This window comes from Erinaceus europaeus, chromosome 19, assembly GCF_950295315.1.
Source record: "Erinaceus europaeus chromosome 19, mEriEur2.1, whole genome shotgun sequence".
In the NCBI taxonomy this organism is placed as follows: domain Eukaryota; kingdom Metazoa; phylum Chordata; class Mammalia; order Eulipotyphla; family Erinaceidae; genus Erinaceus; species Erinaceus europaeus.
Genome location: NC_080180.1, coordinates 257,387 through 310,160, shown reverse-complemented (window position 1 = coordinate 310,160; position 52,774 = coordinate 257,387). Strand labels below are relative to the sequence as shown.

Genomic DNA, 52,774 nt, shown 5'->3' with positions numbered 1-52,774 from the left:
GAGTCATGCAGTACTGGTGAGAGTTAGCTGAGTGTGAGAGCTCCCCTCGTGAGGCTGTGTGACCCAGTGGTGTGTCCTGCTCAAGCCTCACCCGATGACCCTGCCCACCCAGCCTCCCAGGTGCAGGTGCTTGAGCAGCCCTGCCTTGAGGGTGACAGGGCTCCCTCCAGACGCTGCCCTCCTGCACATAGGTACCTAGCTATGTCCTCCCCTGGGGGATGGCAGGAGCTTGAGGGCTCGCAGGGCACAGCCGGCACAGCGGCCCTGGCCCGGCACGTGGTCCGTCCTGCTTCCTGGGGTGTGTGTCCAAGCTTCTCCCTCAGGTGACCTAATGGGCAGAGGAGCAGACGTGCCCTCCATCCCAGGTGGCCGAGTGGGGGTGTGTGCCCCAGCTGTGGAGCCGGGAGAAGAGGGAAAGCCTTTTCCAAAAGCCAGAAACTGCCCGGAGCTGCTGTTCTTGTTATCAGGGAGGACTGGGACGAGCCAGAAACGGTGTCCTGTCCGAACACGCGCTGAAAGGTCTACAAGCTAGATATATCCTGTGTGTCTGTGCGCACTAGCTTCTGGACTCCTCCGCGGTTGAGTTGGCTAGCCAGCAGCTACCAGCATCACAAGCAAGACTGTCAATGCCATAAAAGTGTTTCCTGAAAGTTAAAAAAAAAAGTTAAAATCAAAATTGTATATGAAAAATTTAAAAGTTACATGTTCTGAACTATGAAGAAGAATTGTTAGCCCAGAGGGCAAACCAAATGCAAGCGAGAGGCAGTGAGTCAGGGCTGAGGGCAGGCATGGCAGGTGCAGTTAGTTACACCACCACCCAAAGGGACTACGTGACCAGGTGAGAATCCATGAAAACTCTGAGCTTAGAAATCAGCGAACACGCCCCACGTGCACAGCAAAGAAGACACACAGGTCCCGGATAGTTACTCTGGGTAACGGCCAAAAGCCATCCCACAAGTGGGACAAGCATGGCATGGAGGACAGACACCCCACACAAGCATCCTTGTCTCTCAGACTCTGGAAAATCGAGACGCCTCCAGACAGCAAGGACACGCAGACGCCTCCAGACAGCAAGGACACGCAGACGCCTCCAGACAGCAAGGACACGCAGACGCCTCCAGACAGCAAGGACACGCAGACGCCTCCAGACAGCAAGGACACGCAGACGCCTCCAGACAGCAAGGACACGCAGACGCCTCCAGACAGCAAGGACACACACACGCCTCCAGACAGGAAGGACACACAGACGCCTCCAGACAGCAAGGACACACACACGCCTCCAGACAGCAAGGACACGCAGACGCCTCCAGACAGCAAGGACACACAGACGCCTCCAGACAGGAAGGACACACAGACGCCTCCAGACAGGAAGGACACACAGACGCCTCCAGACAGCAAGGACACACAGACACTTCCAGACAGCAAGGACACACACACGCCTCCAGACAGGAAGGACACACAGACACCTCCAGACAGCAAGGACACACAGACACCTCCAGACAGGAAGGACACACAGATACCTCCAGACAGGAAGGACACACAGACACCTCCAGACAGCAAGGACACACAGACACCTCCAGACAGGAAGGACACACAGACACCTCCAGACAGCAAGGACACACAGACGCCTCCAGACAGCAAGGACACGCAGATGCAACCTCAGTATGTCAAGGTGCAGAGTCAGCATGGCCTTCCAAGCTGTGAGACCAGCGTGCGACCACCGAGCCCCCCGCAGTCCCCGGGCAGAGCAGAGGCCCAGACCCCGAGCCGGAGATGCCATGCTCACTGGAGCAGCCGTGCTGGACGCTCAGACAAGACTAACCGGCAGCAGCGGTTAGTCACAGAGAAACCCCCGGCCAGCCACGCAGATGGACGCTCGGCAAGGTGCAGACGTGGCTCTGTGAGACCATGTACCTTTCCCAGTTACCAGAAGACCTTCCTTTTCAGGCGTCCTGCGGTGCTGGGTCCTGAGGCTGACAGGCCAGCGCCTTGCTGAGCTCACCTGTGTGGTAGGAGCTGAGCCGCAGGGAAGGAAAGCACATGTTCAACTCCGCGTCTCCACCAGCAAACACCAGCCTCTGGGCCACCACTCCCCTCTCTGCCGTCGCACTTGCCCTCTGAGCCCAGGGCTTCCAGAGAAGGGAGGGGATCCTCCCGGGGCCGACGGAGGGGTTGCAGGGGCATGTCCACTCACTCGCCCCCCACCCTTCTAAGCCACACCTGTATCAGACCTCACAGGGACCCTGGGAATGTGCTGAGTCAGCTCTCTCCATCAGGAGATTATGCTCAAAGCCAGGCAGTGGAGCGATTTATTAAGGCACCAGGAAAAGGAAGGTCCTTTCCTAAGGATGTGCAAACATTTCCTCTGGCTCAGAGAGAGGAGCTGGGGTTACTCCAGTGAGGTTCAAAACAAACCTTCCCTCTTTCTAAGTTCCAGCAACTGTCTCCCCATCACAGACATGGACAGTGATCTTTCCAGCGGGCAAGGCTAGCCAGGCGTCCTCCACCGCACCCTTCTGCAGCCCCGGTCATCAGAGGGCAGGCAGGGCCAGCAGGGCAGAGTTCTGCTGGGGCATCTCTACCTATCTGACTTAGAATCTGCTCACGTCTGCTGTGCTCTGAACCACATTTAAACAATTTGGGGGGGGGGAGATTTTGTTAATATTGTTAACATAGCATCTAGAATGACTTGCTAGCACACACAAATGTTTGTAAAAAAAAAAACCTTAAAAGACCCAGACTTCATGGCTAGATGCTTTTGCTAAAAGACCAAACCGTTTAGTGATAGAAAGTGGCTGGGCAAAGTGCTCCGCTGGCAGAACACAGGCCTTGCGTACCTGAGGTTCTTGGTCTGCTCCTCAGGGCTGCAGGTGCTGGGCAGGTGCACTGGTCCCCCTTTCTTTCTCTCTCTCAGAGGAAATGCTCCCTCTCTACCTCATATGAAATAAGGACAATGAATCTCCTTTAAAAGGGACGTTGACATGCTGAAGCTTAACAACAGAGGCAGGAAAGAGCCAGACAAGGTGAAAAGCTACAGCACTTGGACTGGGAACACAGAACTCAGCGACTGCCCCGGGGTTCACTGCTGTTAGCAGATGAACGAAAGCAGGTAGGCAGCACTGGGGCCTTCTGAAATCACTCAAGTGGACAGGAGCACTACGAACTTGACCAGTTGTCTGAGTGCTACAATCTACAGAACAAGAGGGTCAAGGAAACAGGCCCTCCCACAGGGCGCACCAGTCGGGCATGGCCATGGGCCCAACGTGAGTCCCTCCAGTGCCACTCAGATGGCCCAAAGCATCTGTTACTGTTACTCCTGTGCGCTGTGGTATTGACACCTGGGTGCTTACCAAGTGCCAAGAGCTGTTCCAACTTCTTAAAACGTAGGAGCTCATTTCACCCTTACTGTCCCCCCAGGAGGCCTTGATTTCCCCCATTTCACAGATGAGACAGCTGAGGCAAATACACAGTAGGTTCAGGCCTGGGTTGCAGGAGCCAGGGCCCAGAGCCGGCCCTCTGAACTGCCCCGGGCTGCACAGCCTGGCTGACATCTGCCCGTGCCTGTGGCTCAGAGGAAGCCCCCCAGACCACTGTATGCGGCAGCAGACTTGCCCTAGATTCCTTCAGTTTGGTCCAAGTGGATACTGTCATAAATTATAAACTGATAGATAGCTTGTACAGTGGGACTTGGACTTTTAAAATCACTTTCCTCCAAAATGTTGTCAGTGTACTGAATATAATGAGAAGTTTTAACAGACAAAAATCTAATCATCTGGACAAGAGACGACAGGCCAAAGACTCAAAGGCAGAGCACATTAAACCAAGCAATGAGCCCACAAGCGATATCTGTCAAGGGGGTGACAATGTTCACTGGAAAAAGTTGAAGGCGACATTTTTAAAATCATCAGAATTTCAGCTCACCCTGATTTTCCATACTTCCAGTAAATTCTGACTAGAATTAGGATACCAATTATTATAATAACGGCAACGACTCCTTGAGGGGGGAAAAATGGGCAACACGGTTAATAGGACACGGCAAGTACACACAATGCAGTTCACAACAACAGACAGACTATCTCTCGGGTCAGTTAGATGGGAGGGACGGACTCTGCTGCATTCGTGGCTCCCACATTCCACACTCTTGACAGCAAATGTGATTCTCCCTGCTTCCTTTCAAAGAAAAGTAAAACAAGATGCTTAAAACAAAGCATCACAGTGCCCACAGTAAACTAAAATTTGCAGGATTGGGAGGGCTCAACAGGGTTTCAATCACACTGTGCCCCCTTTAAGAGTATGGACCACTGATTGATTACCCAGCCGGCGACAACTGGATTGTTAATGTCTGCACTAGGAGACATCCTGGAGCTTGTCACCATCTGTAGGTGAGTACATGAGAGTCAGAAAGGAGACAGTTAGTTCAAAATGAAGGGAACATCTCTGTCTGTCACTGGAAAAAATATATATATATTGTCCCCTGAGCACAGGGCAAAACACTAACTTGCTTTTCCAATTTTCAATCTCCTATATATAGACTATTTGAACATTCATTTAGAAGAGTTAATATTTGATTATACAACAAAATGGACTGTTTTGAGTTGAAAATGGCAAGAAGTTTGTCAGATAAATTGATTCACAGCAAATAAGGTGTACAGTTTGGTTTTTCACACAGTCTTTCATAAAACCACCCACTTCCGCTCTGCTCACCACCCGAGGTCTGCCTTTCCCTCCGCGTTCTGCCCTCTGGCGACCTTCATTTCCACCCTTTCCGCATGCACTGTGCACGAACTTAGACGACACTGGAAAAACAACAGATGCTAACACGACAGTAAGTGTATGTGGCTCCGATCCAGCAAGATGCAGGTGTCACACAATCGCACAGCCGTAAGGTTCATGGTTCACAAGCCAGCTGTTCCCACTACACACGAGCTTGAGACAGACTCTCCCAATCAATTGCTCTAACTGATCCCTTAGGATGGATTGAGTCTCAAAAGACTATATCTGGGGAAATCAGTCTTTAAAAGTCTGGGTTCCTTTGCCCTACACCACTTCCTGCTTTCAGTCTGAAGAACTAAAGAGGATAAGCAATTCAATGTGTAAGCAATTCAAAAACATCTGGGTAAGTAAACAGAAGTATACGAGCCTGTTCCCCAACCCATCAGCATATTTAGTCTCTGTGTGGAGACTGAGGGTTTACCAGAAAACCAGAGCAAAATGCAGAAGTCAAACAACATGGTTCTACACAGATGGCTCCGACAGCCAAGCAAGTGAAAGGGCATCACTATGCCTCACATTTGCAAGACAGTTTAGTGCACAGCCCGGGTCAGAAGAGTCTGACGCAGAGACAGAAGAACAGCCTGAAAACTCACAGGAAAGGTTTTGTTTCTACAGCAAATAAGGATAATTTGGGGTTAGCTATTCTCTCTTTCTTGGCAACATTAAATAGGGGAGAACCCAAAGCCCCAGTCCTGACACTGTCAGCCTCATGCCCTCTGTGTAGTGCCCGTCATAAGAGCTTATCTTGGAGGCAAGCGGGCTGACCCCCAGAGCAAACTCAGGAAGCAGAGATCACGCTCATGTCTGCATGGTCTAAGTACAGCCTCCCACGGGGTGTGCTGCTCCAGGTCTGGTCCCCCAAGGAAGGAGGACCCCTTCTCCTCAGTCTCAGACAGACCCCGGGACAGCAGCCACCCCACAGGGAGAGTTCTGAGAACCTGCAGGGTGCACGCCTGGGCGCTGTCAGAACAGATAAGCCCTCCAACCTCCCAGAACACCAGAGAGCTCCCGTGAGACTCCACTGTGCTCCACAGAATCACGAGATCACGCCATTCCCATTTCAGGAGAGTCACTTACATTTGAGACATAGAATGAACAGAATGAATTCCAACTCTTGGAGTTTTCAAGATAGATCTTTTGGCTGAGGAGAGGTCCACTCAAAATATAAAGTAACTTAATGATGAGTGATTCTAAGTGACTGTTTTCAGTTTACAGCCCCTTGGCTAGCTTGTGCATAACACAGGAGAGACTTTGGCTTATAAGGACATGATTTAAGGATATATACTTTTCTTAAAAGTGTATACTTTTTCACAAGTGTATTTCCATCTGTAAGACATTCCTTATCAATATGCCAGTGCAGATGTGTGGCTCTTACCAAAAATCCTCTCAACATTTCCATTACATATTTATTCATCTTCTTGACCATGCAAAACATCAAAGATATGCTTAAGGACAAAAAGGGACAAGAGGAAACACTAAAGAAATCACAACACAGATGTGTGCTCCTGGTCTCGTGTTTATAGCAACAGAACAGATATCAGTCAAATAACGTTGCTTAAGTCACTGATCGGAAAGGAACAGGAGAAGGAAAAGGGTCTAATCAAAAGTGACACAGTTTATTTGGGAGATGATGGGACTATAGAACTGGATGGGGAGTACTTTACAATTGACTATAAACACTTCAGGAGAGGAACGGGTCACCAACTCTCTCCTGGCTCTGCAGCCCTGGAATCAAGCATGGCAACAAGAGGCCCTTAATAAGACGTGACTTATTGGCCAAACAATTTGAAGTTGCCCTAAAACTACCTTGGAACAAGAACATGGTTGGGAGTTCTTAGGAACATAGCAACTTCTCAAAGGTGTCCACAAAACACGCTGGTAAACCGTATTTACCGGCCGTCTCCATGGCACCCTCAGACACTGCATCTTAACAGTGCTCCTAAGACATCTAAAAGACAGTATTCTCCTCCAGGAAAATGGGTCAGACATCTCACAGTGCTGACAGTGCCTTCTAACAGCTGGAGAGCCAAACTTACCAAATACTGTCGTGCCTGCACCTGAAATGGAAACAGAAATATAATGAGTTTGTAAGCCACTGGCTTACCGGAAACTTAGTAGGTAAGTATCCATAAATGTCGGTGTGTCTCAACAGACTGTAACTGCAAGTTCAGAGCTAACAACTGTCCTTAGCTGCAAGCAGTGATCATAAAGAACTGTGAGAACAATCGGACATCGTATATGCGAGTGAGTGAGCCGTCACCCACCCCACGTCTTCTAAGGCAGCCGAGAAGTTACTGGGCCTGTCAGCAAGTGCCACTTACACTGGATTTGGTGACTCAATGGTGAGAAACCAGCCTGGAAGCCTAGAAGGGGAGCAGCAGCTGCTTGCTAGTGTGGGCAGGAGCCCCAGACATGGGAGGCTGTCTCAGCAGAACCTAGTTAGCCGTGAACGACCACATGGCTGAGAGGCGCATAGCTGCGCCGGAGAGCTGCACCTCTCAGCCGGCACCAGTGAGCACGCAAAACAACCAGACAGCTGAGTAAATGCACTCCTGACCGTGCCGCCCCTGAAGAGCAAGCGCCCTGAGAACGGGCAGTTTTTCCCAGCAGAGAAAGCACAGGGCGTGGGCCCAGCAGGCCCTCCCTGCGTGCTCTGCACTTTGAACATGGCACTCAAGTCCAGGGGAGCCGCTAAGCACACGCAGCCAGGAATCTGTCTGCAAGGCCAGTGGAGACAAGAGCAGAAAATGGAGGGCAGAAAAAGTGGTATGTGGTCTTTGACAAATAAATTAATGGTATGGTCCCAAATATTGGTTGTATCTCTTTCCATAATAGCCCAGTCAGGTTAAGGCTAAATATGTTAAATGATCTTATTCTGAACTGCTTCTCTTGGCCTTGTCCTCTGAAAAAGCGTGTGTATTCAACTTAAAACTTTCTGCCCTTTAAGAAATCAGTAACTGGGGGCCTGGTGGTGGCGCACCTGCTTGAGCTCATGTTACAGCACAAGAGGACCCAAGTGCGAACCCCTGGCCCCCACCTGCAGAAGGAAAGCTTTGAGAGTGGTGAAGCAGGGCTGCACGTGTCTCTCTGTCGCCCCCTTCCCTCTTGATATCTTGCTGTCTCTATTCAGTAAGTAAAGATAATAATAATAATAATTAATAATAATAATAATAACAAACCCAGGCAAGTGCTAAAATCAGGGAAATAGTCCAAAATATGTCAACGTGAAGCACCACACATCAGTACTGAGTGCAAAGAGATGGTGAAGCTCATGCAAGATGGTTCACACTACAAAGACCCATCAGCCGATGACACGCGTGACGCGGGGACATGTGCGGTGGGCGTAAGAATCCAGGGCAGGGTGGCAGGGCTCACCCACTGGGGGCAGTAGGAGGGTGCCAGGAGCGCTGACAGCAGGAGCCAGGGCAGGTCTTCAAGCACAGTGGGAGGGAGTGGCGCCCTGTATTCCCAGATAACGGCCAGAGAAGCAGGCACACAGGACTGAGATGCAGACAGAATGTGTGAAGCTATTTGAAATGGCCACTGTGAGCCAAACGGACCCAGAGCAGACATGGACGTCCTTCTCTGCCTCATAAAAACATTGATTTGCGTTGAAGTGGGAGAGGCCAGGGCACCACTCAGCTCCATTTAGCGTGTGGTGGTGCCAGGATGAAGCCTGGGGTTTTTGGAGCCTGGGGTAGGCAAGTCCTGTGCTCTGGCAGGCTGAGCTGTCTCCCTGAGTTCGGCGAGAACTCTGCAGTCACACAAGCTGCCATAAAGAGCCTGGTGTGCACGGGACCTGTGGTGCTCTGCTCTCCTTACTGGCAGCTGGCAGGCTCCTGGGGGGAGGCGGGCTCTGCTGGCTGAAGCAGCCCGCGGCACCACCCCAGGGCCCTGCACGGGGGGTTCTCAGCAGGGCTCATGACCTGCTCAGTCTAGAAGTTGAGAAAGGAAGCTTTTTTGCTACACCTGGATGAGTGCATGCATTACCATGTGGAAGGGCCCAGGCTCATGCCCCTGGTCCCCACCTGCAGGGGGAAGCTTCACGAGTTGTGAAGCAGGTCTGAAGGTCTCTCTCTCTCTCTCTCTCTCTCTCTCTCCCTACCCTCTTAATTTCTCTCTGTCTTGTCAAATAAAAGAATTTTTTCCCCACCAGCTTCCATTTATCATTGCTTTTGTGGATCATTTCTTTACAGGACAATGAAATGCATCTCTCTATTTTTTTTAGAAAGGAGAGTGAGAGAGAGGGAGGAAGGTGAGAGGAAGAGAGAGAGAGAAGTGAAAGAGGCCACAGAACCAAAGCTTCCTTCAGTGTGGTGGAGGCCAGGCCCGAACCTGGGTCGCTCACATGCCAGAGCAGCACTCCACCCAGGTGAGCTGACCGAAATGCTTCCCCTTTAGAGACCTTAAGTAAGCCCAAGCAACAGCCACTGGTGTGCAACACGCCAGCCCCAAGGAGCCAGACTGCGCACTGCTTCCCCTGGTCTGTGCACAACGCCCACCGAGGGTGTCAAAGTCCCAGACGAGGCTCACCTGACGGGGGTGGTCCCCTCCTCTTGGTGGCGCTGGTGGCGTGGGCACGCGTGGTGGCCCGGGTGGTGGCTGCAGTCTGGGCGGCTGTAACATGAACAGAGGTCAGTCTGTGTGTGGTACGGAGCCCCTGGGCCCCCCGCGTGTGGGCAGACGTGGATGACTGAGCTGCCAGGAGGCCCTGTGTCAGGGGGGGCCCTGCTGTGGGGCGTCTTGGGGGTGCTGCTGTGGTCTGTGCAGAAGCATTGGCTGCACTGGGGCCCCAGGCTGCTGCTGGGGTCTTAGACAGCGTGCTGGGCACGGGGGGACTCCTGACTGTTGTAGCTGCACTGCTTGCTGTGCTGGCTCTCTGAGGAGTTAGTGGGGTTCCTGTAGCTGCAGGTCTCTGAGGAGTGAGTGGGGTTCCTGTAACTGCAGAGGGTCTCTGAGGAGTGAGTGGGGTTCCTGTAACTGCAGAGGGTCTCTGAGGAGTTAGTGGGGTTCCTGTAACTGCAGAGGGTCTCTGAGGAGTGAGTGGGGTTCCTGTAACTGCAGAGGGTCTCTGAGGAGTTAGTGGGGTTCCTGTAACTGCAGGTCTCTGAGGAGTGAGTGGGGTTCCTGTAACTGCAGGTCTCTGAGGAGTTGGTTTGGGCTTTGTAGCTGGAATATTAGCTGAGGTGGGTTTCTGCGCAGTTGGCTCAGGCTTTGTAGCTGGAATATTAACTGAAGTGGGTTTCTGTGCAGTTGGTTTGGACTTTGTTGCTGGAATATTAACTGAGGTGGGTTTCTGTGCAGTTGGTTTGGGCTTTGTAGCTGGAATATTAGCTGAGGTGGGTTTCTGTACAGTTGGCTCAGGCTTTGTAGCTGGAATATTAACTGAGGTGGGTTTCTGCGCAGTTGGCTCAGGCTTTGTAGCTGGAATATTAACTGAGGTGGGTTTCTGTGCAGTTGGTTTGGGCTTTGTAGCTGGAATATTAGCTGAGGTGGGTTTCTGCGCAGTTGGCTCAGGCTTTGTAGCTGGAATATTAACTGAGGTGGTTTTCTGTGCAGTTGGCTCAGGCTTTGTAGCTGGAACACTCGCTGAGGTGGGTTTCTGTGAAGTTGGCTTGGGCTTTGTTGCTGGAACACTCGCTGAGGTGGGGCTCAGAGGAGGTAATGAGGCTCCTGTACCTGAAATGTGCACTGAGGTGGATCTCGGAGGAGTTGGTTTGGGTCTAGTGACTGGAGTTTTTACCGTGGTGGGTTTCTGAACAGTTGGCGTGACCTTGGGAATTTGAGAATTATCTATGAAGAAAAAAATATTTAAGAAAAATCAGCTAAGGAGGAGTTCCAGAGCCATGACTATGGACAGTGAAAATCACCTGAAAACTAAACAAGACATAATAACCAGGATCTCAGTCAAGCTGCCAGACATCACAACTGAGCCAACTCAAGAAGGAGTAACAAAGAGCCCAAAAATCAGCAGGAGGAAGGAAATGGCAAAGTCAGAGCAGAAATGACTCAGCACTGTCCTGGGGGTCCTCAGCACTGCAACCAGAGAAGAAAGAGAGAGCATACAGACTGAAGAAGAAATCATATTATCTCTCTTGGCTGATGACATGATAATATAACTAGAGAACCCCAAAGACTCTACCAAAAAAAACAACTGGAAATAATTAATAAATTCAATAGAGAGTAGCAGGATACAAAACCAATACATGTAAATCTGTGGCATTTCTGTCTATAGACAAGGAGTCAGAGTAGAGGGAAATAAAAGACTCAATCCTATTTACAGTTGAACCCCCAAAGATAAAATACCTTGGGGTGAATCTTTCAAAGAAGGTGAAGGGACTTTACAATGCAAACTAGAAGGCATTATTAAAGAAAATAAAAGAAAGGTATAGAGAAATGGGAGAACATTCTTTGTTCCTGGATTGGAAAAATAAACTCTTAAAGCGGCCATTCTACAAAAGGCAATCTACAATTTCAGTGCAATGTCTAGCAAGACCCCAATGGCACTTTTCAGGCAAATTAAACAACTCGCCCAAAGATTTGTGTGGAGCTAAACAAAAACAAAAAATTGCAAATAGCCAAAGCCCATCGGAGAAAAAAAAAAAAGAGGAAAAATATGAAGCCATCATACTCTCCAACTTCAGCTTATATTACAAAGCAACAGTAATCAAAACTGCTTAGTACTGGAAATAAAAATGGACACTTGGATCAATGGAGAAGAGCCAAGTGCCCAGAAATGAGCCCACCCAGCTACAACCACCCAATACACGACAAAGGCATCAAAACCATTCAGTGGGAGTAAAGAAGGTCCCTTCAACAAATGGTGCTGGGAAAACTGGACAGCCACATGTAGAAAAGTAAAAGTAGACCACCTCTAACACCATACACCAAGGTCAAATTAAAATGGACTAAAGATCTAGGTATTAGACCCAAAACTCTAAAATTTGGAGAATAAAAACATCGGTGAAACTTTGCAGGATCTTCACGTCAAAGATCTGTTTGGAGACTCGACTACCAGAGGCATGGGAAATGAAAGCGAGAATAAATAAATGGGATTCCATGAAACTAAAAAACTTCTACACATTGAAAGAAAACAAAATGGGAAAAGATATTTGCTCAGCACACATCTGACAAGAGACTGATATCCAGCATCCATACAGAATTGGTACAGTAAAAATAACTGAAAAAAGAAGTAGGTCAAAGAACTAAACAGTTTTCTAAAGAAGACACACACCCCCCCCCCCCACACACACACATGCTCTGCTTCACTCATCATTAGAGAAAGGCAAATTAAAATGACATCAAGATCCCATCTCACACCTGAGAGAAGCGCTTCCACCAGGAAAGGACAGGCGTGGGAGAGGTTGTGGAGAGAAGGGACCCTGCTCCACTGCTGGTGGGAACACAGACTGGGCAGCTCCTTTGGGAGACTGTGTGCACAGTCCTAGACAAGTAAACATGGAATTTCCTTGTGACCAGCAATCCCACTGTTAGGCCTTTATCCAGCGGACACTGACACTAATTAGAAGGGACACAGACTAGTTCACCGCTGCACTATTCACAACAGCCAAAGAGTGGGAGCAGCCTAGATGCCCGTCCACAGATGACTGGCTAAAGAAGTGATGGAATAAATAGTCTGCATGATACTACTCTACAATAAAAAAAAGATAATATTGTATCCTTTGGGACAAAACAGATGGAATTGGAGGTGATGATACTTAGGTAAATGAGTAAAGAGATGAACGACAACTACCAGATAGTTTCACTCAAATATGGAATTCAGAGCTCTGATATATATGAACTTGGGGGGAAAAACAAGAGCTGGCAATGTGTTTGTGAAGACTTGTGAGCACTCTGGAGCTTATCTTTGGGAGGCGGGAAGGTGGGGACACAGAGCTCTAGGGGTGGGCATGGTATGGAGCTAGACACTGTGATCTTACAATATTGTGAACTACTGTTAACCACAAATTAAAGAATTAAATTAAATTTAAATAAAAGAAAGTTGAGCAAAAAAAATATCAGCCAAGTATCGCTTCCAAATTACGATTTCAGAGTCAGGTGCTAACTGTTGTTTCTCTTTCTAGTCTCACACACACGTGAGTCTGACTCACAGGAAAGGAGTCTCGCCATGTGATTCCAAGGGACTAGATACAACCTTGTCTTTTTTTTGACATAAGCTGCACCTATGGGAGGCTGAATCAGACTTGTACCAGGCCATCTGGAGGTTCTCACACTGACTCCTGTGTAACAAGAAGAAACCAAGTTCAAAGCCAGAAGGGGCGTCATTCTGTGACACACCCACATATATGTCTGACAGACATCCTCCAGAGGACCAGCCCTGTCGTCACACAAAGCCCCCCAATGCTGTCAGGGCACGTTAGTGCCTGTGGAACTGCTGTTTCTCTTCTCTGTGCAGGAACAAAGTCACTCAGAATCAAACGACCCCTATTTTCTTCACCTGTCGCCAACTTGACATAGATTGGTTTCTCCTTGGATCTGGGGTCAGATAACAGATAAGATGCAGTTTTGGTCCCAATCCGATTGCAAGACTCCCACATCTAACGGCAGAGAGTCCAGGCCCCTCCTGCTGGACATGGGTTTGTACCAGACCCTTCTCGGACCCCTGGCAGAGAGCTTGCCTCACTGTATTGGGGCCACAGCCCAACTCTCCAGCCCCTGCAGGTTCAAACCTCCTCTTGAAATGAGAACTCCTCTGCAGACTTGCTTTTATTACAAGGAACAGGGTCACTGACTTAGTCCATGGTCTGCCCTGAAGCCAAAGGCTCACAGGCTCTGCCCACTGCACTGCAAGTGTAAGGGGAAGTCACTGAACACCTGGCAGGTGCAGGTGACACAGCATGTCAGGTGTACAAGTTGACAGGTGACATTATAAGGGAAGTGGAGTGTCTATATCACCTTTTCACCTCAGGCTCAAAAAATACAATTCTCTCTAGTTCTTGATCCCAAGGGCTTATATCCTGATACTGTGCTGGAAGTTACTCTCCTAGTTATCTTTTTATCTGGTGTCTAGTTCAATTCCTCTGTGATCAGGGAGCATGTCTGCACAACCTTGGACTTGTGAACTGCTGTGTCATCTGGACAGGCAGGTGGTGGGCTGGGGAAGGGCCCAAGGGGGGCGCCTGTCCTCACAGTGGGGCTCCAGCATGCCGCCGGCCTCACTGAGGCCACTTCTCCTTATACTAGCTATTGAGAGGGGCATGGGGCATTGTCAAGCCACAATCGTGGGTCTGCCTGTTTTTCTGTCTACCCACCTGTGCTGCGTGTGGACCGAAGTCGCTTCTACGTGCCCGTCAATCTCAGCCTGAGATGGATCCCAGGCCAGCTGACCCCTTGGGTGTCCTGTGGCAGCTTCTCTTGTAACTGACTGTGAACCCCAAGCGTTTCTCTAGATTACCCAGGTTCTCACCATTCAGCTGTGTTTCTCTAGCCTTTATTTTACTTAGTGTTTGTATCATCCAGCAGTGTCTTCCTAGCTTTAAATTTTGTATTATCTTTTATTATTATTCATTTATTGGATAGAGATCGCCAGGAGTTGAGAGGGAAGGGGTATAGAGAGGGAGAGAGATAGGCACCTGCAGCCCTGCTTCACCACGTGCAAAGCTTTCCCTCTGCAGGTGGGGACCAGGGGCCTGAACCTGAGTCCTTGAGCACTGTTAACATGTGCACTCAGCCAGGTGTGCCACCACCAGACCCTCTTGTTTGTCTAGCCTCCACTTAAAAGTGTTCTCATCATTCAGCTGTGTCTCTCGAGGCACCAAATATTCAGGGCTTATTTTTGTACTTAAACTCTGAAGTTTTGTAATTCTGCATATGTAATTTTGTGAAAATCTTGGTGATCTTTGTAATTCATCTGGTCTGCTGATCTGTTAGATTACAGTTGCAGCAGTTTGGAAGTTGCTGGGTCCATAGTACACATCCCTGTGGATTTTCTGGTTCATATGTTGCTGGGGGTTAAACGTAGGACCTCAGGCTTCTAAGTCCAGTGCTTTATCCACTGTGCCACCTGTTGGTTTTCTAATCCACCACCAGGTGACCCCATTATTACTTAGCTTCAGTTGTGATAACAGGTGTCACCACCATCTGGATTCTCTAGTTCAACCTAAGATCCCTTTACTATATGCTATATGTTTCTAATGTTTATATGCTTAAAAATATGCTGTATGTTTTTTAAAAAAGGAATTTTGAGCTGTTACTAAAACAGGAGATATTAATGCACATATGTGTATATATATATGTGTATATGTATTCAGATATGCTGTGTATATGTATTCAGATATGCTGTGTATATATATGTGTATATGTATTCAGATATGCTGTGTGCACTTTTTCTTTTTTACTGTTCAGCTTTGGCTTTGGTGGTCACAAGGATTGAACTTGGGACCTCAGAGCCTCAGGCATGGTATCCTGTTGTATTAAACACTGTGCTATCTCCCAACCTGTGTGTGTTCATTAATCTATATATTACTATATATCAGTGGTTTTGTTGTTAAGTCAAACCTCTGTGAGAAACTGAGGAAAATTTGTGTTTTCAGAAAAATGAAAATATGCATGTGTATAACATTTTACTTTGATTTCCTGGGAAGTTCATGGAATCATCATATTCCAAGTTAGATAAGACAAAAATATGTAACTTGGGCTGGAGTTGGTGTACTGCACTAAAGTAAAGGACTCGGGATAGGCAGAGGGCTCAGGTCCTGGGACAGGATGGCAGAGGAGGACCTAGTAGGGGTTGAATTGTTATGTAGAAAACTGGGAAATGTTATGCATGTACAAACTATTCTGTTTTGCTGTCAGCTGTAAACCATTAATTGCCCAATGAAGAAGTTTTTTAAAAAGACAACAACAAAATGATGGCATGTGATTACCTCTGCATTCGGGTGGTGGGCCGCTCCAGGCTCCTTCTCCGTCTTTCACGGTGCAGTAAATGGATTTGTCTCCAGCCAGGGTGAAGCCTTCAGCGCATTTGTAGGTCACAGACTGTCTGTACACATACAAGGGCTGTGGCTCCTGGATGGTTCCGTTGTGGACTTCTGGTGGTGCTGAGCAACTGATTTCTTTAAAAATGCAACACATTTACAATCAGGAAAGCTATGAAAGCATTCTTTACAAAGAAAACAAGCTATAATTTTATTTCTAAAAAATCAAAATTTACCATTTTTCTCAATTCAGCATTATAAATGCTGAATGTTTTTAATGCTACATACATAATACACCCTAAGATAAAAATAGACATATATATGGTAGAAAGGAATAATGCTACTATGCACCCAGGAAGAGACGGTACAATGTTGCACAACTGGCGGCTGGGGGAGGCAGTTTGTAGAAATACCAGAACATCCATGTAAAACAAACTTACAGAGATGCTTGTACTTGTTACAAACCAGTGCAGGGGAAAATAAATCTATGGACTCTGCTGCTGCTCAGGGAGAGGTAGGGAGGACAGGGACCCTGGGGACAAGTGGCACTGGACCTGGGTGTCACCAAGCTGCCCTTTCTGAGAGCCAGGAAAGGGGGACAGCTGGTCATCCCCAGAGAATACCCAAGGGCTCTCACAGGAATTCCAGAAGCATTCTGGGGAAACATCATTCTGGACACAGCAAGACAACTTTGATGTCAGGACTGCATTTTGACTTTTAGGATAAAAGTATTCAAAACACATACTGATTCATAAGGCCTTTAATTTAAAATAAATCTAGGAAGTCGGGCGGTGGCGCAAAGCGCAAGGACTGGCATAAGGACCCCAGTTCGAGCCCCCGGCTCTCCACCTGCAGGGTTGTCACTTCACAGGCGGTAAAGCAGGTCTGCAGGTGTCTGTCTTTGTCTCCCCCTCTCTGTCATCCCCTCCTCTCTCCATTTCTTTGTCCTGTCCAACAATGATGACACCAATAACAAAAACAATAATAACCACAACAATAAAACAGCAAGGGCAACAGAAGGAAATAAATAAATATTTAAAAAATAAAGAATAAAATAAATCTAGCTGAGCAGCTAAATTGGTTATAAATAAATGAATAAATAAATGAACAGAGATTTGCTCGCATTATGTTACTAAAAGAAGCCTCTCCCTGGCACATGCCCTGACAAAGAAATCGGTGATTCCACATTCTCCAGGGTCATAGTCATCTCTCTTTCAGCAGGAGAGTAATATGACATTATTTTATGTACACAAAGCCATATGACACCCAAAGCTCTTTAGACCCCAAGAAATAGCCGTGATTGATAAGTGGCCTTCAGGTCAGCCATCACGGTGAGGGGGGGCAGTGACTGTGAGCAGAGGCCCAGCTGTGGCTGGGTGGTGCAGCCTGGGGAGCCCAGCTGGAGGCTGGGGGACTGCTGAGAATTGGGGGGAGTGTAGGGGCACAGTAACTCAGGGTTTAAGTGCCTAATAGACTCCAGGAATTGTCCTACAAAAATCTGTGTGAGACCAAATAAGACAGTTTCTTGTCTTAAAATAAAGTGGAAAGTTATTCAAAGCATTCCTCAGTCTGCAATTTGTGAGGGTTAGCACAGCAGCCCTCACGGTGGTTTGGAAAGAGAGAGCTTTAACCAGCCTGGGGAGGTGGGGTACACAGTGCTTTTAGAAGGATGATAAGAGCAGACTTCTCATGAGAAAAAGAAGTCACCAAGCACAGAAACACAGACAATGCCCACCCATTTCAGCGCACACATGGAGGTGTTCAAGCCCCTAGTCCCCACTTGCGGGGGAAAGCTTCACAAATAGTGAAGCCATTGCTATGCTGTCTCTATTTCTCTCTCCCTTTCTATCTCTTCCTTTGCTCTCCATTTCTCTGTTTCTCCAATAAATAAAAAATAAAGGAGGAGAAGTTGATGAAGGAGGAGGAGGAGAAGGAGGAAGAGAAGAAACAGGAAGAGGAGGAGGAGGAGTGGTAGTAGTGCTGCTGGCCTCTCCCGGACGGGGCTTCGGCCTCTGACTGACGTGGGCTTAGAGAACCCGGCAGATTGCTGGAGAGGCCGTGTGAGCTGGGCTTAGGCCTGCAGCCCCTCAAGGCACTGGGGTTCACAAGACCAGCAGAAACACAAGAGCCCCTGGGGAAATGCCAGTCGCACCTGTGTGGGATGGTTCGCTGCTAAGTCAGGCAGGTGGGACCCCAGCCCCAGAACCTGCTCTGAGCCCACACAGCCCAGATGCCCAGCAGATGAGAGCTTGGGGGAGTCGTGGCTTATCTGCACAGTGGACACTGCAGTGACACGCACTGTCAGAAGTGGTGGAAGTCTCCTTTGCCCTAACTGGGCTGCAACTTGCAGGGCTCGAGTTAAGTGAGAGGAGGCAGGAGGAGGATGAACATGGACGATCTCACTTACAGGTGGCATTTGTATTTGAGAGGCGGAATAAGAACAGGGAGACGCAGGGTGGAGCTTGTCCTGGGTGGGTGCATCTCAGCAAAGCAAAGGGCTTTGGGCGGGGTGGGGCGGGGCAGGGCGGGGCGGGTTGAGGAGCTGGGGGAGCCTCCAAGATCCAGCGCAGACAGAAAGATGAAGCTGGACTCGGGCTGGTGGTGGGAGCAGCGTGCGGACTCATGTATGTCACAGGGAGACAGGAAACTGTACTTCCTGTAAGCCATGACTTCCCCAGTAAAGAATAAAGGTGTGGAAGGCGGTCCTAACTAGGTCCTGCCAGCTCTCAGGTCCTGCATGGCGGAGGAGACCCCGGTCACAGCCCCCCTCCACCCTCTCGCTGCCTGAGCTGCAGGGCACTTACATCTGCTGAGTTCCTGATGGCCTCACCTTTGCATTCCGGCGGCGTGCTGCTCCACCCCACGTTGTTACCCATGACAGTACAGTAGCTGGAAGCTGCACCCACTAGTTTATACCTAGAGCAGGGGAAGGAGAGGGGGTGACACTCCACCCACTCTGCGGGGTGGCCCTTACTTTCTCCCTGAGAGCATGTGCAAATGCTCACCAAGCCAGTAGGTGGGGACAAACAACAGGTAGTGAGAGTGTGCAGGGCCGCAGAAAGGGGCAAGAGCCCATCTAAGGGTTGGCAGGACAAAGTCTCCCAGAAGGACACTGGTCTGCACCTGCTGCCCAGGCAAGAGTCTGGCCCCCACTTCACTGGGGGCTGTGGTGTCCTTCCCTCTGTCCCTCTGTCTCTCTGTAAAGGCTGTAAGCATGGAGTGGTGAAGTGCCAGCAACAGAAAAAATAATAATAAATGTGGCACCAAAAACCAACATAGCAAGTGTTTTGAATGTTTTAATGGTATAGATGCTCGAGGAGGTTATATTTCTGAGTTCTAGAAGACCTGGCAAGAGTCTTAGAAGAGCAAACTACTAGGAAGGCTTCATGAATGGTGAAGCAGGGCTGCAAGTCTCTCTGTTTCTCTTCCTTTCTTTCTCTCTCTATCTCTACCCAATAAATGAAAAGTAAATTAAAAAATCTAAAAGAAGAACCAAACATACTTATGTTTAAAGTCTCAGCATTCCTCAGACTCTTCACACATGGGGCTAATGGTTCAAACATCTGAGCTGAGCACTGGAGACAGAAGATGCAGCTGTTTTCATTTTATAAAGAGCAGGGCACTTGTGTACACAGCAAAAAGCATCGGAAGTATGAGAAAAGCAATGTTTCCAGCTGTGCCTGCCTGAGGCCACCACTACCTCAGGCCCCTCTGAACCCTTTTCCTCACACGGAGAAAAAGACTTAAGGTCAGAAAGGTATGTTCACAGCAGGAAAAAGTGTTTTTAATCCATGATATTTTAAAATTGGCTGCTTACATATTCATTACTTATTGAAAAGATACCTTCCTTTCTTGCAGGTTTTATTAATTTTAACCATGATGAGCTTGTGTTGAATGGTGTTTGAACACAGGAGTGGATTTGCCACAAGCTTGTCAACACCAGCAGCAAATCTTGGAACTTGCACCGTGGCTCTCAAGGCATCTCTCATTTCCTACACATGGGGGACCCTCTGCCAGCTCACCCCGTGTCACAGGAGATCAAGGCATCTCTCATTTCCTACACATGGGGGACCCTCTGCCAGCTCACCCCGTGTCACAGGAGATCAAGGTATCTCTCATTTCCTACACATGGGGGACCCTCTGCCAGCTCACCCCGTGTCACAGGAGATCAAGGCATCTCTCATTTCCTACACATGGGGGACCCTCTCCCAGCTCACCCCGTGTCACAGGAGATCAAGGCATCTCTCATTTCCTACACATGGGGGACCCTCTCCCAGCTCACCCCGTGTCACAGGAGAAGAGAATGGTGGCCCCGAACAACATGTCAGTTGTTATGTTGATGTGGCCGTTCTTTATTTCTCCAGGGTTAGGACATGGTTTTTCTAAAGAGAAAACAAATCAACATTCTGCAGTGAGGGATCCACCTCATCTGAACCTGATATTTCTTATCCTTAGACTTCCCTCACTCTATCTTTCTTTTATGATACTTCAAAATGCAACATTTTTAGGATATACTTATTTCATTTTTGGAAAAGAACTGATTAAGTTGGATCCTGATTCAATTAATGTTATTATTGTTTCAAAAGTATTTAGTTTGCCTAATTTAAAAAGAACTCTTAGGGCCCAGGCAGTGGCACACCTGGTTCAGCACACACGTTACACCTCACTGGGTTCAAGCCCCCACTCCCCACCTGCAGGGAGGAAGCTTCATGAGCAGGGAAGCAGGTCTGCAGGTGTCTCTGTCTCACTCCCTCTCTATCTTCCTCTTCCCTCTCACTTTTTTTTTCAGTCCTATCAAATAAAAGAAAATACAAAGAAAAAAAAGAATAGTTGTGTTATGAATCATTTCAAATAAGGATGTGCACACAAAGATCAGGAAAAGGCTCTGTTCGCCCTCTCTCCACACAATTCAGACAGTGATGCCAGACATTGCACACTCCGGGCCGGGTGCAGTCCAGGCCCCAGCAGACATGCTTCTGTGTGTGGAGACCCGGGTGGACCCCCCGGACTGGAAAAGATGACACTTACTTTTGCAGAATTCATTTGGCTTGGACCACACAAACTCGGGGAGGCAGGTGAGCTTGTCTGACATAACCTTCGTGTAGCCTTCGCGGCAGCTGTAATGCACAGTGGAGCCAGCCGGGAAGTAGTTCTGTTTGCTGTAGCGTATCCGCAGAAACGCGAACAGCAGCCTGGGTGGGACATCGCAGCTGCCTGGGGCAGCCACAGCAGAGGGCTCATTAGCCACCATTCTCCAGTGTTATTCTGAACCAAGGGTGAGTTGTCTTATTAACTCTCTGCTAAATCACTGACGCAGCCCAGAGGCAGGCAGTAAGGGAAACATCAGGGCTTTTTGAATCATCCTGGCAACTCCTGGTAACGGGGGTGATAAGCGTGTTTCATTTAAAGCCACTTGGAGGCATTTCCATCTCTGATTTTCTCTCTTCTGATTGTCTTTCTTTTCAAATATTTTTATTTATTTTACTATTGCATAGAGACAGAGAGAACTTGAGAAGAGAGGTGGACATAGAGAGGGACAGAGGCAGAGAGACACCTGCAGCCCTGCTTCACACTTGTGAAGCTTCCCCCTGCAGGTGAGGCCCAGGGCCTGGAAACTGGGTTCTTGCGCACTGTAATGTTGGTGCCTAACCAGGTGCGCCACACCTGCCCCTTTTGTTATATAATAAATAAATCCATAAAGAATATCATACTTTCCGGGTTCAAGCCCCCGGTCACCACCTGCAGGGGGAAAGCGTCACAAGTGGTGAAGCAGGAATGCAGGTATCTTGTCTCTCTCCCTCTCTAGCTCCCCCTTCCCTCTCAATTTGATTGTCTCCAGCCAATAGATAAATAAAGATAATTTTAAAAAGTGGGGCCAGGCAGTGGCACACCTGGTTAAGCACACACATTACAGTAAGCAAGGACTTGGGTTCAAGCCCCTGGTCCCCACCTGCAGGGGGGAAGCTTTACAAGTGGTGAAGCAGGGCTGCAGGGGTCTCTGTCTTTCTCCCTCTCTATCTCGTCCTTCCATCTCAATTTCCGTCTCTAGCCAAAAGGGGAGGGGAAAGAAAGAAAATATGCTTAGGGCCTGGCCAGGTGGTGGCGCACCTGGCTGTGGTGATTCTTCAGTACTGATTTCGCTTTGCAGCAGAGTCAGATTTCAGGGGTGTGATTTCACACCTCCACATGACCACACCCAGCACCAGCATTTCTCTGCTTTGCCTGCCTCTGACAGGCACCAGTAGTATCCTATCCACAGATCTGAGAGGTAGCCCAGTTCCTACTTTTCATTTGCAAGCTGACGTGCTTGAGTGGTGGTCTGCCCTCCACACATGACTGAAGCCATGGGGTGGCTGTCCTTCAGCTCCTCCTCCCCTTGGCACACACACCTCTAGGTCCACTCACTGTGTCTCTAACGATGGCTTAGCACCATCTTCCTTTTTTAAAATTAATTGATTGATTTTCCCTTTTGTTGCCCTTGTTGTCTTTTTGTTGTTGTTGTAGTTATTAGTGTTGTTGTGATTGATGTTGTCGTTGTTGGATAGGACAGAGAGAAATGGAGAGAGGAGGGGAAGACAGAGAGGGGGAGAGAAAGACAGACACCTGCAGACCTGCTTTGCCACCTGTGAAGTGACTCCCCTGCAGGTGGGGAGCCGGGGGCTCGAACCGGCATCCTTATGCCACGTGCGCTAAACCTGTTGTGCTACCGCCTGGCTCCCTGCACCATCTTTCTAGCCCACGAGAAGTGCTCACTTCACAGTTGCCTATCCAGTGGTGTGCGGGTGGACAATCAGGCTGACTCTATGTGGGGGTGACCGTGGACACCACCCTCTTCTATGCTCAGTGCTAACTCTCTGGGCCTTGTACCCCCTTTCCCATGCTTCCTGCTGACTTCAGAGTGGTCCGTGCAGCCTACAGTGGGTCCAGAACATCCGCACTTGGGTGACTGTGACTGCCACAGCCTGGAGTGGACTTGGTGCCCTTAAGCCAACAGCTGAGAAATATGGCTGGTGCCTGACATGGTGGCTGGCACCGAAGGGCAGCCAGTGCAGGTGGGTGAACACCCGGGGGCCTGGGCCACAGCAAATGCAGCAAAGACCACACTCACGCTCACACCTAGGGCCTGGGTCCTGAACCCCCAACGCAGAGACAAAGCTGGAGCCAGTGGCCACTGAGCCTCCTCAGCCCTGGGCAGTGGGGCCAGGGGCAGCTGGGCTGCAGAGGCACTTGGAGCTAGACAGGACCTGCACCCTGGCTCTCAGGTCACAGCAGCTGATCTCCCCAAGAGGGTCACTGGATGATGAGTCTGTCTCCTCAACTGCACAAGGGACCCGCTCAGGGTGGACGGCAGGGTGGGCTACACAGCAGGGCGACTGGGGAGGCCCCCGTGCTGGGAGGATGGGGTCCCCACAGTCCAGCTGCTCTGCCCTCAGCTCTGCAGGGCCACCACAGTAGGTGCTGCCCTATCACAGAGCACTTGGTCTGGGACGCCTCACTGAGATGACCAACAAAAATAGAGCCGTGCCTTCAGCCAGATGCCACCTCCCATCCCCTTGGGCAGGGCCCCCGGCAGTGAGTGTCTGTCTCTGCCAGCCCTGGAGACGCCAAGGCCTGAGGCCCACAGCTCCTGCTCCCTCACCTCACCGGCTCACCGGGGAAGTGGCATCAATTAGCTGAGGATGAGCTGCCAACAGCCACCCTGGGGGCTAATAACGCAGAAAACTATCAATTACCTGGCTGGGGGGAGGCGGGAGGAGGGGAGCACTGGGGAGCACTCACGGTTGCAGAATACCGCCAGCTCTGACCACTGGCCGTCCTGCTGGCACACCACCGAGTCGGGCAGGCCGGGCATCTTCACCAGACCCGGGGCACACTTGTAGGTAACAGACTTGCCCACGGAGAAGCTCTTCTGCCCGCTCAGGTCTGGTGGCTGTGTGTGCTGCACCTCGGGGGGTTCCCCGCAGTCACCTGGGCGACAGGGGCAGAGCTGCAGGGATGGCCTAGGCCGGGCCGCCTCAGCCACCCCCCAAAAAGTGAGAGCATCACCCCCACCCCCGGCCCCCATCCTGCATACCCCCTACCCTCACCACCACCCCCAGTCCCTGCACTCTCATCACTAAGAAAGAGAAGTGTTTCCTGGGGTGGGGCAAGTGGGGTGCTGCTGGGACCCTGGCTGAGGGGGGTCCACGGTCACCCCCCACCCTGGCTTTGGGGTGGCTGTTCACACACACACCCCACCTGGAGGCCTGCACTCGGACCCCACACAGCTCAGGCCGCCTGTCCTGCTCTCAGAAGCAGCACACACCCAGCACCCAGCACCCAGCACCCAGCACCCAGCCCAGGGTGTAGTCACACCCAGACACCCAGACACCCAGCACCAGCCTGGGTGCAGTCACACCCAACCAGGGCTCACCCAGTACCCGGCCGGGGTGCAGTCAAGCATAGACACCCAGTACCCAGCCCGGGCGCAGCCCCCTTCCCAGACACACAGTTATCAAGCACCCAGCTCCAAGCAGCCAGCAGAGGTGCAGTCCCACCCATCCCCAGCTCGGGCACTCACCCCGTGCCAAGGGCGCGCCCAGCAGCAGCAGCAGCAGCGGGGCCAGAGCGGCCAGGACGCGGGCGGCGGGGCCCATGTCGTGTGGCGGTCCGGGGTCCGGTCCGGGTCCGGGTCCAAGGCAACAGAGCGACCCGCCAAGGGAGCCTGCTCTGCGGGCTGTAGCGGCGGCTCTGCCGGGTCTGGAGGCCTGGGCGGGGCGGCCGAGTGGGACCGCCCAAGGGTGCGCTCCAGGTGCGGGGCGGGGCGGGGCGGGGGCGTGCTAGGCTGGGCGGGCTGGAAAGGGGCCTGGGGGCTCTCTGGAGGCCTGGGGGGCTGGGGGGCTGGGGAGAGGGGCCTGGGGGCTCCCTGGGGGCCTGGGGGCTGGGGGGCTGGAGAGAGGGGCCTGGGGGCTCCCTGGGGGCCTGGGGGTCTGGGGACTCCCTGGGGGCCTGGGGGCCTGGGAGGCTGGAGAGAGGGGCCTGGGGGCCTGGGAGGCTGGAGAGAGGGGCCTGGGGGCTCCCTGGGGGCCTGGAAGGCTGGGGAGAGGGGCCTGGGGGCTCTCTGGGGTCTGGGAGGCTGAGGTGAGGGGCCTGGGAGGCTGGGGAGAGGGGCCTGGGGGCCTGGGAGGCTGGAGAGAGGGGCCTGGGGGCTTCCTGGGGGCCTGGGAGGCTGGGGGAGAGGAGCCTGGGGGCTCCTGGGGGCCTGGGAGGCTGGAGAGAGGGGCCTGGGGGCTCCTGGGGGCCTGGGAGGCTGGGGAGAGGGGCCTGGGGGCTCCTGGGGGCCTGGGAGGCTGGAGAGAGGGTCCTGGGGGCTTCCTGGGAGGCTGGGGAGAGGGGTGCAGGGTGGGGCAGCAAGGGCCCGCCCCCGGCAGGAACCCTTTCTTAGCTGGGGGGTGGGGGGACCCGGCTTAGTGACTGCTAGAACTAGAACTTGGAACCTTCCAGATGAAATCTTTGCACTTTGGGGCGGGGCGAGCTGAGGGTCCCGAAGCAGGGGGCTCCTGGGCCTGAGGGGCCAGAGGGCTTTGCAGGAGGTGGGTGAGGGGCCTGGGTGCCAGCAGTCCCGGGGTGAGACCAGGAGCCCAAGGACCTGGAGCTGGCAGCTGGTTCTGCCAGAGCCCAGCAGACAGGAGGAGGGGTTGCTGGGCTTGGAGCAGTTTCCAAGGGAGATGCTCTGAGAAGCCTAGACTCTCCAGGGAGAGGCAGCAAGGCCCCTTGAAGACACCAGCACCTGCCTCTTCCGGGCCCAGCTAGTGGACAGGCCAGCTGCTCCTCCTGCCCTGGGTCCCTCCCGTACCTGGTCTTCCAGTAGCCTTCCCCTGCTAGTCCCCAGAGAGCCTCCCTGTCTGTAGCCTAGACTCTCTCCCTGACCTGGGCCTGGGCTCTTGTCCTTTCCTGATGCTGCAAAGGGGCTCCGTCCCCCTGACTGTGCCCCCAGCCCTTCCCTGGGCTCAGGCTGTTGTGTGAAGCTGAGCCAGCGGGAGCCCTGGCTGCCCCAGGACCCACAGTTTGATGTCAGTGAGCCCCTTGACCCTCAGTCCGAGATGGAAGCCCCTCTCATTTTGATGTAGAAGCAGGAGTGCTGGTGCTGGCAGGGCTCTGGAGCTTGGCCTGTGTTTACAGGGGGATACTGAGGCCTGATGGTCCACCAGTCACGGGGGCAGTGTGCTGGTCAGTGCTTGTCAGGGGACAGCAGCAGCAGCAGCAGAGTGAACTGAGCACCTTCCCTGCTTGTCCCGGGGCCTCAGACCCCTCCTGCGGCCAGGCCGGGCCAGGCAGCTTCCAGTCCCGAGCTCCTAGAGTCGGCCAGAGACGACCCAAACTGCCCCTGTGGCTACAGACAGACTATGACCCACACAGTCAACGACTGCCACCTCTCCAGATTCAAAGGAGGTCTCGAAACTTGACATCAGGCTCAACCTGACGCTGTTGACTGGCTACGGACGAAGGGCAAATGCTAGAAGAAGAAGAGTCGGCATGAAAGGTCACGTGGCATCATGGCAAATGCAAGGTTAAGGCCTTGAAGGTCCAGCTCTGAGGCAGCCAGGGCTGACTGGGACCAGTTTGTGAACACAGAGGCTTTTTATTTTACCCCAGGGAGACAGCTCTGCAATACTAAAGTAGATAAATAAACAAGTAAACAGATTCTCTGTTGTTAGACACGTACGTGGGTTGCTTCCAAGTTTGGGCTACTAGGAATTGTGCTGCCACGAACACAGAACGAGATGCACACAGGTGGCCTCCAAGTCCTGGAGCTGGGTGAGGCACCTGACTGGGGAGGGACAGTGTCTGGCACACAGCTCTCTTGGGGAGGTGAGAGGCTGTACCAACAACCGTTCTGTAAACCATAAACTCCCAACAATTGTTTAAAAATATCTCTGTTACGGGAGTCAGGCGGTAGCGCAGTGGGTTAAGCGCATGTGGTGCAAAGCGCAAGGACCGGCGTGAGGATCCCGGTTCGAGCCCCCGGCTCCCCACCTGCAGGGGAGTCGCTTCACAGGGGGTGAAGCAGGTCTGCAGGTGTCTGTCTTTCTCTCCCCCTCTCTGTCTTCCCTTCCTATCTCTATTTCTCTCTGTCCTATCCAACAACAATGACATCAATAATAACTACAATAATAAAACAACAAGGACAATAAAAGGGAATAAATAAAATTAATATAAAAAATATCTCTGTTACCAGCTACACTAAGTGCTCTAAGTAACCACTTTCCCAAATACTTCACTCTTGATGGTGCCTTTTTTAAAAAAGGAAACATTATGAGAAACAGCTGGGTAGAGTCTTTAGTAACAGTTTGACCACCCCACAAAGTTTCAACATTGTAAGGGCAGAGGGAAAGAAGAAATCACACTGTTTACCCAGCTTAGAGCAGGACCTGTAGTGAGGTGCACAGAGTAAGGGGAGTAAGAGGACGGGTGACCGCTGACATCTGGAATGCCCCTCATGCGAGCCGCGGCCAAGCTGCACTCCTCCACAGTCGGCCTTATGCGGGGCTCAGGTCCTCACTGAGCGAGGGGTCAGCCTAGAGGCCGAGTGGCCAGTGAGTGGCCAGCACCCAGCTCTGGCCCATGGGTCCCAAAGCCGGGGGGTAAATCCTTCTGCCTGTGACACACCCTCCCACAGAGCCAGTTTGCAGACAGGAGCCCTGGACTGGAGCCCCGGGTGGGAAGGGTGGGGAGCCAGCTGTGCAGGGCCAGCCAGACACACTCTGACCACATTTCCACACACCAGCCCCCCAGTGAGTCATTCCCCCAAGGCCAGGGCAGTGAAGAAAGAGTGAGGAACATTCCATGCTACGTTTATGTCATTGGGTCAACACACACACTCACACACATACACTCTCTCACTCACACTCTCACTCACACACACACACACACACTCACACACATACACACTCTTTCACACACACACACACTCTCACACACACACTCACTCACACACACACACATACACACACACACTCACACACATACACACTCACACACACACTCACACTCTCTCTCACATACACACACATACACACACACTCTCTCACTTACACACACATACTCTCTCACACACACACTCACACACACACACACACACATACACACTCTCACTCACACTCTCACACACACTCTCTCTTACACACACACACACATACACACTCTCACACACACACTCACACACCACACATACACACTCTCTCTCACACACACACACTCACACACACTCTCTCTCACACACATACACACATACACACTCACACACACACTCTCTCTCTCACACACACACACACACTCTCTCTCTCACACACACACACTTTCTCTCACACACGCACACACACTCTCACACACACATACACTCACATACATACACGCTCTCTCACACACACACATACACACTCTCACTTACACACTCACACACACATATACACTCTCTCACTTACACACACACACACACACTCACACACATACACACTCTCACTTAAACACACATACACTCACACACATACGCACACACACTCTCTCACACACACACATACACACTCTCTCACACACACATACACTCACATACATACACACTCTCACACACACATACAGTCACATACATACACACTCTCTCACACACACATACACTCACATACATACACACTCTCACACACACGTACACTCACATACATACACACTCTCTCACACACACATACACTCACATACATACACGCTCTCTCACACACACACACACTCTCTCACACACACACATACACACTCTCTCACTTACACACTCACACACACACATACACACTCTCTCACTTACACACACACACACATACACACTCTCTCACTTACACACACACACACACACTCACACACATACACACTCTCACACACACATACACTCACACACATACACACTCACACACACACACTCACACACACACACTCTCACACACACACATACACACTCTCTCACACACACATACACACTCTCTCACTTACACACTCACACACACATACATACTCTCTCACACACACACTCACACACATACACACTCTCACTTACACACACATACACTCACACATATACACACACACACTCACACACACACACACACTCTCAAACACACACATACACACACTCTCACACACACACATACACACTCTCTCACTTACACACACACACAGACTCACACACACACTCATTCACATTCACACACACTCATACTCACACATACACACTCACGCACACTTTTAAGAAGCAGAAAGTAGAGTTAGGGGCCATGGCTCTGATGTCTGAGTCCCACAGTGGCTGATGAGAGTCATGCAGTCACTGGAGAGAACCCAGAAAGTGCTAAGCTGGGTGCAGGCTGCAGTGCACTGGCTGAGGGCACAGCCCTGCTCCACCCATTGTCCAGTCCAGGAGACTCCCCCTTGCAGGTGGGAAGCAGGGACTTGAACCTGGATCCTCGAGCATTATAACCCGTGTCCTCAGCCTGGCGTGCCACCGCCTGACCCCTAATTTCTTTATTTTGTGAGAATATAGAGCAGACTGGGGTGCAGGCCCTGCCAGGGTGGCGCCTGGCATGAAGTCTGGCCGAGCCGGCTCTGGGCAGCAGCGTGGAGGTGAGAGCGGGAAGTCGTCACCCAGGAAGCTGTGTGCGGGAGGGAGAAGCTGGTGGCCGAGGCCCAGTGCCACCACGGTGCCTGGCCACAGGGGCGGGAGAGGGTTTTTTAGAGTCAGGAATCACATCAGGGATGCAGGCCTGTTCTTGGAAACACACACCTGGTGCAATGATCGTAGCCAATTTTCTCTCCATGTCTGTTGTGACCAAAAACTTTCGGAGAATCAATTCACAGCATCTGGCGACTGATCAGATAAGGAGCAAGCTTAGAGTGTGGAGTGTGACTCAGGGGCTGGTATCTGTGACTCAGGGCCCTTTCACTGGGCCGCAGGAATAGCTCATGCAGGCAGTGAGCTGCCCAAACCCGGCCCCACCACCTGGAAGGAAGCTTCAGTGCCAGGGTGGTGGTGGTGGTGGCGGGGGGTGTCTCTTACTCGCTCTCTGCCTCTCCGTCTCTGCCTGAAAATACACATTAAATTGATGAAATGACCCTTTTCAAAGACAGGAGGCCATTTGAGGGAGAAATACCAGACCTGCCTGCTCAGTCCTTGAATTGAAAGGGCCTCGTGTCAAGGCTTGTGGGCTGAGCTGGGTGTGGGGGTGCAGGGCAGGGTGCCCGGGAGAGAGAGCTTCCACAGAAAAGGCCTTGGGTGGGGCGGGACTCCTACTCAGTGCAAACAGCAGGGGCAGAGATAGGGCCATTTCCTGAGAAGCCAGCCAGGAACAAAGCTGTCACCAGAGAGCAGGGAGGCAGGCAGAGTAAGCAATGAGGTGACCCACCCAGCACACCCCAGCCTCCCCTCTGCGCTCAGCCGGAGACCCCAGGAAGCCTGGGCTTGGCCTTCCCCAGTCCCCAGGCCTGAGCCTCTCCTTGAAGGAATCCTCTGTCCCACACTTGAACCTTTAGCTTGGCCTAGAATGATCCCCACTGGCAGTGCCAGGGAAGCACAGGCTTGGGGGTGAGCTGTTTCACACAGCCACAGCGGACACTGTGCAGTGAGGGAAACGTGACGGCGGCTGGGCTGAGCCAGTGCCTCCTCTCCTCCGAGGGCAGTGTGTGCTCAGGACTCCGCCACGAGGGACCGGTCCTCCCCAGTTTACAGGGTGCAGGGAGGGGCTCCTCGCGGCCGTTCTCTGGTCCCACATGAGTGATGTCTGGGCTGGATGTGAGGGCCACCCACCCTGTGATGTCAGGCGGCCTGCAGCCAACACCTCTTAAAGCAGATGTTTCTTCTAATGTTCAGTGGCAGCCAAGAACTTTCTGCCAAAGTGGAGGGAGAGGCAGGATCCAGGAATGTCGGTGTTTATCTGCGTGTGTGTGTGTGTGTGTGTGTGTGTGTGTGTGTGCGTGTGCGTGCGCGCAAGTGTGTCTGGAGGAGACAGCACATGCTCTGAGTGGATGGAGGTTGGAGACCAAACTGACTTGGGTTCAAGTGCTGACTCTATGCCTCCCCAGTTGGTGTGGCCTGGTGTACAGCTGTGCCTCAGGCCCTCCTGTGGGACAGGGGAGGTGGCACCGCCTTCCCCGCAGGGTGTGTGCAGAAGAGGTGATGTCGGCATTCTGTGTGCTTCCAGACCCACAGTGAACACCCAGCAGTGTTAACAGGACCCATTGGCAGTGATGTCAGGAATAACCCACGCTCTGGGATTTCCCCAGTCTTCATGGAATCTATTTAGAAAACAGGTGTCATGACATAGCATCTTAGAAGCCAGTCAAGGAGAGAAAAGGTCCTGGGAGATGCCCGGGGTCTGCCTTCCCTCTGCCCACCTGACCTGGTTTGCTCACTGGCAGAGGCGAGGTCACTCGCAAAGTCGCAGATTCTCTGCAGCCGTGGCTTCCTTCCCGGCCTCCCCCGTGGCCCCTGCTGCATGTTGCTTGCCGCACTATTGGCCTTGCAGAAAAGAAGCAACACTGTGATTTGAGCTCGTTAGAGTTGCCATGGGGGGGGGGGGGCGGGGCACAGAGAGATTTGCACGGGAGGGTCGCCAGGCACGTGCTCTGCTGGTTTAGGGCCAAACCTCACTGCCCCCACCCTGCCAGGGGCGCGAGCCCTGACACGCGTCCACACGTGGAGACGCTCTGAGGGGAGACGGGACAGAGCAGGCTGTCTGAGAGGACTAAGATCATGCTGCTGAACCTCACAGGGGCTGGTGCACAATTAAAGCTAAACGAGCCTTGACCTTTCTTCAAAGAATTCGTTAGTGGGTAAGTATTTTCCTGAGGTTTTGTTTTCTCTCAGCTGTTGGCAGTCCCCAAGGGCAAAGCGCTTCTACGTGAAGCCAGAGCAGCTGCACAGGGCGACTTTCCCAGTTGTAATGTCTCCCCTCCCCCAGGCCCATCTGTCCCCCTGTCCCCTCACATGATGGTGACCAGTGTCACAGCCCCTGGCCCCTCCCTGCTGGTCTCAGTCTCATGGAGTGATTGCAAAGGTGAGTTTATGGGGGCACGTGTATTTTTAAAAATATATATTCTACTTATTATTTAATGAGAGAGGTACAGACAGAGAAATAAAGCCCAGAGCTATGCTCAGCCTTGGCTGATGGTGGTACTGGGGATGGGGCCTCAGAGTCTCAGGCAGGAGAGTCCTTTTGGAGAATCATTATGCTGTCTCCCCAGTTCTATTTCTTTCTTTTTAAAAAATGTTATTTATTTGAGGGGGGGTTGGTGAGCGTAGAGCCCTGCTCATCCCTAGTTGATGATGGTGGTGCTAGGGATTGAACCTAGGGCCTCAGAGTGTCAGGCAGGAGAGTATTTTTACAGAATCATTATGCTGTCTCCCCAGTCCTATTTCTTTTTTTTAAATCTTATTTATTTTAATGAGAGAGAGAGGGAGAGGAAAGGAGAGGGAGAGGAGAGAGAGAGAGGGAGAGAGAGAGAAAGAAAGAGGGAGAGAGAGGGACAGAAGAGAGAGAGGGAGAGGGAGAGGCAGAGGGAGAGAGAGAGGGAGAGGGAGAGGGAGAGGGAGAGGGAGAGAGAGAGGGAGAGGGAGAGGGAGAGGGGGAGGAGAGGGAGAGGGAGAGGGAGGGAGAGAGGGAGAGGGAGAGGGAGTTGAGCCTAGAGCCCTGCTTCACCCTGGCTGATGGTGGTGCGGGGGTTGTACCTGGGGCCTCAGAACCTCAGGCAAGAAGGAGAATCTGTTGCAGGACCCCTGTGCTGTCTCCCAGCCCGACGCGTGTGTTTTCCTGTGTGACGCTGTGCTGTGTGCCCCGAGTGCCATGCACGGAAGGGACACAAGCAAGTCCGCTCACACATCTCTCCTCCCTGTGAGTCTGGGATCTAGTCACTTACTCAGCAAACCCTGCAGATGGGCTGGGCGAGGACCCAGGCATCTTCAGATGTTTCTTACTCTCAGGGTAGGTGGGCGCCACATGCCACAAGAGAGGAGAGGGGCTTCAGGAGAGGGGTTAAGATGCCATGTTAGCTGGGAGCCCTCTGAGCAGGCTTGCTCTCACATCTGCTTCAGGTCCGTGTAGCTCAGAGACTGGGCTGCTCAGCCCCCAGGCCTCCACCAGGTGCTGGGCCTCCCTGCTGGTCACTTCCACCCTTGAAGACACTTCACAGATGAAGGTCTCTCAGCCCTCAGGGAAAGCTCAGTGTTTGGATGCAGGGAACTGCAGAGGCCCAGCCAGCTCTCCCTCAGCTAGTGACCGGGACACATGGAAACCCAGGCATGGGGGGCGAGAGCCCGCTGGTGGGAGCGCCCCTCGGCACAGTCCTGTAAGAACGCCCTGGCAGCGGTTCAGGGGGACCCTGCAAACCCAGCTCCGAATATCGACCCGGGAAAATGGAAAGCATGTCTGCAAAAGACTGCGCTTCTGCTCTCACACCAGCAGCTCGACTCACAAGAGCTGCCTCGGGAAGCCGCCCAGATGTCCACCACAGCTGCTCAAGTCAAGAAACTGCACCAGGGAGCCATCTCAGGCGCTCAGCTCAGAGGCACATGGGGACACATCTCGGGCACATTCCCAGCACCAGGCGCTGGACACACGTCCTCTGCGACTCTGCTCGGGGGGCGTCTGGAACAGACAACCCACACATTCGAGGGAAGCCTAACAGAGCCTGTTGGCCTGGGTGCTGGCAGGCAGGACCTGCCCATGAAGGGTCAGAGGGACGCTCTCCACAGACGGGGTGACAGTCACGAGCTTATCCTGAGCACCTGTTAAAGCTCATTGGCCTGAGGCTTGAGCTGTTTGCTCCTTGTGCTGTGTGGTTTAAACCCAGGAATGCTTATTCACAGTGCAGCCGGGGCTCAGGTGTTGGTGACGTGGATTACTCAATTCAGCCACAGGCTGCAGGTCACAGTGTCCAGACAAGGCCCACGAGGCCTCCTGAGCCCGGAACTTCACCCTGCTATGGGTGAACAGGTGCACGCTGGCTGTGCTGGGGGGCTCCATGGGCACCCAGTCACTCTGTGTGGGCAGGTGTCCATGCCCCGCTGTCACCCACTGGCTGTCCTCCTTCAGAAGCCCCAGCCAGCACCATGAACCGAGAGAATGATGGGGCCCTGCAGAACTCACCCTGCCAGCTCAGGCGGACGAAAATGAATGAAGTGCATATAGAGAACGGCTAGAGCTGAGCTCCTGCTGCTAATTATCCGACCTGAGATGTTTGCGGAGCTCGGCTGTCCTCCAGAGTCATTATCAGCTGTCCCCAGGGGTGGCCTTGTGGTTAAAAACGGTCCTTTTGCTGCCTTGCTAGGTTCCACTGGTTAACTGCTTCACCCCCAGTCAGGAGATCCTTATTACCAGACTATTCACATGCAAGAGTGCTGGGTAATTGCTTTTAGCAGGAAAACTAGCCTAAGGAAGTGACTCACAGAGCAGATAAAGTGCTCAAATATCCGATGTACTCTTGACGGAACTCCTGCTAACTCAAGCCTGCCTGGACACTCTGCAGTTGCTGAGTTACGCATGGACATGAATTTGCTATGAACCGAAAATGTTTTATTGAATCATTAATTATTCAAGCAAGAAAAAAGTGTGCCTTCTCCTTGTGGTACAGTCATCTGTGAATTAGCATGGGAGTACTAAACGTATATGAAAGCACCAACCAGATTCTAGTAGTGGTAAGCTGAGTGATTTCTTTTCTTTCCCCTTCCTTCCTTCCTTCCTTCCTTCCTTCCTTCCTTCTTCCCTTTTTTGACAGAGCACTGCTCAGTTCTGGCTTATGGTGGTGTAGGGGGGTTGAATTTGGAACTTTGGAGCCTCAAGCATGAGAGTCTCTTTGCATAACCATTATGCTATCTACCCTCTGCCCCAATTTATTTTTTCTGATTTTACTTATTTCCTGTATTGAGCTGATATCATACAATCCTAGAAATCTTTACGTCCATTTTCAATGATTATTTCAAGTATTTAATTATTCTAGTTTTAAATTTACTTGAATCGAGTGACTTGAACTTATTTTTTAAATATTTATTTATTTATTCCCTTTTGTTGCCCTTGTTTTATTGTTGTAGTTATTACTGTTGTCATTGACGTCATTGTTGTTGGATAGGACAGAGAGAAATGGAGAGAAGGGGAAAACAGAGAGGGGGAGAGAAAGACAGACACCTGCAGACCTGCTTCACCGCCTGTGAAGTGACTCCCCTGCAGGTGGGGAGCCGGGGGGCTCGAACCGGGATCTTTATACCAGTCCTTGTGCTTTGTGCCACGTGCGCTTAATCCACTGCACTACCGCCCGACTCCCGACTTGAACTTATTTTTAAGAATCACGATCTTTGCCTCACTGATAATTCAATCCCATTTGAATCAGACCTGTTCTCTTGGCAGAAAGGAGAAAACTTGAGCCATTATTTTTTTCAAGCTTTAGGTATATCTCCAACCCAGATGACTCTTGGGAAGAAGCCCGCCAAGCCGGCCTGGGGCAGAGGAGAGAGGTATCTATCTATCTCCTGCTATCCTGCAGGCATGTGGACGGCAGGTGGGTGCTCTGGAAGGGAGATGGGGCGCTGGGGACCCCCATACAGCCTTTCAACCAAGGGTTGGTGATGCCTCTAGCCTCAGCTTTCCTGCGGTCCAAGTTAAACAGTCCGGCTTCTCTCTCTGCAGGCTGGCGGGTGTGGCCTACTTTCTGCCGAGTCCCTTATCCTTCAGCCCCGTTAGCACCCTGTCCACCTCCATCCCACCTTCCACACACCCCTCACTTCTCTGAGTGGCATTTGGACGCATGGGGAACTGCTTGTCCTTCTCTTAAACCTTAAGTCTGACCTACCTGTCCATCAACTGGCTATCTTCTGGCTTTCTTATCCTCCCTGCTTGCCCCTTTGCTGCGATGCTGGCCTTATCTAAATCTACTTGACCAGCTACTATTTAACACCTGACCAGGAACTAGGGGAGACCAGGTGTCGGTAGTTAACCGAGAGCAGAGGTGTAAGCTGAGAAGTGCTCCTTGTCTCCAGAAACACCAGCAAGTAAGACAGGCTCTGGGAGGCTCAGCGAGGAAGCTTCTCCACCCTCGGTGTGTCCTGTGGGAAGCCCAGAGGGCCCGAGGGGCAAGGACATCGGCAGGTTTTGCTCCTGCTTCTGGCGTAATTCCTGGGCAAAGTGCTAGCTCAGAGTCCAGGGAACAGTGGCCAGGCGAGGTCCAGAATGAGTGGTCAGAGCTCCGTGGACCCATGACTGTAGCTGCACGTGGTACCTTCCCTCGATGCCTCTGGACTCTGGACTTCCTGGACACGGGACGAGGGGTTGGGCTGGCCGGGAGCCCTACACCATGCAGCCCCCGGGGGGCCCCACATGCAGCCTCGCACGCTTCCTCGTCTAGCCGATGCCGCTTGACAGAGCTCTGGCCGCTCCAGGATGGAGCATGTGCATGCAAGGGCCCCTGACTGGACCGAGAGCAGGAGCCGGGCTCTGGGCCAGGATGAGGGACTGTCGGCCATAGGCCAGCACCAAGGTGCCCAGAGCACTTGTAAACAGCTCTTGTGTGGCTGACGAGAATCGGAGTCCCAGCAGCCTGTCCTTATCTCTCCGCTCAGACTTGCCACATGGCCCAGCTAAGTTTGCAGAAACGGTGCCCCGGGCAGGCTGAGCAAGCTGAGGCCCGAGGCCCGTGTCCAGGATGGCCGCCAGTGCAGTTTCCTGGCTTCTCTGGGAGTCAGAGGCTGCAGTCGGCGACTTGGGCCCCTTGTGCTTTGAGGAGGCTCCTCGCCACCTCTGCCCCCACTCCAGAACATTCTTCACATTGGTGCCCTCACGCCTGCATCCAGGCTTCTTTTTCTTTCCTGAAAACTCCCCTCCTGCCGGCCCACTGCTCTCTCCTCAGCCCCTGTCTGTGCCCACCCTCCCCCCAGACAAGCACCCAGGAGCTCTGGCCTCCCCATCCTGCTGCTTCCCCAAGCCTGGCCCTTCAGGTCAGGGTGGCCTCAGTGCCCCGGGCCCCCGAGGGCCCCTCCTCCCAACAGCCCTGCCCCGGACGCCCGGCTCTGGGTCCCAGGACTCCCTCACCCCCCACCTCCAGCGCTGAGTGGAGCCTCCCCTCGGGTGGGTGGCAGGCCTCAGAGGCCCAGGACTCGGCCGGGGCAGGACTGGATATCTGAGCTGCTCCTTCTCTCTAGCCAATGCTAGGCTGGTGATACATCCTGCATGGCAAGACTTCCTGTGCAGTAGCCCAGCTCTCCCAGGCCTTCTGGAAGGTTCCTCACTTGTGAGCCACTGTTTCCAATGGAACCACTGTTTCCCCTGCTCACAGCACAGATCTCTCTCCTGCACCGAGGCCCAGCAGAACTCAGCTCCAGGCTCTCTTCCATGTGCCCTGTTCTCCCTCTTCCCTGTGCCCTGTGCCTCCTCCCCCTGTGCCCTCTCCTCCTTGTGCCCCCATGTCCTGTGCCCCCTTTTCCCTGTGCCCTGTGCCCCCTCCTCCCTGTGTCCCCTCTTCCCTGTGCCCTGTTCCCCCTCCTCCCTGTGTCCCCTCTTCCCTGTGCCCTGTTCCCCCTCCTCCCGGTGTCCCTTCCTCCCTGTGCCCTGTGCCCCCTCCCTGTGCCCTGTGCCTCCTCCCCCTGTGCCCTCTCCTCCTCATGCCCCCGTGTCCTGTGCCCCCTCCTCCCTGTGTCCCCTCTTCCCTGTGTCCTGTGCCACCTCCTCCCTCCTCCCTGTGCCCTGTGCCCCCTCCTCCCTCCTCCCTGTGTCCTGTGCCCCCTCCTCCCTGTGATCCTTAATTTTGTTTTGCTGCCGTTATCACTGGGGCTTAGTACTTGAGGGACAAACCCACCATTCCCTGAACCATTTTTCCTTTTTTTAAAAAATAGAGGTAAAGAGAACGTGAGAAGGGGAGGGGAAATAGCTATATAGATAGGTAGATAGGTAGGTAGATAGGTAGGTAGGTAGATAGATAGATAGGTAGGTAGGTAGGTAGATAGGTAGGTAGGTAGGTAGGTAGATAGATAGATAGATAGATAGGTAGGTAGGTAGGTAGGTAGGTAGATAGGTAGGTAGGTAGGTAGGTAGATAGATAGATAGATAGATAGATAGATAGATAGATAGATAGATAGATAGAGATACAGATACTCCTGCAGCTCTGCCCCATCATCCCATCATTCGGGAGGCAGTGTGTGTGTGTTCAACCCAGTGCTCAGCCTGACTTGGTCATTTTAGTCCCTGCCAGTTGCGCCCCTCCTGCCAGGTTCACACTGTCCCCAGGTGGGGCTCCCTGCAGGCTGTCTCACGCCATACTCCTGCTCCCCACAGTGAGACAGCAGGTCTCCATGGGAACAGATTGGCCTTCGTGCTTCTGGGTAACTGTGAGTCACATGGGCATGGTGTTCCCAGGCACAGGCTCAGACAGGACCCACTCGAATCAGGGGAACAGAGAGGTCAGAAGCCTGCTCTCGGGAAGCAGGCTGTGTGGTCCTGACAGGACCCTGCTGTGTGAAGCTTCTGGAAAGGGCAGTGCACACCCACCCAGGACTGGACATGGCTCACCCAGTGGACACCCACCCAGGACTGGACACGGCTCACCCAGTGGACACCCACCCAGGACTGGACACAGCTCACCCAGTGGGCAGCCCCACCCAGGACTGGACACGGCTCACCCAGCGGACACCTACCCAGGACTGGACACAGCTCACCCTGTAGACACCCACCCAGAACTGGACACAGCTCACCCAGTGGGCAGCCCCACCCAGGACTAGACACGGCTCACCCAGTGGGCAACCCCATCCAGGACTGGACACGGCTCCCCAGTGGGCAACCCCACCCAGGACTGGACACAGCTCACCCTGTAGACACCCACCCAGAACTGGACACAGCTCACCCAATGGGCAGCCCCACCCAGGACTGGACACAGCTCACCCTGTAGACAGCCCCACCCAGGACTGGACACGGCTCACCCAGTGGACACCCCCATCTAGGACTGGACACAGCTCACCCTGTAGGCCCTGCCTGACCATGAGTGGACAGGTCCCACCCAGCACCCCGTGGGAGCACCAGCACTGGGGGTTTCCAGGGTGGGGGAGCATGGTGGGGCGTCCAGCCTCCTGTCTGGAATTTAAAGAATGAAGAAGCTGGCCTGAGAGTGATGGATGAGGTGACCAAGACAACAGAAACCAGAAGAGTGTCACACGGGGTCAACAGGCCAGGGCTCCTGAGAGAATGTCCTCAGCACCCATCCAGGCCCCCCTCCAGCAGCTGTCCCCACACCTGCAGACACCCCCCATCAGCTGTCCCCACACCTGCAGACACCCCCCATCAGCTGTCCCCACACCTGCAGACACCCCCCTCCCCCAGCAGCTGTCCCCACACCTGCAGACACCCCCCTCCCCCAGCAGCTGTCCCCACACCTGCAGACACCCCCCCTAAGGGACTTCCCACCTCTGCCACCTTAACCCACACCCACAGTTCCCTGGGTAACATCTTCTGGGGCTCTGGATGCTCACTTCCTTGGTGTGGCGTTTCCAGCCATGTCCTCGCTTAGCCGTGGAGAGGACACACCCTGCAGGCCGTCCTGTGCTGCTCAGCTCAGACATGTGGCCGGTGGACACCAAGCAGCTGTGACCTGCTCCCTGTCCATGTCCCTGGGGTCTCTGGGGCCAGCCCCAAATAGACGGACACCAGCAGAGGGTCATTGAGGGGCACCCTGGGGGCTGACCTCTCTGCTCCCCAATTCCTAGGGCCTCACCCCTGCACTCCCGCACTCCCAGGACCTCACCCCTGCACTCCCAGGACCTCACTCCTGCACTCCCAGGCCCTCACCCCTGCACTCCTATACTCCCAGGACCTCACCCCTGCACTCCCAGGCTCTCACCCCTGCACCCCTGTACTCCCAGGCTCTCACCCCTGCATCCCTGTACTCCCAGGCTCTCACCCCTGCACTCCCAGGCCCTCACCCCTACACTTCCAGGTCCTCACCCCTGCACTCCTGCACACCAGGGCCGGCCCCTTCCTGGCAGACGCAGCCCCAGAGCCCAGGCAACAGTTCAGAGGCTCCTCCCGTCCCTGCCCGCTGAGCTTGCCAGCAGGGCGCTGCCCTCTGTGGAGGTCGTAGCCAGGCAAACACGGCATTGCCATGGCGTGGTCCCTTGGAGCAGCCGGGCCCCGAGCTCTTCAGGGAGCTGAGGCCACTCTGGACGTCAGATCCACCTGGAGTCTCCGTGCAGTGCCGCCAGCCCACGTGCCCGGGGCTCCACAGACAGGCGGGCGGCCCCCGGGGCTCTGTCCCGGGGTCTCTGCTCTGCTGGCAGATACTCGACCTTTTAAGGATAGTAGATGTCGGCTCTAAGCATTTGTTTTGGAAATGAGATTGGCTTATTCTGGAGATGAATTTGTTCCATGTAACCTGGAGAGACAGACTTTCATGTGGGAGAGAGACACAGGGGCACTCAGCCACATGTGGGCTGGGGACCCAGCGGCCCTCACACTCCCAGTCCCCACTCTGCCAAACGCTGGGAATCCAGTTTGGGGTCCTTGCCAGGGCTTCTCTGTTCCGCACTGAGACTCATTGGGTGGAAAGGGAGAGACAGACTGAGAGACAGAAGGAGAGAGGCAGAGACAGCATGACACTGAAGCCTCCCCACTGCGGTGAGGCTGGGCTGAGCCCGGCTGCCTCAGTAAGGCAGGCACCCTCCCAGGTGAGCCACCTCGAGGCGAGGCCCCGGGAGGCCTGGAGAGCTCAGAGGGAGGCAGCCTGTGGAAGCTGTGCTCCTTGGGGCGGGGACAGGGCCAGAGGTGGACAGAACTCTGCGCCCAGCAGACCCCGGGGATGGGCAGGATGGTCCCCGCTCAGGCCTGAGGCACTGTGCTCAGGTCACAGCCAGCACCCAGCCCAGCTCTGCGGAGGAGCCAGGACGAGGGAGAGGCCTGCACCATGGGACTCCCACCCTCTGGAGCAGCTCTGCAGTCCAAGCCTCCTCTTTGTCCTCTCTCTCTCTCTCTACATCTCTCTCTCCTCTCTCTTCTTTCTCCTCTAATATCTCTTTTCTCTCTTCATCTTGATACAAAGTCCTGATGGTGGAAAGGTCGCATCTGGGCTGGGCTGAACGCCTTGGCTTCTTCCTGGCACACAGCAGGCTCTTGCTTCCAGAACGAGGCAGAGCCAGCTTGTGGAAGGATCCAGGGGGTGCCACAGCACGCGGGCCGTGAGAGAGGCTTCCAGGAGGGTGGCCGAGGGGTGGGGCACAGCTGCCACAGGCAGGGCAGCACGTCAGGCACAGGTGTCACTTCCTGAAGCCCCACTGTGTGCAGGGAAATGGGCGGGAGGCCCGGAGGGAGAGCAGCCCTGAGCTGTGGCTTAATGAACTTCTGGGAACTTGCCCATGTTTCTGCTGTCACTTGGCAACTGTCCCCGGGTGGGGAGCCGGCCACCGCGGAGAACAAGCTTTGTGAAGCTGACTCTGGACCCCTTCACACAGCCCACGTGGAGACGGCCTGCTGCAGATCACTCCCCGCCAGCCAGCCCCAGGCTCCATCCAGCCCTGCCCCTGCCCTAGGCCTGCCCCCACCCTTTCCCCCCTCCCCAGCGGTTTTCAGTTCAGGGCTGCCCGGGGACATCTGAGCTGGGCTCTTCCCGTGGGAGCAGGTGGAGCAGGACTCCAGGTGAGAGCTATTTATTCCTTCCCTCCCTGGACCCCGGGCTGGGCGCTCGCATCCCCTGCCGTGGGCCCCTGGGATGCCCCAGGTGTCGCTTGGCAGCAGGGGTGGGGGGCACCCTCCGAACCCACCTGGGGGCTGGGGCTTCTGCTCCAAGTCATGGGGTGTCTCTAGCCAGGCTCTGAGGTCATGGGGTGACCCTGGCCATGGGGTGTCCAGAACTGAGCTCTGTGGCTGTGGGGTGTCCCTGACTGGATGTCGCTGATTGTGGGGTGTCCCTGACTGGGGTGTCCCTGACTGGGGTGTCCGTGACTAGGGTGTCCCTGACTGTGGGGTGTCCCTGACTGTGGGGTGTCCATGACTGGGGTGTCTCTGACTGTGGGGTGTCCGTGACTAGGATGTCCCTGACTGGGGTGTCTCTGACTGTGGGGTGTCCCTGACTGTGGGGTGTCCCTGACTGTGGGGTGTCCGTGACTAGGGTGCCCCTGACTGGGATGTCCCTGACTGTGGGATGTCCCTGACTGGGGTGTCCCTGACTGTGGGGTGTCCCTGACTGTGGGGTGTCCCTGACTGTGGGGTGTCCCTGACTGGGTGTCCCTGACTGGGGTCTCCCTGACTGGGGTGTCTGTGACTAGGGTGTCCCTGACTGGGGTGCCCCTGTGAGTACCCTGTCAAGCTGCCTGCATCGGGTGTGCATGTGATGGGGGCAGCTACCCTGTGCCCCAGCTTGGGCAAGGCTCTGAGGGTCTCTCCTCTCACTGGAGACCTGCAGCCAGATGCTGACAGACCCCTCCCCACTCTCCTGGGTGCAGGGATGGGCGGGAAGCTGTTTTCCTGGGAGGCGGCCTTAGGGGAAAGGAGCCCAGGGTCTGGGCCGCAGATGGTGTCACCCACGACAAGGTGTCCAGGAGTTGACCCCTGGAGCCCCCAGGGAGCCCGGGCCTACGCCCACACCCGGTGACACCCTCGCCCTGTGCCTGCTCCGTCTGGCTGGGAGCCCCTCCTGCCCCTCAGCGGAGGGTCTGTTTCCACAGAGGAGCATTGAGGTGAGCTGTGTGGAGGAAGTGGAGGCCCCACACAGGCTCTTCAGGCCAGTTCAAGAACAACCAGCTTGTTAAAGCAAACATTCTGGAGCGGAAACAGCCCCCCCTCCCCTCTCAGCCCACCGGGAGACAGTCCTGCTGGCACAGCACTTTGCCATTTGCAAATCTAAAAAAAAAGGAGGAGACCATCTCAGCACAGTAATTCCTGGGTTTTTGCAGCTAATTTAAGGAAGGGTTTAGTTTTTGTTTATGTTTCTCTCAAATGCCAACACCCAAAAGAGGCTGAGTAAAGAGAGTCAGCCACACTCTGGGCTGTATAAAATCTCTCTGCTGCCTTTTTTAGAATCAGGCAGGAAGAGCAAGTCTGAAGAAGCCCTGGAATCTTCCCTCCAGACTCCAAACTCCCCTCTAGAAGCCACCTCCCTTTGCCCTGGGCCCCTCTGTCCACAAGCCATCTCTCTCTCTCCACACTCCACCTCTCTCCACCCGGGGCCCCTCTCTCCATACATCATCTCTCTCTCTCTCCACACTCCATCTCTCTCCACTCTGGGCCCCCTCTCTCCATACACCATCTCTCTCTCCCTCTCTCTCTCTCTCTCTCTCTCTCTCTCTCCACACTCCATCTCTCTCCACTCTGGGCCCCCTCTCTCCATACACCATCTCTCTCTCCCTCTCTCTCTCTCTCTCTCTCTCTCTCTCTCCACACTCCATCTCTCTCCACTCTGGGCCCCCTCTCTCCATACACCATCTCTCTCTCTCTCTCTCTCTCTCTATCTCTCTCTCTCTCTCTCTCTCCACACTCCATCTCCCTCCACCCTGGGTATCCCTGCCCACACTCAACCCCTCTCAACCCGGATCGGCGACTGTTTCTCAGATGCTGAGCTGTCCCTGTGTGACCACAACCAGGAAGGCAGCTGAATATGTCTGGAATGGCCGCTTCACACCAGGTCTCCAATGCCACTGTGGATGAGCCCACAGACCACATGATGAGGCTGTGGTGAGGCAGGAGAGGGGCTCTGAGGGTGCCCTAGGTGTGTGATGCCCTCACACGAACGACAAGTTTCGAGCTGGAGCTGAGGGGGCAGGAACCCAGGAGCTGCCCTGTGGCATCAGGAGGGGACCCAGTGGCCCACTCCACACCCCTGTAGCCAACTAGGCCTCCCCATTAGCCCTGTAACCTCACAGCCCTCCCCCCACACACCTGTAACCTCACAGCCCTCCCCACCACAACCCTGTGACCTCACAGCCCTCCCCCCCACACCCCTGTGACCTCACAGCCCTCCCCCCCACTCCTGTGACCTCACAGCCCTCCCCCCACACCCCTGTGACCTCACAGCCCTCCCCATCACACCCCTGTGACCTCACAGCCCTCCCCCCACACTCCTGTGACCTCACAGCCCTCCCCATCACACCCCTGTGACCTCACAGCCCTCCCCCCCACACCCCTGTGACCTCACAGCCCTCTCCCCCACTCCCCAGTGCCCATGCTGTATGGGGGGTCCTGGGGTGCTCCCCCTGTCTGTTATCTCTTTCCAGTGTCTTGGGAGCTCTGCTGGGTGGGGTGTGGAGAGGGTTTTGGCTGTGTGTCCAGCCTGTCATGGTGGGTGTCCAGCACTGTGGGACGCACAGACATGGAGGGCTTCCTCTGTGCCTACGGGAACTCCCGAGTGAAGGACAGAGGTTGCGGGGCTTGTCACCCCCAGACCCAGAACCATCCCCAGGGTTCCCTGCGGGTTCCTGGCCCTGTGGACATGCAGGGAGCCAGGAGCCACGGCTCCCTCCTGACTGGACAAGCAGGGGTCTTGAAACGGGACAGTGTTCTCAGGGCTGGGGCCAGCAGGGGTGGGGTGGACCCCGTCTTGTGTGCAGTGTCCTCAGCCTGAGCCCCACTGCTCCACAACGCCTCCCAGCCAGAACATTCTCCTTGGCTGGAAGTCCTGAACCACACAGGCGTCTCCCCAGAGCAGCTCTGCCTCCATCAGGCTGCATCTGATCTGTGTGTTGACAGAGGCCAGAGCCCTGCCCGGCTCTGGCGTTTGGGCCCTCAGGCACACGGGCCCTGAGCTCTGCCGCTGTCTCCCCAGGCCCCAACCCACTGCACTATTTCTGGCCCCCACCTGGGCTTGGCTCTTTGGGGGACGAGGTCCTATGTTAGCTTCCTTCCATTTCCTAGTAACACAGCCTGCGTGAGGCCTGGCTCTGCAAATACCTGCTTAATTAATGAGCCATTCTTTGCTGCCTGCTCTGTAACTACCAGCTAATTAGTCGATGGTTCTTCCTCCTCCTCCCGTCAGTCCTGTCAGCTTCCCTGATTCCCTCAGCATCTGACCCTCTGGGGCCCAGCCAGGAGACCGTACGGCTCTGAGGGTGGCATCCGCTGGGCCGAGGGCAGCCACTCTCCCACCTGGCGGAAGGCAGTGAGGGCAGCAGACGGTCCCAGGACAGTGTCCAGCGCTGAGCAGCTTCCTAAGGACGTGGGGGTCACAGTGGGGGTCAGGCTGTGACGCTCTTCCTGGTCACTGACCTCAGGGCCATTTCTGTGAATGAGCTGACAGAAACCCAGTCACGGGGAAGCCTGGCAGCCCAGGGCAGCAGGCCAGACACAGGTCTGCCACAAGTGTCCCCACTGTCACCGCCTCACCTTTCCCCAAGGCCACTCACCCCCTGCTGCAAGCCCTGGCCTCTGACCCCTGGCCTCTGACTCCAACCAGGCCTCAGGGTTCGAGGTTCTGTAGAGGGAGGGACATGTCCACGCAGCCGCTGACCCGTGTGTCCTGGAATCCAACAGCAAAGGGCCAGCAGCAGCCCTTCCAGCATCTGAAAGCTGCTTTCTCTCCAGCCCAGCAGGAGGGGTCAGCGGGAGGGGTCAGCGGGGTCAGCCCAGCAGGAGGGGTCAGCCCAGCAGGAGGGGTCAGCCCAGCAGGAGGGGTCAGTGCACAGAGCACCTTCCTCTTCCCTTTCCTTGGAGCTGCCCTGCCCTCAGCCCCAGGCCTGCACTGCTGCCCCTCCATGACTTCCTGCCCTTGCTGCCAGCCCGAGGCACAGATGCAAACACGATGCAGACACGTCCATTTCTGTCTTAGCCCGGCACAGCCAGGCTGGATTGTCACAGAGGCGATCCCTAGCAAGGCCCAGGTTGCTGAAAACTCTGGACTCACACACGCCCCTGTGCGCCCAGGGCTTAGAGAATGTGTGCTGTTTGCCTTCTGGGGTGGCTCTCCCCAGCCCTGGGTGGCTGGCACTGAGCTCTGCCCTCTGAGCCCCTGGCTGGACGTGCAAACTACACTGCCGGAGACAGTGAGGCAGGGAAAGCTGTCTCTGCAGTTTTAACGGTCACATTAATGGAGGGTGGAGTCTGGCAGCCCCAAGCAGAGCTGAACTGAGAAATAACAGCTCTGGAGAACTGACAGCTCGGGGGTCTGGCCCCCCAGCCTCCCCATGATTGACAGACAGACTGATGAGGGACAGCCTGTGACTCCCAGCCCAGAGCCCTCCTCCATAGAGAGGCTGAGTCTGAACTCCCACCCTGAGTGTCACATCAGGCACGTGACGAGAGTGAGAAGACCTGCACCCCCGTAATGCCAGGGTACCCCCACCCACGTGGACATGTGGTCTTCCCCCTCCCGGGGTGAGGGCGCTTTCGTCTGAGAGCAAGCCTTCACAAGCAAGGCGGTGGGGTCAGTCGGAGGCTGGGCCTACAAGGGACAAGCCGGTGTCCCCACAGCACCGAGGGTGCTTGTCCTCAGTCCTGGTACTGGCTTCACATGCAGCTGGGCAGGAGAGGAGAGCCAGGCTGGGGGCAGTGCTGGGAGGGGTGAGGGGTCAAGCCTCCTCCAGGGCTGGTCCTGGGCTCAGGGACACAGAAGCCAACATCCCGGACCCATGGCGGCCGGCTCAGAGACAGACCTACAGATGGAAACAGAAGGTTTCTAGTGCTCGAGACCTGACTGCTCAGCCCTTGCACACCCAGCAGTGCTCCTGTGTGAGACTCAGTGACAGAGGACTGGTGTGCTCACTGCTCTCGAGTCCCGGCCGCCCCTGGGCCTTGCTCTGCCCCACCCTGGTCTGCCCCCACCCAGCCCCTGCAGACACTGCCCACCTGAAAACCCCAACTGGACTTCCACGCCAACTCTCCTGCCTGCTTCCCACCCCAGGCTGTACCCCTGGGCCCCCAGAACGGGTTCCTGCAGTCTGACAGAAACCAGCTCTCCCTCAGGTGCCACTGCACCCAGCACCTTCCTTCGAGCCCCACCTCACACTCCCTGGCGGGCAGAGGGGCCCAGCTTCACCCGCCCGCCGCCCCTGCCTTCACTCTTCCAGAAGCTGAGTCCTGGCTGGTGGCCTCTGTCCCCAGCTTCTCTCCTAAGTCCTCCTGACTCCCGGTCTGCCCCTGGCTCCTGGTTTTGATTCTGGGGAGCCCCCCACAACCCCACCCATGTGTGTGGTCTGGGTGTACCCCGTGGTGCCCCCTGCAGCAAGCACCCAGAGGACAGGCCAGGCCCAATTCCTCACAGTCACAGGACCGGCCGGCGTCTCCCTCATTTTCTGAGCACGAGCTCATGGCTCTGTGGTTCGAAGTCTAGCTCTGAACCCAGACACACCAGCAGCTTCTCATCACCCCCATTCATCCAGTCTTCCTTCCAGCTTTGCAGCTCCCATAGGTGCTGGGTGCTGGGTGCTGGGTAGGGCCCATGGGGACAGAGCAGGTCTGGAAACTGCATGGATGGATGAACTGACCAGACCCAAAGAACAAAGGAGACCTGACCAGGTGCTGAGTGCCACGGGGGCCCTCGGGCCTGGAGGGTGGGTGGAGTGTGAGCCTGGGGCTGGAAAGGCAGGGGTGGGGCTGCATTTATGCCTGGGGGCAGAAGACTAGGGGTAGGAGGGAGAGGCAGGCGTGGGGGTGCCTTCATGCTGGGGGTGTGAGCCTGGGATGGGGGTGGCCAGTGGGGCTGAGGAGGACCCACCTGCAGAGCCCTGGGGGCCTGAGTGAGGGTGGGCCTTGGTGCCCAGCTTGTGAGCTTGCAGGTGACCCCCACGTTGGGCTCTAGGAGAACCAGGAGTGCTGAGAGCACTAAGGAGCTGACTGGCCGGCCCTGACTCACAAGGCCCAGCTGGCCAGCCCTCAGTCCTCCTCCCGGGGCTTTCCAGAAGTCTCCGCCCACTGTCCGTCTGGTCTGATGGAGGGCAGGGAGGAGTGGCACCGGGTGTCTCTGCTGCCAGGGCAGGAACCGAGGGCAACGTACACAAGACTCCTCTGCTCTTATCGCTCAGGAAGCGCCCAGGCTCCACGCAGCTGTGAGTCAAGAGCAGAGATAAAAGTGTGCAGCTTACAGAAACCCTCACTCAGAGGGCCCCATCGCTGGTGGCCGCACCCAAGCAGGAACGAGGCCCCTTGGCAGCTTCCCGCGGGGCCGGCCATCGGCGTTTCTGCCGCGTCTTTGCCGGCTGGCACCAGGATGGACTTCTCTGGGTCAGCTGAGTGTCCTCCAAGAACGGGGGTGGAGCCAGCTCTCTGGGTCCTGCACTCTCGTGCCAAGAGGAGAGGGAACAAGTTTCCTGACTTCCCCACCCTGTCCCTGAGGTCCGGAAGGGCCTAGTGAACCCACTTTGCCCTTTTCTGGTGAATGTTGGGAAGGTCTTCCAGAAAAGTCTGTCCATTCTTACAAGAAGCTGAGACGAGTGTGGCGTTTGCTGAGCTGCGAGCGGTGAGAACAGGCTCAGTGTGAAGTGGACAGGCTGGGTGCAGGGCCACCGCTGGGCCTAGGACATTTCCACAGTCTGTCAGACTGGCTGTCACCTAGGCCCAGTGTCGCCCCCACCACTGGGGCCCAAGCCCACATGCTCCCTGGTGGACGTGCCCTGTGCTCCCGGTCCTACTTCCCATCTCCACACACAGGACTGCCAGGAATGGCGCTGGAATCCCTGTACAGTGGGCAGAGATGGGCGCTGTGGCCAGGCAGCTGCACGTTGACTGTGACACTAGGGAGGCAAAGCCCTCAGGCCATGTGCAGGGAGAGCTGCCAGGGGACCTGGGCTTGGGCAGTGGGCTCCAGGCTGAGCTGTGCTGCAGAGCCCGCTGGGACCCAGGACCAAGGGCCCACCAGTGAATTGTGCATCTGGCTAGAAAACAAATAGCTTACCCCTAAAGGTCTAATGGTTCTTGGGAATAGATCGTGAAAATCCGACAGTCACGTTTGCAGCGTCTGAAATTCTCCTGGGTCAGAAGGTCAGAGCTCCAGAGCTGCATGACTGTCACCCTGATGTCTGAGGGCAGGGGAGGGACTGAGGTCACCCCTGAGTTCTGGGACACAGCCAGGATCCCATTATCTGAGCCCCACAGGACTTGGTGGGCAGCCGTCAGCGGCAGAGCGGCCGAGGGACCCAGGAACGCCTGGAGACAGCCAGCCCCCTCCTCCATGTCACCCTGGCTCCCCAGAGACAGGGGATGACCACCCCCTCTCAGCCGGCCCCTTCTCCTGCTGCTCCAGCCCCCTGCCCATCACCACCTGCCTCCCCAGCCCCTTCCCGGCTCCCAGTGGAAGTGCACCCCACCTGCACCCCCACCCCCAGCAGGGCCCCTTTGACAGAGTCCACTGAGCAGCAGGGACCCTGTGTGAAGCTGAGAGTGAGGCTCTCCATCCACGCCTCTCACAGAGGGACAGAGGGACACTTGGAACCCCAAGAATGTCCGGAGGCCAAGCACTATGCTCAGTGACTGCAGGTGTCACAAGGGAGACCAGGAAAGGCCTTGTGCTGAGTGGACCTGGAGAGCAGCAGAGCATTTAGAAAGAAAAGTGGTTTATGGCTCGACTCTCATCGTCCACAATAAGTAATACAGACATGCTGGTGTTTGTTACACCAAGGCGCCATGTATTGGGGAGGGCCCGGGAGTGACCTCCCTGCTCAGTTCTTCTGCGAAGGTCTCAGGAGTTCTAGCTCAAAGGCCCAGGCCTCAGCAGGAAGGAGCTGAAGAAAGGCCACCGCCTGCAGAAAAGCACGCCGACCCTCCCGCCATCCTTGCCTTCAGAGACCAACACACACTGAAGACCGGCCGGGGGATAGGCAACTTGACACTTACTCAAATAAACGAGACACTCACTAGCAGGCTATTTAGAACTATTCCCTTTACCTTCCAGGCACTTAGCACGTCCTGAGCACTTTCCATAAGATACTCCACTTAGGAGACTGCGTGAGGTGCGTCTGGTAAGGCACAACCTGCTACCATGCACGGGGACCTGGGTTCAAGCCCTGGGCCACCACCTGCAGGGGGAAAGCTTCAAGGCAGAGGAACAGGGCTGCAGATGTCTTTCTCTCTCCCTGTCCATCTTCCACTCCTCTCAATTTCTATCTCTGTCCAAAACAATTTTTAACACCCCCTACCCCAGGGGTGTGGTGCTGGGACACTCTGCAGCCTTCCCTGAGGCTCCCTGCTCTGAATATGTGCGTGTCCATGGGCTTGTACAGCAGCCTCCTGCATTTCATCTCCTCAGGTGTGGTGCTGGGACACTCTGCAGCCTTCCCTGAGGCTCCCTGCTCTGAATATGTGCGTGTCCATGGGCTTGTACAGCAGCCTCCTGCATTTCATCTCCTCAGGGCTCAACAACCCAAAGTTCCTTTTTGTTTGTTTTTCTTTGTTTTATTTGATAGGATGGAGATAGATTGAGAGGTAAAAGGGAGATGGGAGAGACAGACACCTGCAGTGCTGCTTCATAACTCATGAACCTTCCCTCCTGCAGGTGGGGACAGGAAGCTTGGACCCGGTCCTTGCACGTGGTGACACGTGTGCTTTACAGGACAGGCCACCACCTCCCCCCCCCCCCAATTCACAAACAGCAAGTGTCTGGGCCAGATCAGACCAGCTAAGCTGTGCCCTGCCGCTGCCACCCTGCTCTGTGGCGCCAGGGCGGACGCTGCTGGAGGACCGCCAGTGTCCCTGGGGGAACAGCTGGTGGGGTGACTGGGGGGCAGCCAGTGAGTGAGTGTGAGCAGAAATGATCCAACGTGAAGGAAAAGGCATGGAAGCCAGGGGCTCAGGGCAACACCGTCTATCTCTGGGCCCCAGAAAGAAAATAGGACTGAAAAGTTACTTGCCAAACAGCCAGATTAGCACGGCCCCCGGTGGCTTGTCTGATGTCTCTGTAATCAGCCCTGTTGCAGTTCAGGAATGGCTTGGGCTATGGCATCAGGCCACAGGACGTGGGGCACCTGGCTGGGCAGGCACAAGTGTGAAGGGACCACAGGACGAGGGGCACTTGGCCAGGTGGGTGAGGCACAGGTGTGGAGGGACCACAGGACGAGGGGCACCTGGCCAGGTGGGTGAGGCACAGGTGTGAAGGGACCACAGGACGAGGGGCACCTGGCCAGGTGGGTGAGGCACAGGTGTGGAGGGACCACAGGACGAGGGGCACCTGGCCAGGTGGGTGAGGCACAGGTGTGGAGGGACCACAGGACGAGGGGCACCTGGCCAGGTGGGTGAGGCACAGGTGTGGAGGGACCACAGGACGAGGGGCACCTGGCCAGGTGGGTGAGGCACAGGTGTGGAGGGACCACAGGACGAGGGGCACCTGGCCAGGTGGGTGAGGCACAGGTGTGGAGGGACCACAGGACGAGGGGCACCTGGCCAGGTGGGTGAGGCACAGGTGTGGAGGGACCACAGGACGAGGGGCACCTGGCCAGGTGGGTGAGGCACAGGTGTGGAGGGACCACAGGACGAGGGGCACCTGGCCAGGTGGGTGAGGCACAGGTGTGGAGGGACCACAGGACGAGGGGCACCTGGCCAGGTGGGTGAGGCACAGGTGTGGAGGGACCACAGGACGAGGGGCACCTGGCCAGGTGGGTGAGGCACAGGTGTGGAGGGACCACAGGACGAGGGGCACCTGGCCAGGTGGGTGAGGCACAGGTGTGGAGGGACCACAGGACGAGGGGCACCTGGCCAGGTGGGTGAGGCACAGGTGTGGAGGGACCACAGGACGAGGGGCACCTGGCCAGGTGGGTGAGGCACAGGTGTGGAGGGACCACAGGACGAGGGGCACCTGGCCAGGTGGGTGAGGCACAGGTGTGGAGGGACCACAGGACGAGGGGCACCTGGCCAGGTGGGTGAGGCACAGGTGTGGAGGGACCACAGGACGAGGGGCACCTGGCCAGGTGGGTGAGGCACAGGTGTGGAGGGACCACAGGACGAGGGGCACCTGGCCAGGTGGGTGAGGCACAGGTGTGGAGGGACCACAGGACGAGGGGCACCTGGCCAGGTGGGTGAGGCACAGGTGTGGAGGGACCACAGGACGAGGGGCACCTGGCCAGGTGGGTGAGGCACAGGTGTGGAGGGACCACAGGACGAGGGGCACCTGGCCAGGTGGGTGAGGCACAGGTGTGGAGGGACCACAGGACGAGGGGCACCTGGCCAGGTGGGTGAGGCACAGGTGTGGAGGGACCACAGGACGAGGGGCACCTGGCCAGGTGGGTGAGGCACAGGTGTGGAGGGACCACAGGACGAGGGGCACCTGGCCAGGTGGGTGAGGCACAGGTGTGGAGGGACCACAGGACGAGGGGCACCTGGCCAGGTGGGTGAGGCACAGGTGTGAAGGGACCACAGGACGAGGGGCACCTGGCCAGGTGGGTGAGGCACAGGTGTGAAGGGACCACAGGACGAGGGGCACCTGGCCAGGTGGGTGAGGCACAGGTGTGAAGGGACCACAGGACGAGGGGCACCTGGCCAGGTGGGTGAGGCACAGGTGTGAAGGGACCACAGGACGAGGGGCACCTGGCCAGGTGGGTGAGGCACAGGTGTGAAGGGACCACAGGACGAGGGGCACCTGGCCAGGTGGGTGAGGCACAGGTGTGAAGGGACCACAGGACGAGGGGCACCTGGCCAGGTGGGTGAGGCACAGGTGTGAAGGGACCACAGGACGAGGGGCACCTGGCCAGGTGGGTGAGGCACAGGTGTGAAGGGACCACAGGACGAGGGGCACCTGGCCAGGTGGGTGAGGCACAGGTGTGGAGGGACCACAGGACGAGGGGCACCTGGCCAGGTGGGTGAGGCACAGGTGTGGAGGGACCACAGGACGAGGGGCACCTGGCCAGGTGGGTGAGGCACAGGTGTGGAGGGACCACAGGACGAGGGGCACCTGGCCAGGTGGGTGAGGCACAGGTGTGGAGGGACCACAGGACGAGGGGCACCTGGCCAGGTGGGTGAGGCACAGGTGTGGAGGGACCACAGGACGAGGGGCACCTGGCCAGGTGGGTGAGGCACAGGTGTGGAGGGACCACAGGACGAGGGGCACCTGGCCAGGTGGGTGAGGCACAGGTGTGGAGGGACCACAGGACGAGGGGCACCTGGCCAGGTGGGTGAGGCACAGGT

At 54.9% G+C, this 52,774-nt stretch overlaps 1 protein-coding gene across 19 annotated transcripts; it reads right to left on the bottom strand.

Annotated features, from left to right (window-relative positions):
* Positions 1-439: 439 nt before the first annotated feature.
* On the bottom strand, positions 440-24,439 carry CD55 (CD55 molecule (Cromer blood group)). 19 transcript variants are annotated; one of them, XM_060178347.1, is made up of 13 exons: positions 24,271-24,438; positions 23,490-23,678; positions 20,739-20,924; positions 19,993-20,092; positions 18,541-18,626; positions 15,660-15,848; positions 10,453-10,566; positions 9,307-9,390; positions 6,810-6,830; positions 3,922-3,994; positions 2,838-2,930; positions 1,915-2,016; positions 440-644 (listed from the first exon to the last, which is right to left on the bottom strand). In XM_060178347.1, the coding sequence occupies exons 1-12, from the start codon at positions 24,344-24,346 to the stop codon at positions 1,944-1,946; spliced, it is 1,284 nt and encodes a 427-aa protein (XP_060034330.1). In that variant the 5' UTR covers positions 24,347-24,438; the 3' UTR covers positions 440-644; positions 1,915-1,943. The 19 variants fall into 19 exon arrangements, 15 of the variants coding, with proteins under 15 accessions (XP_060034330.1, XP_060034329.1, XP_060034333.1 ...); XR_009546282.1 differs by lacking the exon at positions 2,838-2,930 and having other exon boundaries at positions 3,922-4,166; XM_060178346.1 differs by lacking the exons at positions 2,838-2,930; positions 3,922-3,994 and adding an exon at positions 4,074-4,166.
* Positions 24,440-52,774: the final 28,335 nt, after the last annotated feature.

What these genes read in the sequence shown, in the direction of transcription:
- CD55 (XM_060178341.1), bottom strand. Translation starts at nt 24,346, where the DNA reads ATGGGCCCCGCCGCCCGCGTCCTGGCCGCTCTGGCCCCGCTGCTGCTG. An exon ending in GCTGGCGGTATTCTGCAACC is followed by an intron (nt 20,925 to 23,489) that starts GTGAGTGCTCCC and finishes TGGCTGCCCCAG; the next exon opens with GCAGCTGCGATGTCCCACCC. An exon ending in CCCACCACCCGAATGCAGAG is followed by an intron (nt 10,567 to 15,659) that starts GTAATCACATGC and finishes TTTTCTTCATAG; the next exon opens with ATAATTCTCAAATTCCCAAG.